The 64,823-nt window shown below is 37.6% G+C and overlaps 3 protein-coding genes across 5 annotated transcripts; 1 reads left to right on the top strand and 2 right to left on the bottom strand.

The window, feature by feature from the left end:
* Positions 1-1,590: 1,590 nt before the first annotated feature.
* LOC121865164 (endoglucanase E-4-like) lies at positions 1,591-9,769 on the bottom strand. The gene is made up of 15 exons (XM_042364470.1): positions 9,665-9,769; positions 9,299-9,441; positions 8,185-8,350; positions 7,885-7,961; positions 7,399-7,540; positions 7,179-7,274; positions 6,742-6,830; positions 6,304-6,397; positions 6,003-6,061; positions 5,258-5,376; positions 4,128-4,296; positions 3,679-3,843; positions 3,267-3,415; positions 2,269-2,368; positions 1,591-1,854 (listed from the first exon to the last, which is right to left on the bottom strand). The coding sequence occupies exons 1-15, from the start codon at positions 9,726-9,728 to the stop codon at positions 1,747-1,749; spliced, it is 1,740 nt and encodes a 579-aa protein (XP_042220404.1). The 5' UTR covers positions 9,729-9,769; the 3' UTR covers positions 1,591-1,746.
* Positions 9,770-24,474: 14,705 nt separating this feature from the next.
* Positions 24,475-44,636, bottom strand: LOC121865162 (DNA-directed RNA polymerase III subunit RPC3-like). 2 transcript variants are annotated; one of them, XM_042364467.1, is made up of 10 exons: positions 44,252-44,636; positions 41,229-41,350; positions 40,729-40,865; positions 38,509-38,668; positions 35,354-35,497; positions 31,896-32,086; positions 31,038-31,191; positions 29,077-29,269; positions 28,424-28,591; positions 24,475-25,820 (listed from the first exon to the last, which is right to left on the bottom strand). In XM_042364467.1, exons 1-10 carry the CDS (start codon positions 44,396-44,398, stop codon positions 25,674-25,676), a joined length of 1,563 nt encoding a protein of 520 aa, XP_042220401.1. In that variant the 5' UTR covers positions 44,399-44,636; the 3' UTR covers positions 24,475-25,673. The 2 variants fall into 2 exon arrangements, with proteins under 2 accessions (XP_042220401.1, XP_042220402.1); XM_042364468.1 differs by having other exon boundaries at positions 44,443-44,632.
* A 6,505-nt stretch (positions 44,637-51,141) lies between these two features.
* Positions 51,142-62,011, top strand: LOC121865160. Of its 2 annotated transcripts, none has more exons than XM_042364465.1 (8): positions 51,142-51,233; positions 51,743-51,976; positions 56,269-56,356; positions 57,844-57,998; positions 58,856-59,047; positions 59,549-59,911; positions 60,178-60,262; positions 60,735-62,011. In XM_042364465.1, exons 2-8 carry the CDS (start codon positions 51,809-51,811, stop codon positions 60,854-60,856), a joined length of 1,173 nt encoding a protein of 390 aa, XP_042220399.1. In that variant the 5' UTR covers positions 51,142-51,233; positions 51,743-51,808; the 3' UTR covers positions 60,857-62,011. The 2 variants fall into 2 exon arrangements, with proteins under 2 accessions (XP_042220399.1, XP_042220400.1); XM_042364466.1 differs by lacking the exon at positions 51,142-51,233 and adding an exon at positions 51,236-51,309.
* Positions 62,012-64,823: the final 2,812 nt, after the last annotated feature.

Here is a 64,823-nt window from a genome sequence, read left to right as displayed (position 1 = left end):
TCCAAAAGTCAGTGAGGCAAAGCTGAATGCAGGAATTTTTGATGGCCCTCAGATCAGAGAGCTTTTCAAAGATCCCAAGTTTGATTGCAGCATGGATGTAAATGAGAAGAAAGCCTGGCATGCCTTTAAGTCTATTGTCTCCAATTTTCTTGGCAACTACAGAAGTCCAGAGTATGAACGAGTTGTTGAGGACCTACTTCTGAGCTACAAAGTTCTTGGTGCACGCATGTCCATCAAGATGCACTTCCTCAGCTCCCACTTGGACTACTTTCCAGAGAACTGTGGTGATGTGAGTGAGGAACAAGGAGAACGCTTCCATCAAGATATCCGTGTAATGGAGGAGCGGTACCAGGGTCGCTGGGATATCAACATGCTCGCCGACTACTGTTGGTGTCTGAAACGGGACGCCCCAGACACCAACCACCAAAGAAATTCTCTGCGACAGCCATTTATGCATGTCTAACTGTAAAGGCATCTATGTAGTTGACATATTTTGGTCCTATGTGTTGTGGTTACATTTCTTATGATATATTTTGCATAAAAGTTTTGACATCATATTTAAGAATTTCGATTTTTTCCTAATTCCCATAGCATAAAAATCTGACCTGATTGGGCAAAATGAATGGCATTTTTGGAATTAGCACGCAAAATACATAAAGAATCAGCTAAGAAATCCCGCACCTCATGAATTTTTTTTTTCAAATGCAGCCCAGTGTAATGGCAGCCATACAGATGACCTGAGGAGGCTAGGATGACCAGGTATTAGTCCGCAGTTATCTTTGTTAGGAATATTTGGTTTTTGAGGGGAGGTAGAGTGAGGAATGTGTCACAGGCTAGGTAGAGTGAGGAATGTGTCACATCGAGGTAGAGTGAGGGGCACCTACTACAAAGTTGCTAAGCTTGTTCCACTCGTCCACCACCCTATTTGTGAACCAGTTCCTTCCTATCTCCCTCCTAAACCTAAACTTATCCAACTTAAATCCGTTGCTCCGAGTCCTATCCTGCTCGGATATTATAAGAACTTTATCTATGTCACCTTTATTGATTCCTTTCACCCACTTAAATACTTCTATCGTATCTCCCCGCACTGTTCGTCTGTCTAGGGACTGCAAGTCTAGAAAGGTGTTAACGATCCTGGTGTGAATCTCAAAACGAAATGAAAGACTGGAGAGAAATATGATGATGATGATGATGATGATGATGATGATGATAAGGAAGAGGGGGAGGAGGAGAAGGAGGAGGAGGAGGAACTAATGGTTGAAAACTAAAGAAGCAATGATTAACACCGCAATGACATATGACACTCTGGCACGGGGAGATAGATTAAGAGAGAATTGTAGTCAGTGGCTGAGTGATGGTGGGTGATGCTTTTCATATAACTGTAGTGTGGGTGTGTCTCACGGGTACAGCTACTGAAGTACTATATATCGAGTTGAAGTTCCTTGTCGTAACACCCACTTATAACAGTACATTTAAATAGCATACGAAAATATATTAGCGTTGTGTGTGTGTGTGGGTGTGTGTGTGTGTGGTGTTGAATGTAGAACAAATTTGCTAGTGGGGGAGCAAGGCTGAGAAAATCAAATCGAATTATATTTCTGCTGCATTTATTAACTCTTCATCATTTACATAGGCAGGTTAATACTGATAGAGACTGCGAGAAGAAATACAGATGGAAGTGATAAGCAAAGAAGATACAGAGTCGCTGAATTAATTCCTAGGAAGGTGTACATCAGGTTAATAAATCTAACTAATCTCGACGAGGGCGGCCAGAGCTCCGGTGAAGGCAGCGTTGTAGTCGCAGGCCACCTCGTTGTGCTGGTAGTCCTCGCGGTTGTCCTCGTACGCTCCGCTCTAGAGTAAGATAAAATACGGACAATTTTACGTATACGCTAGAAACACAGTAGAACAGTATTTAAAAAGAAGCAAAAAGTCGTGCCCTCGAGCACGGTGGATTGAATGGCCTCGCTTGGAGCTGAAGAGGGTCACAAATAAAACCAAAATAGTTAACCAACTGAAAGACTCGTTCACGAATGAAGAGGAGGATTAAAACAATTAGGCCAGATATTGTTATTTAACTTTGTGGAGATAATAAGTTATATTAATTGAAATAACACTGAGAAATGCTGAGAAAACTCGGAGGTTCATGAAACAGGATGAAAAGTCTCCCAGTACGGCGTACAGCTATCTGGGAAAATCCTGTACTGTACATATCTGCCAAACTCTTAAATCTTGTTTGATTTAACACAGTAAGTTACTGGTACTAACCTGGGCTGGTCCTCCGACGAGGGCACCGTAGAGGACGTGGGGGTTAGGACCGGGGTTGCCGAGGGCACCAGAGCAGTCTGCTGGAGGGTTCGGGCAGGAGCTGACGAATAGACGAATAGAAATTATACGTAAGCTTCTTACGTGTTTCTCGTGACTCATGTGATATAAATATTTAATGACTGTCAATATGAGAATAATTATTGTGTTATTAGTTTCTTAATTAACATTGCAAAAAATATTAAATTAAAAAAAATCCTGTTTTCTGTTTTAAGGAAGAAAGGCTTCTTTGAGTTCTTTGAAAAAATATGAAATCGAATGTTGAATACTTATTGTTAAAGGAAGATTACTCAATTAAAAGGCAGTTTTTAGCTATAATGTTAATTGCCATATGATTAACAACGTAGTTATTTAGTTTGCATTATATGATATTGTAATTTTTTTTAAACTGAGTCAGCGCACCTTGGAGTGATACCAACTCTCACACCGTTGGCACCTGAGAATAAAATTCCTCTTTGAATATACATAAGGGGACGCAAAAAATATTAATTAATTACAATAATGTCGAAGCTCCGAAGCAGATTAGTATATATAATATTAAACATAACAAAAAACAGATGTAGTACAATATTTTCTTAATATAAAAATGGATTATCACCAATTTTGCTCGATATTCTAGAGGAACAATTTAATGCCCAACAACAAACAACACTGTTTATCAAAGAACACCGCCACTTATACTGATTATCACTGACGTGAAAATTCTTTGAGTTGATAACTCTCCCTTTAGAATTACTTGAAATTGAAAATACCTTAAAATGTATACAATTCATTAACAGTTCTGCATGTGTCAACATTCACTAAATACAGAGATAGAAAAGTGGGATCAAAAAATGTTAATCTAAAGAGACCGCATGTTGAATATAGGCGAAAATGCTGGCGGTTTTTATTTAATTTACTTTTTTTATTTACTTATTTTTTTGTATTTTTTTTTTTTTTACCTGGAGCGGTGGTGGGGCCTCTCAGGGGGGTCCTCGCCGAAGCCCACCACGAACGACCTGTGGTAACGGGAGTTGGCGCCCAGCAGTTGACCAATCTGTTCCCTCGCCCACTTCTGGTTGGCTTCTGTGTCCATGCCGTTCTTGGCGGCCTGAAAGAGTCAAAATAAAATACTAAATTCAGTGACAATATATTTTTCTTACGTTACGTAGAGGACTGTATCGTCATGGAAAATTGTCATTCGTTTACTCACACGCTAGTTGAGGAGACAAAAAGTCAAAAGACCGATTGAGTGACTCGCATTTCCTACCACTTAAACCCTCATAAGAGATGATTCAATCATGAACTACAAATGAAAGATTACAGTAGATTGCTTGATGAGTAATTCAATGTCTCTAAGGTATTTTAACTCACATATAGAGAGATGAAAGCAACGTTAGCAGCATGACGGTTGGAGCCCCAGTCATCAAGGTAGACCAGACCCTCTGGAGTGTACAGAGCACCGTTCTTCAGCCAATCCAGATAGGTCTTCAGGGGGTCAGAATAGTCACTGGAGCCGTCCAGCGTCCAGAAGAGTGACTGTGGTGGTGAACGACTCATGATAGTAGATAAGAAGTTGAGTGTGGCCCGACAAGAACAATTACCTTACAAACCTCCACCTCACTCTATACCCAAGAAATAGTTTCAAATAACGCTACGTTTTCACAGATATTATTACTGTATTCATTTATATCACATAATCATTTTTCAATTACAAATTCTAAAATGACTGGGAGCACATACATGAATATATTTGCTAAGAAAAATGTCATGTATGAGTTAACTTCATATTATTCTCACTAAACCATTTAGAATTAACTTACAAAGACTCCAGGCCTCTTGTCGTCCCAAGAGAACTGTTTAACTTCTCCTGACCCAAGATCGAACTCGTCCCAGTGGCCACGGGCGCGGGTGAGGTATTCGTCGTCGCCTGTTGCTCGTGCCAGCCACAGAGCCGCCCAGCAAAGTTCGTCACCGTATCCACTCCACGAGCTGAGAGGAAATTTTACAGTCACTCAGGTGCTGAGATTAAGTGACGATAATGGCTACTGATACTCGTGATCCAGAGGGTGATACTGGCAATTCTTTCATTCTGCTAATAATTAATTTTGTTACCAAGCTGCTGGTGTTGTTAGGTCTCCATAGAGTAACAGAGATAACATACTGCCTTAAATTGATACCTGAGCTTTCCCTTTTGTTGTGGAGGATAAGCCAAATGACAGAAAAGCACTTGAAGGTATCCATATACCTCGCTTTTGAAAACCCATAAAGGAAGAGAATATGTCTCTGCAATGACATTCTGCTGTGTATGTTATTCAGATAGTGTATAAATAGCAAAGTGACAAACAAGGAAACAGCGGAATATTTTTAGTTCAGATATATTTGGACTAATGGAATGTGATGATGATTATTGAGTAAGTTAAGAGAGAATGTGGAAAGTCGTGTAATGGAGGGGGGGGGGGACTATGAGGGGTGAGTTTTTCGGAAGGTGCAAAACTGAGAAGTGAGTTTTTCGAGGACAGCGACGTATCTCTAGTTTTTATTCCAATAATTTATTCCGTCTGTGAAGGCTTAGTAACTGGAGGGAATACGAGGACGAGTAAACAAATAATAAAAGAAGGAATCTTTTCCGGGAATTTAAAGAATCTTGGAAGTTTAATCTTTTACATAATTATACTGTACGTGTACGAGATTTTAGTGTAAGATGAATAATTCACGCCAAGAAATACTAAAGTCGAAGGGTGACGCCCAAACGTTGACATGTGTTCACCATAGTACACGATCTATCACTAATGTTCATAACACGTAACACATGTTTACCACAGTACACATACTCGCCACAGTACACATGTTTACTACAGTGTATATATTTTTCAGAGTTGACGCATTCCCCACAGTACACATATTTACCAAAGTCTACACATTCACCAGAGTACACAAGGTCAACACGTACTGGTAGTAGCTGGTGGCGTCGGTGATGGATTTGTCGTAGGTGAGACGGAATTTGTCGCCGAAGTCGTAGAGTTCCTTGGCCACGTCTAACATCTCCGAAGAGTAGGTTGGGTTATCTTCCTGAGGAGGTGAGTAACGAAGGTAATGTAACTATCATATATATATATATATATATATACACTAGTGGTGTGTGTGTGTGTGTATGTTATTTTAATCCTCTTAAATGATGATTTTATTTATTATTATTATCATTATTATTATTATTATTATTATTATTATTATTATTATTATTATTATTATAGTTGTAGTAGTAGTAAGTGTAAAGCTGAATATTAAAGAAAACAGACACTTTCCATCAACTACAGTAAGAGAGAGGGTAGTGCCAAGCTATGGTGAGAATATCTGCGGTACAACGCTGAAGAGGAAAGGAAAGTAAACGATGAGAAAAGGAAACAGTAGGTACTGTACGTAAGTAGGTAGGGAAGTGGCTCGCAGGTCGTGAAAAGAGGTGACTCGTGTCATAAGACAATGGTAGTTCGCTGTGATGTGAAGGCAGGAGTGTTTCATTACACCTGGTGAGTAGGGGTAATAACAAGAACAGGAAACTATACAACGTGAACATGAGACACAACACATGACAACAGGAACATAAAAAACTACAGGTGGGTCTGCCAGAGCGTCAGGCACAGGCCTCATATGCAGTAGATGGAACAGAAAACTGGGACACTAGAAGCATCATTCTTTACCGAGAAAACCATGGATGCAGCGGCGAGGGCAGCTGCTGTCTCAGCAGCTAACTCAGTTCCTGCAGGGAGACACAAACTCCTCAGTTATGTTCATCATCTTAATACCAGACACACTTTTGACACTCTTGCCACTATGTTCATTATCACTTTCAGATGACATGTTATATTTTAAAGGTATAAAAGTGAAACTCGCAGGTCCCATAAAAGACCTTTTGGAGGCAGTCAATATCAAGACTATCTACAGTGTAGATAGCAATTGTAGATTCTCCACCAATACCCATCAGCGCCTCGACTTACTAACCTGGGTGAGCGTCATCAATCTTATAGGAAGGTCGCTTCATGGTCATGTCCTCAGGTCGTCCCCAGTAAGCGTGGTCTATTCCGCCATTACCCACCTGAAATAATCCATTAGTTTTTATTGTCCAGTTAAATGGATCGTGTTACATTTCGTCTATACTGTATTCTCTTAGGTTAAAAATTTACGACTACTTACATACTAACTTTTCCTTTTTCAAATATTTCGGAGTCTCACCAATTAGTTGTTTCGCAAGATTCGTACAAGATCTATCACAACCTCAGCTTACATTTATTTACTTGGCTTTCTGATTGACATATTATAAGTGTTCAAATGAGCGCTATATACCTCCAGTCTTTACCAACTCTCTCATCCCTTCCCATTTATTTCCATATATAGCGATTGCAAAGTGCCATCTTTCACTGAATATACAAAACAACTGACCTGGCCGTAGAATTCGTCTTTGGCAGTGTGAGCCTTGAGGAAGTAGTCGGTGGCCCACTTGAGCGCTGCCTTACCGTACTCCATCTGACCTGTGGAAGACACGCCAGGGTCAGCAGTCTCTCACAACACTATCCCTGGAGCACACTAGGCTGTCATTCTGCCATTGTTTTTAATATTCTTCCTCTCTACTAACTCGTTACAAAAGAAACTCAACATATTTATTAATTTTAAGTCTTGATTTGGAAAAAAACAAAAATATTCCATTGTCCATTTAATTGTTATTTTATATATGTTTTTTATTTCCTCGAGATAATACGTACACAGTTCGCCTTCGCTACTAACTACACTTTAATCATAGTATGGTAGGTCGGTCCTCACTACTACAAAGATTATTAGGATAAACATTTTGCTACTGGTAAAGGCACAATAAGACTCACCGGCAGTTTCGTGTCCGTCGGCGAAATCTATGAGGCCCCAAGCCAAGACGGTAGCGGTGTAGGCCATGGGAAATCCGAACTTGACGTGGTCACCAGCTGTACCAGGAGAAAAGCCAATTATAAGAAACTATTTAACTATTTATAGGACATGCTCCAGAATATTTCAATTTTAATCTCTCTCTCTCTCTCTCTCTCTCTCTCTCTCTCTCTCTCTCCTTACCGTCGTAGTAGCCGCCAGTAAGGTCTTCGCCATTGTCGGAGCCGTCGTCCAGAGCAGAGTCGCCTCGCCAAGTGACGCGCTGATCTACAGGCAGAGGACCTGACCGCTGGGCCTCGTAGAACACGTACGACATACACAGTACCTGAGGGTGAAAGTTGAGAGACTTGGGGTGAGAAGGAAAGAGGGAGAGTTAAGGGAGTTGGCGTGAGAAAAAAGGGGCGAGAAATGAGGCGAAAAGTGAAGTAAAAGTGACAGGAATAAGTAAAGGGGCAAGAAGAGGAACACAAAGAGTAAAGAACGAGGAAAAGTAAATAAACGGTGCTGTAAGATAAAAATAATTCTGGATTCTTTCCAAATAAATGTAGAGAACGTTCTCGAAATTCAAAAGCAAAAAACAACTGCCATACGAGATCTGTTTATCACCATGAGATTTTGTTATCACAGTTTTCTTTTGTTTGTAAAATTATGAGATGGTGGGACACTGACCTGGCTGTAGTCAAAGGGCTTCATACCCGTTTCATCACAAGGGTTCCCCATGGGTGCGGGTGTTGTGAAAGACGCATCTGTGGGTAACAGGGAAGAGGCGGGTATTATTACGTCAATTTTCCCGTCCATAATCACTCGTGCATTATAGAACTGTTTTTTATTTAGTCTTTTTATTCTACATCTTACCGTACATACCCATGATGTTAGCAGGTTTTTCCTTCTATGAGAGCTAGTTACTACACTTTCCCCTGGGCTGTGTAAACACGTGTAGGAGGACAGTGCACATGAGGCAATACTTACCGCATATCTCCATACCGTTCAGCACTTCATTGATGACGAGAGGCATCACACCGGAGTAGTGCACCTGGATGGTTAATTTGATCTCGTCTCCTGCTTTCACATTGACGTTGTTGCCGTTGAGCGTGAAGTGCTCGTCGTCTTCCTTGGTCACCTGCCCCTCGTAGTACTGTCGACAACAAACATCACGCCATAATTATTGTGTGACATTAAATCATGGCAGCAATATTTTTCAAGTGGACCGGTTGTTTTACACTCTAAATAATTTGTGCCATCTATCACATAAAGAAAAATTATACAAATATGACGACTACTTAAATTTAAACAGCTGTACTTGGTGTCGTCTACAGAAGGCCCTGACCAAACCCCAGAGCCCCCCTCCCCACCCCCCTCCTCTATACATACCTACAAATCTAGAGAAATAATTCAACAAAGTCTTGGTGTGTAAACGATACATTTGGTTATTTAAAAAAGGTATACAGTAGCCGTATAACAGAAACACATTAACGGTGAACGAATAGTGAAGCTAGAATACAAAACTTGTGTATTTCTTGGTAATTTTTTTTAATTACAATGTTAAAATCATCTTCCATAATAATAGTAACAGAATTCATTTTAGAATTAAGAGTAAGAACGACTGATGGAACGAGAATTTGGTAATATAAAACTCAAGAATTCATAAAGTAAAAAATAAAGCTACTAAAGATTCATTGAGTATGTAATAATATCCTCACACTTACAAGAGCTGATTTACTTAGAACAGAGGGTAAACACTGCACTAATTAGCAATTTTGATGCGTTATAAACTAAAAATACGTTTATATAACCTTTTCTCACAAGACGTTTTCACTAATCTTCCAACACACACACACACACACACACATGGTAGAGTTCGTTTATCCCGGTCGCTCTAACATGCGTTGCACTCCATGTTTGAATTTAAGCAATGTGTTAGATTTACCAAGTCATTGCTTGAAGAAACATACATTAAATCCATCTACTAAGGTTAGTCACACACAGACTGTTTTAGATGTTCTCAGATAATCACACAGCAACACACGCAGACTGAGAGTAATTAACGTGTATATCAGTAACAACCTAAGACATGATGACTTACATCGACTAGATCCACAGGAGTGCTGAAGGTCAGCTTCAGAGTGAGACCGTTAATGTCTACGGGAGCCTTGGCAGTAAACTCGGCCTGGTAGTTGCCCTGCCACTTGTTGACCACCACCATGTTCTCACACTGCGCCTCCGCCCCTGCATCACCAAGGTACATACACCTTAGATCAGACGTACTCATACCGCATTAATCAGGCAAAAGGACAATAGTTTGTCATAAGTCTTTATTTGTAAACCATAAGAATTGATAATCAATTTCAAATTATTGCTTTCGTTTTGGAGTACTGTTTTTTGCATTGTTTTATCCATTTCTTAAGCGTGTATAAGTAGTTTGTTTTGAGTTGCTTGTACATGTAAATACCTGACTGGAGGAGGGTGAGGGCTAGAGCCCCCAGCAGGCAAGTCTTCACCAGGACGCCAGTCATGTCTGCAGCAGAAGAGACTGTGGTGTGGGAGGAAGGTGCCCGCCCTATTATATACACACACACACCTGGTGGTTACGTGACCTCTCTTATCTAACGTCACACCTGATTCACTCTTCTTTTTCCCAAGTAAATTACGTGCGTCATATAAAGTATATATATATTTTCTATGACGCACGTAACCTACAGGCAACCTGTACAATACCTATGGAAATTTTCCGTTTCACGTTATGTATGGGTTAGGTTATTCAGTTAATACATGTGAAAATTTATTAAACTTCCACTGAACCTAACATCACCTCACCTAAACTATGAACAACATACACAACACGAAAGAATAATACAAGGAGACTTCAATTAGGGTTTCCTGTTTTAGGGGTTTCTTAGCATCCAGGGATCCTGGGACAAACCAGGATATTTCCCTGGATCCCGGGATTTCCCGCATCAGGTGATATTTGTACTAACTAATACTATATGCTAACCCTATACTTCATTAGTGTAGTATCTGTAGATTATTTGATAGGCAATTGATTTGATAAATCATATTACACTGAAGCAAAGTTCTCTTTATTAACTTGCATATTGGTGTAAAAATAGGTACATAATATGATTAAACAAGCAAAATTTTAATTAATATCATTCCGTTAGCCATAAAAGAAACTCACAGACATTTGGAATGGCATTCAAAGTTAGCTATTATAAAAAATAAGAATTCTATATTTAATGCCATTTGGAAGCCACATTCTACAAAAACCTAAAGTGAACACTTGAATGACCTGTGAAAAAAATAATACTGTAGCATAAAATCATTTGTGCACACGAGCCACACAGTCACGCACACATCAAAAGTTGTTCATGAAATAACTCTTCAAGAAGCGCAAACAGTCAATCTTATTCTGTTAGCAGCAAAAGAAACTCAGTGATATTTGGAATGACATTCAAAGTTAGCCATTATAAAATAAAAAATATTCTATGCCATTTGGAAGCCCTATTCTACAAAAAAAATTAAAGAGAACACTTGAATGACCCGCGAAAAAAAAGGAATAGAATCATTTACACACACATAGCCATGCACAAACTAATAGTTGTTCATGAAATAACTCCTCAAGAAGCACAAACAGTCAATACTGCGGTCAGTGAGCCTTGTTCTTAGTTTTGTAATAAATAGGCCAGCAGCTGAAAATGCCCTTTCGGTTTCAACTGAAGTTGGTGGTACTGAGATGAGGGCCTGGAATAGTTTCTCTAAATTATGTGTTCTCTCTCCTGTTGCCTCAAACACATCGAACTCTTTCCTAATATGTTTGCATTCATACACCTTTCTACTTTTACTCTGAACCTGTTCTATTGCTGCCTTGAGTTTAACTGTGAGTGTCATTTGTTCTTCTACACACATTTCTTTATTATCCTTAGCTGGTGGCTGCCAATGCGTTTTTGTATTTTACATGGTGCAAATCAGAGATAAGGAGTAACAATAAGAATCCCGGGATTTGAACCAAATTCCAAGGAAAAAAAAACATAACCACTTACACCCGGGATCCCGAGATCCCGGGAAGGAAACCCTAACTTCAATAGTCTGTACAAAAAATATAAGCAAATCTTAAATACATGTACAGTAATTAGTAATAACCGAGTCAATATCTATCAGGCAGGAGTCACTCTTATTGGCTTTAGTGACGACTTCATCACCTACTGCAGCAGAAAAAAATGTCAGGTTAAAGATAGGACAACATAAGGTAATCCAAATACTGTTATTGAGGAATTAATAAATTAATACAGAATAACTTCAAAATATTGATCGGTTTATCATTCTTATTGTATCAAAAGTTCTGGGGTGTGAGAGAGAGCAGTGGATGTTCAGGTGGAAGGAGATCCTCGTGTTTATAATATGCTGTAGTTACCAGTCAGATTTTAGGGACTCCCACTCAACTGATACGAACTTGTTACTGTATCTTTATCCCCTCAGTACACTATGATTCAATTTATCACCCATCGTAACAGACACTGGCTCATCCACTACAAAATTCACTTTCTCTCCTCTCTGTCTCCATTAAGTCTAGCATTTATTTTTGCATATCTTCCTTCTCTACTTAGTTTCATCCTTTTATTTACATTAATGTTTATTAACTTATTATTAACACCGTCCCAACTTTGTTTTAATAAAATTTACTATTCTTTTTAATCTAGGTCGCTGTTTACACTTAATACCTATTTCTCAGTTTTACATATATTCAGTACCTACATAAGACTCTCCTTACCTCCCTTGGATTTTATACATTCCCTTCATGTGAACACAGGAGTCTCCTATCATGGAGTGACAGGATCAGCAGGTGATAGTGTGACGTAAGGGATATGATGCCAGGGATTGACATTGTGGCTTTGGAGAAAAACTTACATATGCGGCAAAAAACAGCATCAGCAGTATCGGCTCTTCTTAGACACCCTACAGTACATCCACACGCACGCTCATAGCATAGGACCCCAACCACTAAGGAGGCCCCTAGTCCCGACCGTTATAATAATAATAATAATAATAATGATAAACGGTTTATTAATAGAGTTGCAGCCGGTGGCTGAAAATATACAGACTTACATTTGATTTAGACATAATGATATAATATGCATTGAATACATTTACAGGGCTGTACAGTACATAAATCAGGAGTTGTTTATTATTTTAACAATAGATGGGATGGTGCTGTTCTTATATCTATCGGTGCGGGCTCTTATGGGCTGAATTTTGTTGTAGTGGCGGACTGCGCGAGTTGGTTGGGGGGCTGCAGGTGGCAGGAGGTGGCGATGACGAGGGTGGTGCAGTAGTCCACTGCCAAACCTTTCCAGTGCTTGGTGGTGGAGGTCACTGAGGGATGGCATTTCCAGGGTGGAGAGAGCGTTGGTGTAGTCGGAGTATTCTGCGCCGAGCATGATTCTGCAGGCCCTTTTCTGTTCCTTCTCTAGCTGACGCAGCAGCGCCTCAGGATATTCTGTACGTTGTAATGTTTGGCCACTCTCCCGGGCCGCGTTCATTTTAATAAAATGGCGTTTAATAACCAGAGAAATTAATTAATAATAATTCACGATAATTTGGGTGAAAAAAGCGATTATTTTATTTTCAGAAAGGTCCCCAAATTTTATTACAGCGCCACCTGTAACTGATTGAGTGTACTACTCAGAAAGAACGTATAATAGAACGTATTGGGTAAACTAAAAAAATATATATAAGGGTTGATGACCTGCGGTGGTAAGGAAACACAGAATGCAGCAGGAGTTTCTCTTACGTTTCTGCGTTGTGCCTTTCTCTGAGAGAATAATACAAAACAACTAATTATATAACTGAAAGGCAAGTGACAAAGGTGAAGGAGGTTCAGTGGAAGGGTAAAGAGTGGATGGAAGGGAGTTGTAGCACTTCAGGTAAGTTAGCGGTAGAGATGTTTAAAGAAGGGTGAAGGTCCAAAGATTAGAACGGCTGCAACTGCCTAGCTTATACTATAGAAGGACAACAAGGGGTGATTTAATTGAAGTTTATAAACATCTCAGAAGGCACTCCTCAGTTGAGTGTCCATACCTGGAGCTGGTGCACGCCCGCCCCACAAGGGATCACAGCTCAAGGCTGATGAAGCCAATAGGCCAGAAATTTGAGGGCAAACTTTTTCGGAGTGAGAATTGAATATTCTTGGAACAATCTGCCGGACAGTGTTGTAACGGCAAGAGCTTGAGCTCTTTCAAGACCTTACTGGACTATCACTGACGCAGGCACAGATACATTCAGGAGCCAGTACATGCCCAGTACTTGCCAACAGTGGGTAACAGAGACGTGACCAACCGCCCAAGCGGCTAACGAGCCGATCAGTGTCGAAGAGGATAAAAGTAAAATGTAAAATCTAAAGTCTTTGAGGCGACGCCACCCTCTTCCCTGCGCTGACCATCAGTGACCCGGCGAGTTTGGCACAGCGCCTACAATTTTAAATTACTGTGTAGCGTTGTTCTTCTTTGCAGACAGCAATTATGCATTCTATTGTCGCTGCTGTCGCGGTCAGAAACATACAAAGTAAACAGTGCTGACGACATACCTACGTCACAATGGCGACAGTGTCGCCATCCCATTTTGAGGAAACCAACTATAATAAATACCAAATGTCGCCAACTGCGCCGCGCCAAACGCTTCGAGTATTAGATATTTTTTCTTCGCACCGGTGTTGCCAAACCCGCGGTTTACCCGCCCAATTGGGCTAATTTTAAACTGCTTGCAGCGGACGATAAAATTGTGCCGCTACTTGCCTACCTTTGAAAACGGAAACACCGGCACCACTAATTTCCCAGCAGTATTTATGAATGAATATTGATTTTTTTCTGGATTGGTAGTAAAGGAAAGCACATGACTTTGCTATTTTTTCCTCTTCATTTATCGGCTCACAATCATCGGATAATTTTAAATTTTAAATGAAATAAGATCTATAGCAGCTGGTCAGACAGACAGGCACCAGGCAGGGCGCGGAAGTTGACGGATGGTCAATCTGTCGGCTTCCTGTTTGATTAAAAGGGGATATGTTTCCATTCCATTTTTTTTTATTTAGTGACTATTTAGTGCATAAGTGCCTGAAAAAGAAAAAAAATATATTTACTATTTTCAAGAAACAAACTGGTAAAAATGAGGCTCTGATTTATTTTATGCGGTGTTTTTATCCGGCAATCTGGTAAAAAAGGCAATTTCATTTCCTTCAGTAATTTTATAAGAAAAATAGTGTTACTTTATCATATGGAAAGATAAGTCAGCGTTCATTCTCTGTATTGCGTTTTTTCTCTTACTAAACCCTGTTACTAGTCCACAGAATTAAATTTAAATTCCCTACAATGACGATAATATTTTGTATTAACTGAAATAGGAGCGTGAAGCGGCAGGCTATAAAAGTCATAATTTTGGGGCTATATTGTTTAAGGTCTTTGCCGCACCTTTTGAGTGCTATCCACCGCGGTTTGGTAACACAATGTTTTGGTACCCCTGCAAAACTGCCCTCAAAGCCTCAGGCTCAGTGAGTCAGTGCGAAGTTGACAAGTAGACAGAGTGGTCGTCTGCTTTGAGTGAAAAAAACTGTGTCAGAAAAAGAACGCTAGAACAAAGTTCCTGCTCAGAGTAAAAGTAAGTATTTTTTTAATCTACTTACGTTTTACAATATAACTGTCTACAGAATACAGGAAATGCTGTCCCAGACACTCAAATTTAATTTTTCCGGCGGCATACCCCCGGGTCGCCCAAGAGCTTGCAATTTAGGGGAGAGTTTGAAGGGTGGAGGGGCCCCAAAAGAGTGTCGGCTTAGGGACCCCAAAAGGCTAGGGCCAGCCCTGACCATCAGTCACTTACCTTGTAGTCGCCGCTGCAATACTTTATTTTACACATTTTCTTCATAATAATTTTCAAAGCTGCTGCAATATTCTTGACACAACATCGACAACTAATTATTGTTACCGTTATCCTCTTCGCCACTGATTGGCTCGTTAGCCGCTTGGGCGGTCGGTTACGTCTCGTACTGCTGGTAGTACTGGGAATGTAGTGGCTCTAGGTCCAAGAGCCAACACTGGCAGATACATCCTAGAGTCTAGGATGTATCTGCCAGTGTTGGTCAAGCCTGGATTTGAAACACTTTACGCTCGATGCCGTCACAACACTACAGTATCTGGGAGATTATTCCAAGAGTTTACAATTCTCCCTATAAAAAAAAATGACCCCACAATTTTCTGGACGTGTGGCTTCTTTTACCTTGGTATCGATGAGAAATGGGGAATTTAGGTCCGATTTGGGGAATTTTCACTGCGAACCAAATTTTTCTTTATTACATAAATTTCCTTACACTGAGTGAAAATGTTCTGTACAAAGATCCCACACTCTTCCCCTTAATGAGATTTACTTGAGCTAAAGTTATTGCAGTTATTGCACATAACCCTCATGGTTTGCAAAGTAAGGTCTTGAAGCTTTTCAGTAGCGTTGTTGGAACTTTTTGATTGAGTGTGAATCAAATTTGTGACCTATTTCCCTTTAAAAATACATTGTTTAAACACTCGAGTCATTAATGCCATAACGATGATGAAAAGTGAGGCTTTTATTGCACCATTAGTTCACTTCCTGGAATCATAGAAGCTAAAAAAATTAAATAGATATGGAATGGAGACTACTTAGAAGTTAGGAACACTGAGCTCGATATAGATAAGAATATTGACACAGATTTTGGTAAACAATTAAGGAAATTAAAAAAAAGTGATCGAACACATGTTTCCTCTGTTGTCATGTTTCATATAATGTATATTTTTCCTTCCACATTAAAGTGCTGCTGCTGAAAGAATGTTTTAACAGTAAACATGAGAACAAAACAATTTCATTGTCAACAAAAACATTAGTTGGATTACTCTATTTTCAGCGCTACTTAAAAATACGACTTTTCTTTCAAATTCCCAATTGACAAAACCTTTATTAGGCGTATGAGATCAGATATGTATGATGATACACAGTGATTCAGATTGAAATGTTTACGTAAAGAAAGTATCGACTGTATACCGGTATGTTATAGTAAAATATAATTAAATACTGAATGATGGTGTGTACTTAGGTGTAAGCAGCATATCCTTCACTTATAAATTTAATATACCTGTATATACATTTGTTATAGCAAAATGGTAAAAATAATACAATGAAAAGCTTTTTTTTTTGTCAGCAGCGTTGTGCTACGATTTGGGTGACCAAAACGTATTTTTTAAAGCATGAAGTCCATATAATAAATTAAAGGGAAACCACCTCGTGATGTTTTAGTGCTCCATGTTCCAGTCCCCATTATCCCTCCCCGGTAGAGGTTTACGAAGGCGCTAACACCAGATGGAAATGTGCGATTTGGTTTAAATTTTTGGTACACAGTATTAGCATGATATTAAACACAAAAATGGAAACGACAATGTATAGAACCTGACCTAACATACCCATAGGCTGTGTATATTAGGTCAGGTCATAGTGCAAGCACTAATCGGGTGGCCCTCTTTTGGACATTTTCAATTGACGGACTCTAGCTTATCACGGGGTCGGGAACCAGACGGGGTGATTACTCCAAACGGGGGAGCACCCTCACTCTTGAACGACCTTGTCATAAGACGTACTAGCTTCGTTGCTTGATGCACCTTCATCTGACAATGGCTCAGTTCATTGTTATCAGGGATGGCCCGATTAGGGGGGGGGGTGTTTCACCCCCAATGATTGGTCTCGAGTTGGTCAAGTTACCAGAAGCTGGTCACAATGATCTCAAAAATTCAGGGAGATGATGGTTATGTTGATGCCAGACGTAAGCTCGCTTGATAGGACTAGAAGAAATAGGTAAATTGAAGAAGAGAAAATCCTTCAGAAGCAGCGTAAAGTAATTGTGATGTTAGACATAGCCCACACACTAGCTAGACAAGGTTTATCATATTGAATGAAAATGAAGTTGACTCTAATTTTGAACAGATTGTTTAATTTCTTGGTTGGCATGATACTACAATGAAAGCGTGGCTTACTGAGAGAGATGCCAGAGCTTATCACACTACTTCTATGAGCAGGAATTGTCAAGAAGAAAATGTATCATTGCTCGGTGAAAGTGTTCAGGACAAAATTGCTGAAGAGGTAAATGATGCTGGGATGATTGTAATAATAGCAGATACAGCCCCAGATATTACGCATCTGGATCAGCTAACTGTAGGATGTTGGCAAGTACTGGGCATGCACTGGCTCCTGAATGTGTCTGAACCTTCTCCAGTTTTAGTCAAGTCTGGTCTTGAAAGAGCCTACACTTGGTGCCTTTACAACACACTGGCAGGTTGTTCCAAGAGTTCACAACTCTCATTCTGAAAAAAGTTTACCTTCACATTTTTCTGGACTTATGGCTCCTTCAACCTTGAGCTGTGGCCCCTTGTGGGGCGGGGGTCTGCCAGCTGCAGATATGGATAATCGACCGAGTAGCGTCCTTTGAGATATTTATACACCTTAATTACGTCACCCCTGGCCCGTCTGTAGTATAAGCTAAGGAGTTGCAGGCGCTCTAATCTCTCTGGATAACTGAGGTGCAGGCACCCAATCTGGTGGTCCTCCTTTTGGAACAGACGGGGTGACAGTACTCCAAGCGGGGAAACACCTCACTCTTGAATAGCGTTACAAGGGACAGACTGTCTAGCTATCTGAATGACCTTCGTATAAGACCATTCAGTTTAGTTGCTTGATTCACCTTCTCACAATGGCCTGAGAACATCAGTTCATTGCCAACATACGCACCCAGGTACTTTTCGCGTTCGGTTTCTATTACAGTAATGCAGTTTCTTCATCCCGTTGGGACATATACGCCTCCTTACCGTTGGTACGTCGCAGGTGCAACCTCAGTTACCTCATACACTTCGTGACATTGAATCTTAGCAGCCATTTCTTCGACAACCCTTGAAGTTCACAGATATCTTTCTGCAGCTCTTCACAGTCTGTTTAGTTCTTCATTTTCCTGAATAACTTGGCATCGTCCACAAATATATATATATATGGAGGAGTGTATTACTTCCAGCATGTCATTTATGAAACAAACAAGCAAACAACAACGACTAGTCACAGGTACACATGACGATTTCGTATCGTGAATCACCACACACTGCTTGCGATCATGCATTAAGTCGTCATGCTTCCAGTTTAATTCTCAGCCTTTCATAGGATATGCTGTTGAAAGCCTTGGCAAAATCTTGGTATATATTATCGTTATTGCCACCCTGTTCCAGAATTTGGGTCCAAACATCCAGTACCTTGTTTCGTAGTAGATGTTCCATCATGGCATCTCTTATAATGCTCTCAAGTACTTTGCATATTATGCTGGTCAGGCTATCTGATCTATAATTATTTGTGGAGTGACGATCACCCTTCTTGATTATAGGAGTCGCATAAGCCATTTTTCAATCACTGGGGACCTTTTGCTCATCCAGGCATTTACAGAACAGGATTTACAGGGGCTTAGCAAGCTCATTGCACAACTCTCTTAGCACTGGGATGCACCATGTCAGGGCCGGGACTCTTATGAACCCTTAGCTTTGACAGTTTATTTCTTATACCCTCTTCTGATAACACTATGTGGGTCAGCACTGTGTCAAACTGTCTGTCTTCAAACACAGGAAGATTGTTCGCATCCTCTTGTGAAAACCGATGAAAAAAAATTTGTTCAATGCCTCCGCCTTATCCTGGTCAGAATCTGCATAACTACCCTCTTCAAGCCTCAGGTCCGATATGCCTAGTTGCGTTTTTAATTTCGACTTTGCATCGCGATAAAAAGCCTTTGGGTTTGGCTTGACCTCGCTAGCAATTTGCCTCTGGAACTCTTTTTCAGCCATTCTACACTCTGACTTTGCTTGGTTCCTGGATCTAGCATACATTCTCCTGTCTTGCTCATCATTTGTCCTAACCCACGTATCTAAATCCTGAGTTTTCTCAACTTTGCCAACCGCCGCATGGTTCATGTGTAGTGGTCGCCTTTGCATTCCTGGAGGCACTGGGTTTGGTCTTAGGTATATTTGTCAATCGAATGGTTTATTTAACTGGCTATGATATTCAGCATAGCATCTGCGTTCTTATTCCTTAGTAATTCAGGCTAGTTTATACTCCTCTCCTCCCTCATCCCATCGTAATTTCCTAAGTAATATTTGAACCTGGACCTGGTTTTGTCATGAACCAAGTAACAGTTAAATCTGAAGGACAACGTTATGTGGTGACGTGCCAACTGAGGCTGGGTGTTCCAGATTTTTTTTTATGGGATTAGCTCACCGGGGCACACAGATCAGTGACCCGCATCAGGGTCTGGGGACGAAAATATAATAATAATAATAAAGGACCATAATTAAATAAAAAAAAAGAAATCAATACCTGTAGTGAGAAACTATATATATGTATGTTGTGTTGTCAAAGTAAGAGAAACAATTGAGACCCTGCAATTGTGTGTAAATGAGGCATTAAGTCAGATCAGCATTCTGGGACTTGGTCACAATTTTCGTGATGTCATATGGCAGCAGGGTCTACCATTAGACAACATATTATGCTTCCAATATATTCCCAGGCTGCCTACTCCCCTCCTCGTTACTTATGATGAGGTCCAGTGGTTTGGGTGTTTGTTCCCCTCTGTAGTGAGTCGGATCTTTAACCTGTTGGAAAAGAAAATTGTCTCAAGAGTTTCTACGAAATGAGAGGCTGGATTATTTAGGTAATTTGGCGTGGATTCATTTCTCCCTTCTATTTTTTTTATTCTTTTGGTGCAATAGGTTATGAAACTTATTCTATGTATAAATGATGAAAATCATAGTTAGAATCAAATCACGTATGGGTTTTGATCCATTTCCAATTTCTTTCAAGTAGCATTGGTTAATAAGTAGACTATGTTCTTCCGTGCTGTCTGGATGAATACGAAGATCTCCAACTTCCTCCTCCGTGTCAGCCCTATAGCACACATTTACTGTCAGATATGTGAGTAATAAGAGTCGAGTGTAAATAGGGCTGCTTCAATTTCCTTCATTCTTATGTTCTTACGTAATGTCGGCTGCAATGCCGTACTTACAGTAATAGTGATTCGGTTTTATTGAGGATACAAATCTGCATCTCAAAGGAGTCACATTCCTTATCAACACAAATTGTGACTTAATTAATTTTGTACTATAGGTCTATGGTTGGAGCTACTCACATGACGTTAGGTCACTGTCAAATTTACTTAATCTCTTCGCCACTGATTGGCTTGCTAGCCGCTTGGGCAGTCAGTCACATTGCTGACAAGTAATGACTCCGTGAAAGTTTGCCCTGAGTTTTCTGAACTTCGGGCTTCTTCAACCTTAAGCTGCGACTCCTAGTGGGGTGGGCATCTGCCTGCTCCAGGTATGAAAACTCAACCAATTAGTGCTTTCTGAAATGTTTACAAACTTCAATTAAGTCACCCCTTGCCTGCCTATAGTATAAGCCAGGCAAGTGCAGGTGTTCTAATCTCTCTGGGTACCTGAGGTGCCGTAGTGCAGGCACCAGTCTGGTGCCCCTCCTTTTAACATTTTCAATCGACTGACAGTCCCTAGCATATTTTGGGAGCAAACAAAATGACGGTATACTCCAAACAGGGAAGCACGTCACTTTTGTAGTGTTACGAGGGACCGACTGTTAAGCATCTGATCGCCCTTCTTATAAAAACTACTTGTATTGTTGTTTGATTCACCTTCTTTTCACAATGGTCCCAGAACTTCAGTCCCAAACCTTCAGGAGAACTGTAGTAAAGAAATTTACCTGGAGAGACAAATGCATAAGGTGCAGAAGATATTTGATTAGAAGCAAGAGGTTAAGAAATTATGAAATGTAGAGATTGTTAAGGAGTGAGTACAAAAATGAATTATTTCTTGACTGTACACTATACGTACAAGTTTAAATGAAAGGTAGGAGGATTTAAAAGGTTACCCATCAGTAAAGTAAAGATGAGTTATGCAGCGAGTAGATTATATATTCAGAAAAGAGGATCGTATTTTGAACAGGCTAGAAAAGTGAGCAAGTACCTGACAGAGATTTAAGGCAGCTTATACATACTGACCTATATGTAAGATGGGGCAAGGTTTTTCACACGCTGGTCAAAAGATACGCGAGTGAATACAGTGTAATATAGTATATGGACATTACTGTAAAGAAAAACCTACAAATATCTGGTCATTACAAAGAAATAAATTTTTTAGGCAGCAATTAGAGAAAAATCAACTCGGAATGAGAGCTGTGATTTTACAGTGACCTGCCGTTTGTGGCTCATTGCTTCAGGCATTTTGAGGAGACCTTTTAAGTGAAACTTAGCATGACTGAGAGGGGTGCCAGTATAGAGAATCCTGCAGTGGGGAAGGATAGGGCAGGAGACTGCATGGGTCCTGTAGGCATATGTGCTGTACACTTGCACACATTGTTTTGCCTCTACTGTATTAATACTTTTGCTTCTTCTTTCCTCAGCCCTCCGTGTACTCACTTCACTATGGATATGGTTGATTATTCTTTACAAGTTAGTTTTTTTTATCAGATGTAAGAGGTTGTGTGGCTGTGTCCTCAGGACCCACACCTGCTAATTCCCAGTGACCAGATGCATCAATCACACAATCTCTTATCAGGTGCAACTTGTGCATACCGAGTACTAAATACCATAGTATCATTTGTTTTAGGGTTATTTATAGCCTTCAATAATATATACAAGTTTTCAGTGGCATACTGAACTATACATAAAAGTTAATGTTCTTCCATTCATAAATATTAAATGTTGAAATTAGGTAAACAAAATTAATTTCTGGTAAAAGATCAAGTTCATAGATTTAATATATGTACCTACAATACTGTGTATTACAAGAAATATTATTTAGATAGGAAATGCAAGGAGATTAAAGATGATGACTGAAGGCATAATTATAGGGATATGTACAGAAGGACTAAACAAATGAACCAAGAAAAAGGAAATATGTAAATGGGGTGGGACTATTTGGGCAAGGGGGGACCTAATTGAGGTGTATATTTTGTATAAACATCTCAAAGGGCACTACTCGGTCGAATGTCCATACCTCGAGCTGGCGGGTGCTCGTCCCACAAGGGGTCACAGCTCAAGGTTAAAGAAATCGCAAGTCCAGAAAACTGTGAGGGCACACTTTTTCGGAGTGAGAATTGTGAACTCTTGGAACAACCTGCCAAAGAGTGTTGTGATGGCACCGAGTATGAGCTCTTTAAAGACCAAACTTGACCAACACTGGAGCAGGTTCAGATACATTCAGGAGCCAGTGCATGCCCAGTACTTTCCAACAGTGAATAAGAGACGTGACCGATCGCCCAAGCGGCTAACGAGCCGATCAGTGGTGAAGAGGATATATGTAAACAAAAAAAAAGGAAAAGTAAAAGCAGACAATAAGATCCTATTTGAAGCAGAAGTAGTAAAATAGACAGGAGCAGAGTATGACACAGAAGTTGAAGCAACTGTGAGCAAAATGGAAAATGATAAATCTTCTGGGTTTGTCAGCTTCCAGCAGAATTTATAACACAATTGGGCAAGAATGGGATAAAATGTTTGACTAAAATATGTAATTCTATATTCCTGTACTGTAGTGCACTTAAAAGGAGACCTTCCCAGTGATAAAATAAAATCAATATTTGCATTATTACCTATAAAGCCGGGAGCCTTACAGTCTACCCTGTTTAGAACAATGAGCTTTATAAGTCATGCCTGCAAAGTTTTATGATACATAATTTTAATTAAAATAAAGCTTAGAATATTAAGTGAATTATCTGAAGAGCAAAATGAGTTTAGAAAGGAAAAAGGATTTGGCAGGCAGGCAGGCAGAGAGGGAGGTGGTGTAAGGAAAAACAAATGAAGTATACTAAGGTTAGCAAAAACTTCAAGAGAAATATTTGAAATGTACAGAAAAAGAAAAAAGATACTTTGGTCATATAATTAGGGATGAGGGGATAATAACAGAAATATTAGTGGGCAAAGTTGAGGGTAGGAGGGCCAGAATGAAATTAAAACCTGGGTACCCAGAGAAACAAAACCTTAGGCAGAGAGATTTGGTAAAAACAGCCCAAACACATTTAGAGTGGAGGTCTGTGGTCGCCAACCCTCAGCTATGAACACAGTACAGGGGTACTCTGATTGATTGAAGGTGGCTTAAAAATAAAGACCAGTACTAATCTTCAAAATAGCCCTTGACAAAATTATCAAGAACAATGGAGGGATCCTACACAGGACACTGTTCTCCTTTCCTCAGCATGGCCACCTCTAGTGGGCATCCATTAGGTAAATAGGTAAGATAGTGCCATTATCAGAGCAATTTCAACCTCCAGCTTTTCCTACCATCATAGAGATTAAAGGGAGGTATCAGATATGTCCTTCTGATGTGATACTTCAGTGTAAGAGGATGTACCACTTAAGTCCCTCTGACTCAAGGAGTTAATTATTGACAGGATGGAGATGTTCAGTAACTAAAATGCTTGTGCATGATCTATATACTCCAGTCAGCTCCAAATGTCCAAGATAGCCACGATGATGGAATAATCAAAATGAAAACAAAATACGTTTAGTCAATCTTGATTTGCAAAAAGTACTGCAATAAACTTTTTTATACTCAATGAAATAATGATATATCCTTTGTAAAAACAGTACAGTAATTGCAAAAATTACAAGAAAAACACATTGCTTAACATACAGTCTCTCCTCGACTTACGACGGGGATCCGTCCCGACGACCAGGTTTTAAGTCGAAAAGGCGAAAATAATACATAGAAATTCTAAAATGGGTGTCTTTTTCTTCTCGGCACCATGGGAACTCTCACTTTTATGCTTGCCAGCCATTTTAAGGGGAATTACAAATGAAAATTTTGTCAGTACACAGCATGATCACTAACATCGGGCTCGAAAATACGTAATGTGAAAAATATTTTATACAACCATGGCCGTCGTATGTCCGGGTTGTTGTAAGTCGAATATGTCGTAAGTGGTTGAGACTGTATATCTAAATTTAGAGATTAAAACATAGTACAGTAATCATACTTCATGAACACACACTAACAAATTTAGAGACCCCCAGATTCACCTCAAGATATAAAACAATTGCTTGTACAGAATATAACTGGTGTATTGTCTCGTGTCAAAAAATAAAATAAAAAGTTTAGGAATATTAGAAAAATAAACAAATTCACTCACTACAAATGGTCATAGAAGAGAAGTACAGAAAGTCAGCAATTTATTTCAGTTTTATTTCATTTGTTTTAATAATGCATCATTAAAAATTTGGGGAACAATATTCAGCACAAGTTGTATCTATCTGATGTACTCTGTACTGTAATATAATTTTTGCCATGACAAGTGCTAAATTAATTCACTGCACATCAAAAACAGCATTGTGTGGCAACATTGCCACCAGTTGAACAATCCATGTACTGTATCTGTAGTATCACTTCCCACAGCTGCTGAATTTGTTTCACTTGCATGTGTCTGGCCAGTCTAGAAGTACAGTAAAACCTCGATAAATCAGACTTCGATATACCGGAATTTGCTTTTTTCCACTCGCCATGGGTGAGTATGATGGGGCAGCCCTGGTTGGTGACACATTCCTAACCAGTACACATGAAGAAGCACTTCAACTATTTATATTATTGGTAAACACTTTACAGTATGAAACAGTCATATCGGTGAAAACAGTTAACAACCAGACTCGTGTCTGATTTTCCAGAAGCAGTCCAGATAAGCAGGGTTATGTCCAGACCCCCATAGAATGTCCTTTTTTGGACTCCTGCATTTTCCAGACTGGGGTCTACTCCAATTAGTCTGGTTTATTAAGGTTTTACTGTATCTCTCAAAAGTCCTTAAACCATGAGTGGAAAACATCTGGCAAATACACCCATCAAGAAGGTGTATCCTTGAACTTGTGTTCTTTTAATTGTCTATTTATGCACATAATTTGAGTTTTGTATTGATTTGTTTAATAATGTCCATAATATTTAGTTAAGTTTGGTTAGTAAGGTGTCCTTGGGAATGCAACTCCTAATTACAGTACAGTATTACGTTGTGCCTATGGGAAAAATTACTTATTTACATTACGGTAGTCCTATTTATGTTACATTTTCTAAGAACACCTTCCAGTGTAAACCAATGACTTACTGTGATATAATCATGGAAAATATCTACATACTGTAATTATTATACTTCGCGGATTCACAAATTTTTCATAAACGTATTATACAGTACAGTGTCTGCATCCCGCCTTTCCTAAATATTTTCAGGTTTTTTTGTGTACTTCACCACCAATAACTTGTTTTGCCATCTAAAAAGTAAGAATTATACGCACTTGACATTCTCTACTGTATTGTATGTTTCTTATAATACATAAATCAATATGAAATAATCAATACTGTAATTAAAAAAAAAAAAAAATACACCATTTATGTTTTTTGAACTTGGTAGTAAAGGTACATTTGGAGGATGAATATTGTTTCATCAAGGCCTGTTTCAGAATCGAACAGTTTGTCCTGAGTTGAGAGCACTTGCTCCACAAGAGCACGTTCACTGGGAGTCATCATCTCTTCAACCTGAAAATGATCCATAAAACTTGTGAACACGTACATGAACACGTTCAAATGTGTAAAAAGAAAATTGTCATACACATTATAGTAAAAAAATTTAAGATTCAATTGAACACACAACTTGTGGGATGATTCTACACTATATAATATGACCCTTAACGGTTATTCAAAGCATGATGACCAACATAAAATAATCCCCATGTACCTTTTTTATTCATAAATATAAGTGATGAAGCATAACACTGCTTATGTATACACACTTAAGACTTCTGTATATTGATATGGTCACAACATCAAAATCAATATTTGGGGAATACTGTACTAGAAAGATACGAAATAAGGATATTTTTTTCATGCACTACACCAGTGCTACTCAAAGTGTGGTCCGGGACACTGCCGGGACATCTGACTCGGTCTTTTTTTTTTTTTTTACATTTTCATTGTAGTTTTTATATTTATTATGGCTATATTTTTCATTTACTCACTCATGTTAAAAGCCATTGCTATGCAACTAACGAATGTGATATAATGAACAACAAAACAGCGAACTGAAATACGTATAACAACACCTTCATGATGATGTGGCGTTTGACTCTGTGGGAACCACACCTGGGGATATCAATAGGGCGCATCACCTTGTGTTGCCAGAATTGCCACGTTTCTCGGCCACCAGTTACGCCATATCCACCCAAAACATAAATCTTTTTATTTTAAGTATGGTAGTTATTTAATTTCGGATAAAATAAATGTATGCATCCCATTAAAAGAAATGGCCGATTTTTTACTATGCGTGCCAGCCGTGAAGGGTGTCACACAGCTGGCAACCCTGCTATTCCACACGTGTGGATCAGCAGTCTGTGATGTCAGGTCACAGGTCAGTGGTTAGTTACCATCAAGAAGTGGAACAGAGAGCATCATACGGGTATCTGAGTGTTTGTCATTTGGGACCCCATCCCAACCCACTGATCTGAAAATGTAAGTACTAATAATCTTAAAGGCCGGTTCACACTATTCCTGTGTAAATTGAAAAAAAAAAAATTATTGTGGACCGGCCTTAACATTCCAATTTTTATCCTGTTTGTAATATAATTTTATATGTTATAATAACCTCCTTATCCTAACATTAGTTACTCTATTAATGTTATTACTAAGAACATTTTAATACTGCTCCTATTGCATGCCGATGTACGTTGGTTATCGAGGGGAAAAGTTCTGTCAAGAGTGTTTGAGCTACGAAACGAACTTGCCGAGTTTCTTCAGGACAAAAAACCAAATTGGTCACAATTGTTCCGAGAAGTGGATTGGCTAGCCAAGCTGGCTTATTTGGCTGATATCTTTGCCATCTTTAATGATCTCAACACCTCCATGCAGGGAAGGATGGCATCGTGTTTTACAATGGCAGACAAGTTCGACGGGCAAAAACGGAAGCTAGAAGCATGGAAGAGTCGAGTGTCAAGAGATTGTTATGACATGTTTCACCAATTGGCAACAGTCATAGTTGAAGCAGGCGAAGACCTTAATGTTGTGTCTCTGCAAAATGTCATCAAAGAACACTTGAATAATTTGGCAGATCGTTTTAAGCATTACTTTCCAGCAGAAGAAGATCCACGGAAAGGGACTGGATGGATCCGAAATCCGTTTATGCCACTGAGAGATGACTTTTTCTTAAGTGTCACTATGGAGGATAAATTGTTGGAGCTGGCTGCTGACGAAGGATTGAAGATAAGTTTCGAAACTTCAACATCACTTGCATCTTTTTGGATAAAAGAGAAAGCAGAATATCCTGAGCTTAGTGAAATTGCTCTGAAAACTCTTCTCCCCTTTCCTTCAACCTAACTCTGCGAGACTGGCTTCTCAACAATGAGTGTCATTAAGACAAAATACAGGAATTGTATGGATGTTCATTCTCCATTGCGCGTGGCACTGTCCTCAATTGAACCACGATTGGATAAGCTGACAAAGAAGAAGCAGGCTCACTTTTCACATTAGTAAAGGTTAAGGTTTTGACATGAATATTATTGTTATTGTGTTAATTGTTATTACTGTGTTAAGTTGTTTACAAAATCAATATAAAATAAAAAATGTCAACTTTTATATTCATTATATTTTTCCTGTATAAAATAATATTACTACGAATGTTCAAATAATATTTTCTCTGATCGTAAACAATTAATTGTATGGCACAAATATGGTACTGGTTCCTGGCACACTGGGAAGACTTGTTACGTCAATGATGATTGGCCTTAGAATGAATAAGACATCATGTCTTCATGTTTAGTACAGATAGTCTCAAAATGCCCCTGAAATAGGACATATCTCAAAAGATTTTCCTGGGGGGGGGGGGCCTATAGGCCCCGGGATTGGCTCGCTTCGCTCGCCGGTCCGTGGCACATTGAAAAAAAACCATGCCGGTCCGCCACATCAGATAGTTTGAGAAGCGCTGCACTACACTGTATAATCCTATTTGTAGGCACTTAAAGAATAGCCAGAAGCCAAGAATTTTAAAATACATTTTATCTACTATAATTATCATAATATATCTAGAATGAATCATAGCCCTTAATAGTAATTGTAGTTACCTACAACAGCCTACATTAAAAATTGCTCACCTCCTGAATTTGTTCCTCAGTACCTCCTGACTGCTTCAGGTTTTCCACAATAGAGTCCACCCTGGTCCGTTTCTCTAACAAGCGGCGGTTGTCGGTACCCCTTGTTTCTCTCTGCACTATCAGGTTATACATACTTTTATAACACCACTCGAGTACCATACGTACAACCTAAAAGAAGAATTAACGGTACTATTATCTGAAGTTCATGGTGTAATGTACAAAGTCAATATGTTGGATAATATTGGTTGGACACAAAACCAGTTCACAGTAAATATCATGTTACTCATCCACTCATATCTATCAAAATAGAGGTACACTGCTTTTCCTACAATCCAGCCAATTTTAGTCACCATCCTACCTACATCCCTATCAATACATATCTACATTTCCCCTTTATTTGCAATTATTTCCTTCAACATAATTTTATCCATCCTCACACCCTCTAATGAAAGCATGAACAATGATTCAGATAATACAGTACAGTACCAACAAGTTTTACTTATGAATCCACTCATCATGAAGGATAACAATAAATCACTTGATGTTAAAACTGTGCTTTTAGTTGTTAAGTTAAGTTATGTAAAAAAGATACTGAAGAGTCAATACTTTGCCTGGTTAAAAAAAAAAAAATCTAATATATCCCATTTACTTACTGAATTTATATCAACATGAAAGAGATAAATGATTTTGTTTGCAGGTGATGGAGTCAGTGTTTTACGGAGCTCGTGTATGCGTAGGAAGTTATCATGGAGTAGGCGATATGAGAGCAGGTTTGCTTCCTTTTTACCAATCATGCTAACTTCTCCAATCATATCCTGCTCCATCATTTGCTTTTTATGAATTAATCTGCAAAGGTGAACATAATTAATAATACTTTAACCTAAACTAATGAATACATGCAGCTGTGATTAACTTAATATTCAAAATAAATGACGGTTCTCTTTCCACTAAACTTTTTCTGAAAGCTGTCTCTCGCTAACAGTAAGTTACTATTAAAGTGACCTAAGTAATTCTGCTTTAATTGATTTAAACAAGTGAATACCATTAATTTAAACATGTAAATCAAGTACAGAGCCTAAATGATCAATAACTATTTAAATATGTGAACCCTAGAAATTTAACACTGAGCATTAAGGAGTTTTCACTTGGATTTTTTAGCTTTAACTGTAGAGCATTTGTATTACTAGTTTTTATCTTATTTACCTCCATTCATAAATACAGTACAGGTATTGTATTAAGCAAAAAATGCAGAACTAAATATTTGTTACACATAATCTTTTTCAAACAGGCAACCCTCACATTTTACATGTTTTCCTATGGGACTATTTATTTCACTTTACAAGTTTTACTTTTTAGCACAATACTTTTTACGAACATACACAAAATTTATTGTGTTACTGGGTGGTGTCTGTCATGCGGGAGAGCGCGAGTTGGGCCCACTCCAGACATTGATAGAAGTTGAACGCCACATTTATTATACCCTTTCCACACTAACCTGGCCCATAAGCCAAACCCCTCGTCTATAGCTACAAATTGCTGATTGGTTCCCCTGAGCATTTTACCTCCCCCCCCCAGTCGTATTTCTGTCGACCTTTTATGATAAATATTTAAAATTTTCTAACAACCTCTCTGAAGTGCTAATGCCTTGAAATCATTTGCATTTTGATAGTTCTGATATTTAACATTATATTAGGTAATACTTACAGGTCTGCTTACCAATTGTGAACAGATTTAGTTTGAATTTTCTATGAACCAATCAGCTACAGTATTAGTATAGAAAAGGGGTGTGGCATATGGGCCAGGTTAGCTTGGAAATACTATAGTACAGTACAGTATTGATAATTCATTCAATTGCAGTCAAACAGGGTGTTCAGAGGATGAATAGTACAGTACATTGAAAAAGACCAAGATGGATTTTCCAAAACGGGGGAACAGGATTAGGAGAAATTATGAAGACCAAGAGTAATATAAAAGTCTAAAAGATGCTATAATAAGGAAAAGGATAATGTGTTTAGCTTACAAAGGGAACAAAGAAAAACAGTAAACTATAGTGGATACAAGACAACAAGAAAGCAGGTCATACGGAGTAGTAGAGTATGAGTCTCGTCCATCATAGGAAGCACTATCATGAAGGACAAAAGGAAGTCATCTTTTCTCTTTCCAACTATCATTTAATCTTATGAGCGTTTTGTTGAAAAATTACCCCCCCCCCCTCTTTTCTATTCATTATTCAGAGTAACTCTGCATACCTATTAAAAAGTGCTAAATATAACAATACAAATCTTCTGTTTGGTTTTCACAAATTAAACTCTAAATGTGTATGGTACCATGTATTATATTGTACAGTAGCTAAACAAAATATTGACAGAGTGAGTCCAATGACTTCCAAAATTATATCTACAACTGGGGGCATGCATGTCTTCACCCACTGCCATTTAGTATCCAACACAGAGCGGGTTGCCATATAGGAATAAAATAAACAGTTAGGGGGAACACTATCACATAGTATAATGAGACAACACACAATCCCAATACCTATTGTCCGTGGTCTCATAGTATTTTCACACAGAATATGCAGGTACTTCTTTTTATCTACTGTACATGTAAAACTAACCTAAAAATACGAGCTGCTTTGGAGCCAAATCTTTCTTGCACTATATTGTAGATGAGAGTGTGTGTAAGGGACTGGAATGCATTAGCCATATTGAGCCTGTACTGACCACCACCGGCGTCACCAACCCGCTGCACACATTCTCCACTCTGTTCCTCTGGAAAACATAAAATATGCCGAGTTCGTATTTACTCCTCTATCCACTTATTTACCTCTATGCCACCAAGCATTACCTCTCGTCAAACAATATACAATACAGTACACTTTATCCATTCCCTATCTGTCCCCTTTCCACTGCTTAGTTTGTCATATCAATTATCCCACTAAATATTTTAGAAGCACACCAGAATCCTTTTCACATTTTCATGCCCTCTCATCAAAATACCATATTCTAGTAGTTTATCGTTCCTTCTCTCCCAATGCACTATCTAAGCTCATTGTGTATGAACCAACTGTTTTGTACAATCTTTTATCCTTTGTCCTTCTCATTGGTAGAATTTTGTCATTTTCTATTTGCTAAACACATTTACTGCACATCACAGAATAAGTAATGTACAAGAAACGATGGGCTTAATTGTGCCATACACAATATATAAGAAATAAACAAAACATGTGGCAAAACACTAACAATATTACTTATTATATACAGTACAGTATATAATTTTTGAAGATGTAATGCAAAACTGTTACTGGTATGTTTGTTCAGCCATTGGTAACTGACAGAAGAAATAACAATAAAAGTTTAATTAACATGTGTTATTAATGCTGTATCAGTGATTTAAGCTAGATTCAATGCTAAAGAAAACTTTAAATATTTTTAAAGTAATTACTCTCACTAAGAATAATCCAAATATAACTTACCTAATATTTTGAAATACTGATCAAGGTACTTTAGATCTTTGAGCTGATCCCTGATGTCTGCTGCAGTAACAACATTCATGATGGCAGCCCAAGGATCTGACACCTTGTATGACAATTTCAACATAGCACCAAGACACTCTCCTGCTAAGGGGTCTACTCGTCTCACAATGCTGTTGCGAATTTCACTGTCCCTGCAATTTCCCAAACTTAGTAAAGAACCATTCTTATCTACTGTAAAAGAAATGTCTATTATAATTCCAATAATTCAAATTTCTATGCTTTGGAATAGCATTTGTTCATAAATTGATTCCAATGGACTGGCAAATGACACTGCTTTCAAATAAAATTGAAAAAAGGGCACAGAGTAATAAATGAAATAAAATATTTATTATTATTATTTTCTTTCTTTCTTTACGGGGAATAGCCCACCCGGGCACAGGTCAACTCACAATGGGGCCTAATGGGAGTAAAAATAAGAGAAAAAGAGATTAAAAATAGAAAAGAAAGATTTTATTAATCTACACCACGAAGATGCTGGAAAACCAACTTTTTGAAGCGAGACAGATTGTAGGAGTATGGAAACACAGAAGAAAGCAGAGCATTCTACAGTTGTTTGTGTGAGGAAAGAAGGAGGTACTATAACGGGTTATTCTAGTGTGACCGACATCCACAGAGAAATGGTGGGCACCATAGGCAAGATGAGTGTTACGAGCCCATGGCCTTGCCGGCAGTACACAGGATGCCAAATCCACCGAACATTGCCTGTTAAAGTACCCGTAAAAGAGACAGTGAAGCAACATTGCGGTGAATAGAAAAAGAAGAAAGATTATCAACAAAAGGAGGAGAGTTAATAAGACGAAATGCCTTTGATTCCACCCTATCTAACAGTTGGACAGAAGAAGAGCCACCCCACATATGAGAAAAGTACTCCAAGTTAGGACGAATGAATCCCTTATATACTTGAAGCAACTACTCAGGAGTGAAGCGGCTACGGCATCTGTACAGCATTCCCAGCTTTCGGGAGGCAGTTTTAGCAATGTTGTGGATGTGTGGCTTCCATAATATATTAGAAGAAATGGTGTGGCCTAGCATATCTAATTTAGATATGCAGAATGATTGCATCCTGAAATGTGATTGGTAGGAGATCATCTAATTTGGAAAGTGTAATTGGTAAATACTGTACTGAGTTTTATTATTATTGAATTTAACCAAGTTACTACCTCCCCATTCGGAGATGCTGCACAGATCCACACTGATAGATGTGATGATATCAGTTCTAGAAACAGATCTAGTTTGAGAATTAGGGGGAATGGGAAAATGTGAAAAAGAGTGAAGAGTAGAATCATCAGCTTAAGAATGGATAGGATTAGTTGTAGTATGAAGTCATTCATTGAAAAAAAGAAGGAAAAGAGTAGGTGAAAGAACAGAACCCTGTGGGACACCACTATTGGTAGAGAGAGTTAGAGATCGATTCCTCGACAATAACTGCCATGGATCGGTTCTCAAGGAAGCTAGAAATAAGAACAAAATGGGGGAGAGAAACCATAAGAGAGAAGTTTAGAAAGCAAAGACTTGTGCCATACCCTGTCAAATGCCTTGGAGATGTCGAAGGCCACGACGAAAGTTTCCCCATAATCCCTAACATTCATTAAAAAATATTGTTGATAAATAAGGAGTGGTCCAATGCCAATACAGGTAATGTCATATTTGTTAAGAATACTGTATATTTTCTGAGATAACAAAAATTGCTTTTACTGCTCCTAATACTAAATTTATTCCGATTAATCTCTAAAGTTTTTCGTGACTTCTCGTCTCCTTTGATAGCTAGTTTATTAATTTCACAACTGAACATAATAAATATACTTAACATCAATATAATTTTTAACCTACCTGGAAACCCCATAAAACTCAATAGCTGAATTTGACTAAAAGAAAAAAAAAAAAAATATGGAATATCGTTCTGATGAATGATATTTCTTACTTGAAAAATACTTTAATTATGCACAGAACTGACTCATTCTTGCACAAGTAACCCCAGGTTTACGATCTCCCTATCTACGATATTCCGCTTTAACGGTGGTGATGTATTAAAACCACCCCATTTACCATATAAACAATCTGCATTAACGGCGGTCATTGCTCGACCAATGCGGACGCATCTTTTGGTGCATTTGTTAAGTGCGGTCTATCCACACGTGGCCACTTGGTGCATTACAATACTGTGATTTGTTCCATGGTGGCCGCACATGGCATTGATCATGTAGATCAGAGATTATAAATTATTGGGGTTTTGTTTTTTGTTTTTTACCTTACAATAAAAGGACATCACTACTGTTCACATTGTAGTCTGTTTTGGTGTTTGTGAAGTGATTTTTGCTTTGATTTTTGTAACTGCAAGTGCTTTGCCTCTGTTGTGAACATGATATGAGCAGTGTTTTCACTCTGTTTTGTGACTGTGAAGTGAGCAGTGTAACTTTGAAAGTGTGGGAAGGCAGTCAGGGCACGAAGAAAAACCGTGTCTGGAGGTGAAGCTTGACGTGTAAAGCGGCAGGAGACTGCCTGGAGGTTGTGTGGGAGTCAGTGTTGTCTCCATTCCACCTTCAAGAGTCCCCTTAGCCTCAAAGGGGACATGTGATGATGACCAGGGTTGTTCTTAATGATGTGGTGAGTGTTGTTTAATTTTGTTGAAAGTGTACTAGTGAAGGAATTTATTTTAGTGATACAAGTAGGTGTTGGATTGGCTGGGAATGTATCTGATTGAACTCCATGTTATAATGATCCTAGTTTATGGTAATTAGACCAGCAATAGGTTTTCAGGAATGTAACCCCATTGTAAATAGGGGGATAAATGTACAATAAACCATACAGTATTGCTTTCACATTTGTTGAAGCTTTATCACCACACACTTCTGTCCCAGAGCCGACTCTTCTTAAAGTAATTCACCTTATTAATTATCCCTTTCATTTCTTATAGTTTCTGCTCCCATGAGTTGGCTGCATCTATCCCCCACCATCAAGTAAGCAACAAAAAAAACTCAATAAGACACTCTTAACACAACACTTGATATTGGGTGTCTATTAGCAATTCAAGGGTGGGTCATTGTAAAGCCTCTTCCTTTCCTTATGCAACTAAACAGTGGAAATATTTACCTCTTCTCACCTACAATCTGTCATTCTTGGAATAAAAATTTTCCAGCTTCTAAAAACTTTTATACTATTCTCTTATTTTTAATTTCTCTCTAAAAGGCCTGGACTCGATGTGAGGGCATCTGTTCATAACTGGCACTTTAATTGTAAAAATAAAACCATTAGCAGATGAAACTGTACTTCTTACAATCACCTAATAGCAAATTTTCTTTTTAAATAACCAGTCATTGCACTTTTGTAGTAGCAAACCTTAGAAAAAACTCCCAAGTGATATTTTTATATTTATAATTAAACACACACTGGTTACCAACCTAAATTCAATATGGAATCTATCATAGTTGAGTCTCCAAAATACATTAGTGTCAGGATGGGTGAATGTTGGTTTGGTAGTTTCTGTATGGCGATGTTGGATCTCCTGCTGAAGGGCCTTCAGATCAAGTAAATCTTGAGGTAGACTGAAAGACAAAAATCAATAATTGCAATACAGTACTATTGTTCAAACCTTAAAACAATGAAATGCAGTTCAGTCTGTATTTATAATGAAGTACAGTACATGAAATACTGTAAAGTAATATTCACAATGTGACTAACTCATTGGTAGAGAATAAGCCTCATAAGCAAATGGTCATAGGTTCATATCTCTGCCAAGATGGAGTATTGGTTTATATAACCTATTATGATAAATTACAATTTGCAGTACAGTATACAGGCAGTCCCTGGCGTATCACATGTCCCAGAGGATGAAGAAACTGCATTAATAGGCATGTTAACAATGAAATAAAGTTTTGGGGCCATTGTGAGAAGAAAGTGATTCAAGTAATTAAACCAGTTGGTCTTATAAGAAGGTCGTTCAGATATCGAGATGGTCCGTCCTTCATAATGATCTTCAAGAGTGCGGTGCTTCCCCGCCTGGAGTACTGTCAACCCGTCTGATCCCGAAGATATGCTAGAGATTCAGTTGATTGAAAATGTCCGAAGGAGGGCCACCAGACTGGTGCGTGCATTTTGGCACCTCAGTCATCTAGAGAGATTAGAGTGACTGCAACTGCCTAGCTTATACTACAGATGGGCAAGGGAGGACCTAATTGAGATGTACAAACTTCTCGGAGGGTACTTCTCAGTCCATACTTGGAGCTGGTCGATGCCCGTCCCACAAGGGGTCACAGCTCAAGGTTGAAAAAGCCTTAAGTCCAGAAAACTGTGAGGGCAAACTTTTTCGGTGTGAGAATTGTGAACTCTTGGAACTACCTGCCAGAGAGTGTGAGCTCTTTTAAGACCAGACTTGACAAACACTGGAGCAGGTTCAGATACATTCAGGAGGTAGTGCATACCCAGTACTTGCCAACAGTGTGTAACAGATGTGACCGACCGTCCAAGCGGCTAACGAGCCGATCAGTGGTGAGGATGACCAAAGTTAAAAGTAAGATTCCTGGGGACATTCTTAAGTCAAAAATGTATGCAAGTTGAAACGCATACCCTATGTGCACACCGTACTTATAGAACAATGTTTAAAATCCCACTATATCATAGCCTAAGTCCTTATATTGATTGTATACATGTAAAATAACTTAATTTAAGACAAAAGAAGAAATAGAATGACAAAATACAGTAAATGAAAGAATAAATAAGTCATCAGGAAAATAAAATACTGTAAATTTAAAGTTTAACTTTATGGGACCCCATTCATATCGGCAGACGTTCATAAGTAGGACGTACTTGACCCAGGGACCTCCTTTATGACAAACCCTATAGTCCATGATTATAGATATGACCAAATCTACATAATTTTGTGTAATGTTTACTGTACAGTACAGTCAATCCTCACATTACGCGGTCCCGCATTCCGCGTTTCACCGTTAACACGGTGCCTTGCCAGAACCTAACATGCTCACATTCCGCGGTCGTGAACCCCATTACGCGGAGAGCGGCTGGCAAGCCGCGCCATTTTTGGATCCAAACCTCCCGCCATCCGCCATGTTGTGTAAGAGGTGCGAAAATGGTGCGCACAAGGTCGCCCAGTCATCAAAGCATTACCGAGTTCTTTACCCGCCACCCACCACAACCGGCCCAAGTCAGTGATAGTGATAATTATAGTGAGGATATGGACTTATATGGACTTTGAGGGGTTTAACAAAGAGGCCCTGCAAGCCTCTGTGGTGGATAGTGATACAATTGATACCAGTGATACAGGTGAGGGCCAATAATCTGCCCTCTGCCTCGGAACCAACCCCCCATCCCCGTGTGCCCAGCCATCTTTTCTACTAATGTAAGTGTTAAAAAACCTAATATTATTGATATTTCTCTTAATTATTAATTGTGTGTGCATGCCATCATAAAGTTAAGATAATATTTTTACTACAACATAGTTGTGTGTCGTCAAAAAGCGGAGTTTGGGGATCGGCCTGGACTCCATTTCAATTAATCCCATATGTTATGTTGTTCACTTTACGCGTTCCTCACTTTCCGCGGTACCCTCCGGGTTACATTAACCGCGTAATGTGAGACCCAACTGTACTTGAAAATCAGGCATCAAGCTGGGTAAAAATCATAACCAGCAATCACATGGAATTATGAATCAATTGAAGTAAATGCACCAGTGCAATAACATCATAGATAGGATTTTTTAATAACCTTATTCAAACTTGTTGCTACAAGTTTTACACGCAATCCTTGATTTCATTATCCATTAAATGAAAAGGTTTCAAACCACTAAATATGAAAAACTGATATTTTCATATTCATTTACTAGTAGTTATTAACCGGAGTCTTTTTATGAAAAACAATATTTGAAAAAAAAAAAATTGTTTAAGGGTTTGCCATTGATTAAAACTACTTATCACCTTTTTGTTAGCTTCTTAAAATTAATGTAATTTGCCACTGCACTATTTAAGTGATATCCATTTTATTCTGTAATTTTATAATTTCTTTCAATTTTTGTATTTGGATTGCCTATAGATGAATACACTAAACAGTTTATTCATTCTTTCATTGGTTTGTTTTCCTTATAGCTACTGGTATATATGAAAGGACCTCCACTCTAGTTTAAACGTATTAAATATAGTACAGTATATAAAAACTGAGATGGTTTTAGAAAAAAATTGCAGGCAAAATTAGCATTAGCAACAGCAGTGCTAACTTTTGAAATATTTAGCATTAGTGGGACAGTGATAAATTTTATTATAATGCAGTTAACATTAGTAGTACAGTGATAAATTTTATTATAATGTAATTAGTATTAGTGATAAATTTTATTATGTAGTTAGTATTAGTAGTACAGTGATAAATTTTATTATAATGTAGTTAGCATTAGTGGGACAGTGATAAATTTCATTAGTAACGCTAACCTTATATGTTTGTGGGCACAGTGCTACAAGTAAATAAATTAGCCACCTAGCTGGCAAGACTGAAGTAAACTGAACATTGATACATTAATACAAAATGTACATTCAAAAGCTCACAACCTTACTTATAAAGATCTTCTTGCTTAATAGAGAGAATTGGTACTGGTTTACTAGGATCTTGTGGTGATGGACAACGCTGTATGAACTCATTTTCAATCAGTTTTAGGAGGTGATTTCTGATAGTAATATGCTGTTGCTCATAGTTGCACCCACCGCCACCATCATCTGAAACAACCACAGAAAATTGATAAATATGTACTGTACTGATAATAAAAAATTACAAAAATCTAAACTAAAAAATTACCGGTAATAAATTTACCAGGTTGGGATATCTACATCTGTAGTACTGAACACTATCAACAACTGAATTATATTTTGCTCCTGATTACCTTATTTTATTCTCCAGTTTGTTAGCTTATTTAAATATTATTCTTATGTAAGAGTATTTTGAATTTAGTATCTTTGTTATTCATAATTGCCAATGTTACTGAGCTTGATTTTTTGCAGTTAATTAGTTGTTTGATATAGAAAATATATTTAATATAAAGAACACAAATCTGTGAGGGATAATTCTGAAGAAAAGTCAAAATGCAACAGTTGCTGTAATAGTCCTTCAAGGATGATTACATCTTTGGAATAAACACAAGCAAATTTATGGCTTTCAAATATTAAGTTACAGTATCTTAAAAGTACCAAACAGATTACACGGACCTTAATACAGGGGGTCCTCATTATAAGTGATTAATAGGGACCAGAAAAAAGCCACTGATAATGAAACCACTTATAAAGGGGAATTAATTCTCATAAGAATTAAGAGGAATATGGTCTACTCACGATCATCACATTGTGACGCTCGTAAAGTTTAATTTAATATATATATATATATATATATATATATATATATATATATATATATATATATATATATATATATATATATATATATATATATATATATATATATATATATATATATATATATATATTGTACTTCAAAAACATTTGTTAAGCATTTCATTACACACTATTTTCTGATTTTTTTTAACTTTATAACTTATTTTAGGTATTTAAAGTCATTTGGGGTCGGTGTATTGATGCAGCGCAAGCTACCTAACCATGTACTCTCACCATTTCAATAAGTGTTTCATTGAGACGTGCTCACCACTTTTCTGACGACATAACTTCTAATTTCATGTCCATCCCATAGCTACTATGCTTCCTTTTAGCCACTACACCACCCTGCTTTGGTTTGGAACTGATGACTACAAAAATAATCTATCAATGTCTCCAAAGCCATAACAAAGTTGATAATTATAGCTCTAGGAGCACTTCAAAACAATGCCTGTGGATGCAGGGGACAGGTACTGAGCATGCATAGTGCGGGCGAGAAGGGTGAACTTAAGAGAATGATAGGCGGGCAGGAATAACAATTGCTCAAACGCTTGTGCTTCCAATGATTAACTGATTCCAGCCTTAGAATCCTCTTAACTTTGGGACTTTTTACATTTAGTTTCACATTTATTTGACCACTTAATTGTGAAACCACTTACAATGAAGACACTTTTAATGGGGATCCCCTGTACTACCAGAAATTATCTGCTACTATTGCTTGGAGTACATTAAAATAATTTTAACTTTTACAGTTTTTGAGAAACAAGATTCTGCAGTACAGTACTGTAAGGTATACCACTTGAAATAACTATAGATACTTTAAAACACAAGGCAGATATTTCATAAAATTCTTTTGGCCTTAACATATTCTGTTATTGTACAGTCAAAGACAAAAGTCGTGTCGCGGTTTTGCCCAAAGATTAAATATAACTCGTAATCATTATGAGAGCCCCCTACCACAAGGCGGAGCGTACCAAAAGTTTAGCCCTTCGGCATATGTTTTCACCAAATCTCACGAGACGACTTTTGTCTTTCATTGTACATTAAGGAAATTGTCACTGTCAAAAGGAGTGTTCTGTATCATAAACCCTAAAACCGGATCTTTATTGTCCAAACACACACTCATTGACATGCACTGACTTCCCTTCATATTTCAAATTATCATCCCTCTTTCCCACCAGGTTACATGTAACAGTTCAGAGAAGCCAAGTTTTAAACTCAAAAAGACAATTATGCAAAATAAAATTTTTGTGCCCCAATATTTATCACTGTGGAATACAATCAATAAATAAAATGTCAGTACTGTATAAAATCATTAACTTTACTGTGCTATAATTAAGAAACATGAATTTGAGGCATTGAACTCATCCATCACTTGACTGTATGGTATGTACCATTATCAGAAGCTTCCAGCAGCTTAACACATGATGTAACAATAATGTGAGAGGCAGTAGCTTGTCCTTCCTTTAACAGCACATCCACAACCATCTCCCCTTCCTCACCAAACTGCTCACGGACCAAATACACATATCTGAAATAATGTTACATTAGTTATAATGTATAAAAACAAAAGTATTTTATACTGTACATTTCTTCTCGGATAGATTTCATGTACTGTATACTGTAATTTCTCTCTTAAGTCTCCCTATCACAAAGTTTTGACAATTTAAGTCTGAAAATATTTACATCATACAGCTTACCATTCAAATTTTCATTTTTTATACTGTATTTTGATTCTATACCAATAAAATGGCACTGTATTAAACAGATTTCTTGTGGTGATTTAAAAGCTAAAATAATTATAGTAGGTTAGTATTGAAATCCTTTGTTGATGTCAAACCAGAACACATCATCATCTTTTATGAAAGTATTCTACAGTGAATAACTACACTACCTGGGAAACCGTAAGATGAGAAGAACTCGATCATGAAGCAGCGTATAACAGGGTATCCCTGGACGCCATTCCTCCCATGTCACAAGGTTGTGTTGTATTAAGACTGCTACTGCCTCGGATACCTTTCATTGAAAATAAATCAGTCACGCTGTCAATTTTTTGACTAGGACATTTCTAAATAATCCCCAACATAAGATTACAAACCTCTGGTATTTCCCCTTTTCTGATTTACAAGGCTGAACTCTTACCTCAACATATCACCATCTTTAAAATCTTATTTTAGCGAGAATGAACTTCTGAGTGATAGAAACATTTTTTACCTGCACTTATGGTTGATTCTTGTTAAAATCCTACTCAGTTCAGTAATCACTTTAATTAATCCACCAAAATGCCAAAGACACAGTCTACAGTACGTACTTTCAAGAATTAAGGAGTACAGTAGTATTAATATGGCTACAGTACAGGGGTCTCCATTATGTCGGGAATGTGTTCCTGTGAAACATTTTTGTAATTTTACATATTAGTTTGGCAATACACACAAATGCTGCAGTGCCATGACCTACCCAGCAGCATCCTTGTCCATTCCTAACACACAAAGTGCAAATATGGCGCAATCGGGTGCCACAGCGTCTTTATTTATAAGAAAAACTAGAAACAAAATAAGAAAGTTTAATTCCTCCACGTGATTTGGGTTATTCTTTAGGCAAGAAATACCGCAAGTTTTCTAATAGAGATTTTTCGATAAGTAGCTAGGGCTGCCCCAGTTGACTCCCGAGGGTGTGCAATTGAATTTTTGCCCGGACCCAAATTCGTATCGGAAGGGGAAGTTTCGTTTCTCGAAATAGTGGTGTCAATTTAGGAAATTCATATCACGAACGTTCATATCTTGAGGGATACCTGTACCTGTATATTCATCACAAAAATCTAACTAAAATCCCATTTTTTTATATTATAATACTTTATAGTATACTATATCTAACACCATTTTATTTACAGCATTTACTTAATTTTTTTGTTTGGGATATTATTGTTGTTTTGTATGAGCAGGGTCGTGATTTAACCTAACCTAACCTAAACTATGGAATTAACAATGTTCCAACTTACAAGCAACCTGTTTGTAACTCAGTGACTTACTGTAGTAACAACTCAAAAAAGTAAGACTTGCAATTCTTGTACTGTAATACTACTATGTATATATTAGTTTGGCGATACACAAAAACACTGCAGTGCCGTGAGCTTCCCAGCAGCAGTAGCGTACTTAACCATTCCAAACACACACAGTACAAATATGGCTCCGTCGGGTGGCACAGAGCATCTTTATTTATGGAAAAACTAGAAACAAAATAAGCGTTTAATTCTTCCACATGAATTGGGTTATTCTTGAGATAGGAAATAAGTTTTCTTCTATAGAGATTTTAGGTAAGTAACTGGTCAACCTGGACCCCTCTCCTAGATTATAGCTTGATAATGTTTTACAGCACTGACTCTTGAGAAGCAGCAACTTTTGAAACTTTTGTAAAGAAGAAAACTTCTCTTTTACCTGTAGAAAATAAAAATGTAGGTAGAAGATTTATAACTTCCTCCATTTGTTTTTCCAATGTTTTCATCCTGAACACAAATTAACTGGGATGATGCCATGACTTGTTTGCGAGTGCCAAGAGACAAACGTTTCAAACACATTAACGCTTCTTTTATAAAAAAAAATGGCAGCAATTTATATCCATATTATAACACTACAGTATTATTTTAAATTATAATATTAATACATTAACACATGTAGACACTTCTCCTGCAGTGACAGAAATGACATGTTGTAAATAAGAAAGTAAAATTAATTTAAAAATTTAGATAAAGAACAAGTTCAGTTAATTAGACAAAATCCATCTACAATATTCTAGGCTGGAAGAGCATTAGGTTAGGTACTGGTAGGATATTTCGGGTGTTGTGCAATCTTTACTTACTGTCAACAGGAGCCTGAAATTGGTGTCTGCATGTGCACGGACCATATATACTCGTAACAAAAACTAGGGAAACCTAAAAGTAAGGAAGCTACAATTCCGTCCCCAGAATATTTTTAAATTCAACGCAATGGATATTTTACCCTGATCGGCTAAGTTCCTACTAATGATATTTTACCGTGAGTGCACTCTTAATTGGCTAATCGTCCATTATCAGCGAACCGTGCTGTAGATTGAAAAATGACGATAGGTTAGGTTAGATTATGTCTTGTCTTCCACCTGGAAAAAAACCCTAGGGCAATCAACGGTTAATATATAGGACTAACCCACCGACGAGTTATTTTCATTACTGTTTATTTCCTTACATTATTATCATCAGTGAGTTGTTATTTGATAATCATTTGTAGTGCAAATTTTTCGTTTCATGGCAGTTTCATTTTCAGCATGACGTGAAGGTTGTCGCCGGTCTTATATGGACGTAATTTGCGAATTTAGGGATAAAGACGAGACCCTTAAGTTGTTCAAAGACCACGGCATCGTTCCTTTAAATAGAAAGTATTGTTCACAGCAATATTGTAAAATAGAACTGGCTTTGTGTGCTAAGTTAGTTTGTTTGGAAACAATCATCCATCACTTTACCGACGCTGTGGCTCGCATTTCCCACCATCTCGATAACAAATCACACCGATACATCTCACGTCCAGAAAATGCCTAAAATTTCAACATATCAAAATAAGTTCTGTTTTATATACCGGGGAGGGGGGGGGGTCCGGGAGGCGGTGAGAAGGTTAGGTTAGGTTAGGTTAGGTAAGGTAAGGTAAGGTAAGGTAAGGTTAGGTAGGTTTATTTGGTTAGGTCTGTTCTTCATAACCACAAATGTTAAGTAACGTTTATTTAAAAAAAAAATCCATTTTTTAACACATTTCCACAAACTAAAAGTGTCCACTATAAAATAATTGAAAATCTGGTGTTTTTATAATAGTGTTCAATCAATTTCGGCCACGAGTTACTCCTATATAATTACCAAATCTTGTTAATGATCTAAATAAATCTGATAAGACTCACTTTAACCAATGGAAGTTTAGTAGAAGCACATATAACCCTCAACGGATTGACCCCCTTCAAGAAGAGTGCTTCACCAACTTTGGCTACAATATCGCCAAAGTATTCATTAAGAATTTTATAGCATATTTTTTGTAGATAGTAAGACATTTCCCAGTGTTTAAGCTGTTGTAATAAGTTCTTTCAATATTCACAGTTAGTCTTGTTGATGCACTTGGTGTTTCCTTCCCAACTCAGTAGAGCCCGCGAATATATATGTAAAATAAATGTTTTTTAGATGGTATATACTCGTTATCTGGGAATTATATGACCACTAAATAGGAGTTTACTAGTCATTTGATTTATTTCACACCAATTAATTACTATATTTGTTAAGTGAGGATATTTTGAAAGGAAAAAGTCGTAAATAATTTGATCCTGCACTGCCTGTTTATTTACAGGGTGTTTACAGTCGAACATGCTTACTGTGTCCGAATCATCATATAAAAAAATAAGTTATTTTTGCCCCAAAATACATATTGCATGACTCACTCTATATATATATATATATATATATATATATATATATATATATATATATATATATATATATATATATATATATATATATATATATATTAAATAGTTTGTGTACCATTATAATATTACTGTACTTTCACATACTCAAATATAGTATGCTTTAAATACACCCCAAACATACTTAAACTTTATAAGTAACAGTTAAACAAAAAGCAAAAACGACATATAGGATAGGGAAAAAGTAAAAAAGTGTAAAAAAATTAGGACCATCTTTATTTCTGAAATGAAAACTACAACTTTCTACAAAGTAACTTTTCTTGTTTTTTTGTTGGCAAATTCTTCAATGACATTGTCAAAAACTATTTCATCTGTCAATTGTCGCTCTATAGACAGTATGGCAAGATTTCTCAACCGCAAGGTGCTCATAGTAGATCTTAAGTAATTCTTGATCAGTTTTAGTTTCGAAAAACTCCTCTCACAGGTAGCAACACTAACAGCAATTGTGAGGAAAATCCTCAGCATTATTACTATATTTGGAACCGAGTTCCCAAGGTTATACTTTTGAATAAACTGCAAAAGTTCAAGGGGGCCTTCTTTCCACGTCTGTATTCTGTCTTTAATAGTTATAGCAGCAACAGCAACAAAATGCTGAAATCTTTTTCTCTCAACGAGGAACTCCTCTTTATCAATGTCGCAGCAAAAGTCACATCAATATTTTTTAACCAATACTTTAATATTTCTTACCTTATAGTATTATGTCTTCCAACGAAGTAAATAACCGGATCGAAAACACAAGAGAACTTAAAAGTCGTCTAGCCTCCCCTCGTCTTGTCACGATGGAGACTTGTGCAGAACTGAAGTGAATTGCTTGTAACTGGTGGATTGGTCGGCTGTACATGAACTGATATGACCCGAGACTGCATGGTTTTGCAGCTACTGGAGACGTTAATTCATCCCTTTGTATCGGCGGCAAGTTAATCCTCGTCGTGTCTGACCTAACACCTGACCCACACCACATGAGCTCACTGGCGTACTTGTTTGAAGTTGTTTCCTTAATCCTCAACAGGTTACAGGTTGTGTGTGGGGCGGGGGGGCGCATAGCAAGGGGGTAGCTCATGACGTGGCCGTGATGATGTGGGTCAGGTGTTAGGTCAGACACGACAAGGATTAACTTGCCGCCGATACAAAGGGATGGATTAACGTCTCCAGTAGCTGCAGATATGGGTGATGAGCAGACCCAAAAGTGCCGCCCGGGGCGGACCCCCCGCCCCTCCTCCCGCCCCCCTAGCTACGCTAGTGACTGTATCCATTTCCAAACCCTATATCACAAGCGAAATTAAGGTAATGATAAAAGAAAAACACACTCCAAAGGAAATTTGCAAAAAGACCCATAACTTTCGGTGATGCTTACTGAAGTATCAGAAATAGAGTAACTTAAGCAGTTATAAATGCCAGATGTAACTACAGTACAGTATTATACAAATAAGCTCCAGTCAGCATCAAGCGACAGTAAGAAAACCTGGATTGTCATAAATTCTATTCAGAACAGGAGCACACAGCCTTCGGCCCCCCACTCAGCTTTTATGATAAATGATTCAGTTGTAACGGAACCCTCCCCCATTGCCAACCACTTCAATGAATATTTTATTAATGTTGGCAAAAATCTTGCAGAGAGCATCCCAGATCACCATGAGGAATTTAGAGCCTACCTGCAAAATGAGCTGTTCTTATTCCCTGTCACAGCAGATGAATTACTGACCACCATAAAAATGTCCAAAGATGCAGCAGCAGGCGAAGATAATATACCAATGGGCATTATCAAGAAAGTAGCCCACTTATTACTACCTGTTCTACACATTTGTAACTCCTCCTTCAATAGTGGTGTCTTTCCTGATAAACTGAAAATTGCTTAAGTTCACCCAGCATATAAATAATCTGGGGACAAAGGACTCTTCAAGAATTACCGCCCCATATCAGTCCTCCCAGCCTTGAGTAAGATACTGGAAAAGCTAGCATGTAATAGACTAAATTCCTTCTGCAATGCCAATAACGTCTTTACAGACTCCCAGTTTGGATTTAGAGCTAGAAGGTCGACTGAGAGTGCTCGGCTATCCAGTATATTCTTGGACCTCTCTAAAGCCTTCGATACTGTCGACCATACCATCCTCCTTTCAAAGCTTGAACATTATGGAGTTAGGGGCCTGTCCCACAATTGGTTTACCTCATATCTGTCTAACAGGATGCAGTATGTCTGCTATAATAATCACCAATCTGACTCCTCGCCAATCTTGTATGGAGTCCCCCAAGGTTCCATTCTCGGTCCAGTACTGTTTTTCTTGTACATAAACGACATAGTCCACGCCAGCTCACTCATAAAATACAACTTATTTGCAGACGATAGTAATCTCTATGCCAGCAGCTCAGACCTCCATTCCTTGATGAGAACTATGAATACTGAATTAACTAAAGTCAGGACCTGGGTAATACGTAATAAACTGACCTTAAACCTTGAGAAAACCCTCTACACGATCTTTCACAGAAGGAAAGACTTACCTGCAGACTTGGACCCCCTGTATCTTGGTAATACAGTCCTCAAACACGAACAAAATACTAAATTCCTCGGAGTTATTGTTGATGAGAAACTTAACTGGAGAAACCACATACAAGCCATTCACAGTAAAGTCAATAAACCGTGCAGTATCATGTATCACACTCGACAGTCACTCACTCACTCTCACAGCAATGAAAGAAATCTATCATGATCTTGTTTACGAACTGTTACACACTATGGGGGTCCTCTGGCCCTTCAAAAACACAATCTCTGGTTACTGCACAAAGAAGAGTTGTACGGACAATGACCTACTTGAAAAAAAAACAGATCACACAAACGAAAAATTTGCTATATTGAAAATTTTAAAATTCGAAGATATTAACACCTACTGCTGTGCCCTCTCAGTCCCAGACCTCCATAAAATATCACGGTGTGAAGGTGTATATTAAATCTGGATTGAGAGTAAAAAAAATATTTTCTATAACCTTGAAATTTCTAGTCAGAAATATCTGGCCCAGGTGACGGGACTGGAGGCTTTTCATGGTTAGCTATAATTGCTGACACAATACTCAGGAGACCTGACCACCGCTCTCACAGAAGGAGCTTCAATGTAGTCCCATCATAATATGATGAGACTATTATATTCTGTCCAACTTTGGACGTTTTTGGAATATAAAGACTATTTTTTAAACCACGACCCACAAAAAGCAACTATTGACTTGAGGTCCATTGTGAAATAGGGAACAATATCCCCCCCCCCCTTTCCCCTTTCCTACGAGAGGCACCTTTGGGGCGCTTATATACGTCTATCAAAGCACCGCTCATCTTTTTACAGTATAAAATATGAAATCGAAGACGTTCTAATCTTCTTTGGTATGCGAGGTGTCTGAATGCCAGCACCAGATTGGCGACCTTCCTTTGGACGTTCTCAATCAATGGGTGTATCCTGGGCTGAACGAAGTGAACGATATTCCGCAGACTAAGAATAGATTCTTTAGAGCATTCAGTTACGGAAGATTTTCTTTTTTTTCGGTTTTCTTCGACATAATCGAAGAAATGAGGTGAACACTGAGCTTGAGTGACCCATGATCCACGTTACCAGAGGAACTTAACGTGTCTACTATATCGTCTCCGACTGGCGCTTCTAGTAAGTTTCTGCGGTAGACAGAGCACCCTCATCTCAGATTATCCTTACTATAATCCGCAAGTTGGCTGTGATGCACAGTGATGGTTGTCCTTGTGACATCATCGAGCGTTCACCCACACACACCAGTTGTGGAATTCGAACTAATTATTTTGATTTTGAAGCTTCGACCCTTCAGGCAGGCTCGTCACAGCTATTTGATCTCGTGTAGAAGTTACTAATCGTTACTTCAATACTTGAAAACTGACTTACTAGAAAAAGTCAATTGTAGTGACATTAACGTCTAGCTGGCGTGTTCTGTCAATAGAGTCGTAATAAAGAGCAGATTAGTTTTATTTTATTACAATATCTGGTTTCAGAGACAACTTTCAATAACCTTAATAAAGATTAACTTTCCCGGAAATTGTTTTAGATTGTAAATTTCGGATGTGAACCTTTCACCCATCGCATGACAAATATTCACTTAATAAATTTGTACTTAACCATAGTTTAAAAAAGAAATGATAGTGATCAAAGTGTATGCAATGTTTCCGTGACCGATATACTGTATGCAGTATTCTGTATAACGTTACGTATTGTCACACTGTACGTGCTCCTTGCCTTTGCACTTTTGCTCTCATTCATAAATCTTTTTCTTGCATATCCTTTCACTAAGGATTTGTTTTTGTGTTTTAGAAAATGCGATTATAACATTGCACAAGTATAAACAAATTTAAAAAAAAATGCATAAAATATTTTAAAAAATTAAAAAATTCTTCCGTTTAAATTATTATTTGACCGACAATAATTTTAAACCCAAACAAGGATAATTCCTATTTATATATACTGTAAATCTAAGCATCTGAAAAAATAATGTCTGAAGCATATTAATTGACCGAGGGAAAAAAATATAATTCCGAGAATATATTTAGTCGGCGGGTTTGATTTTTGAGTCGAGAACCTCCGATCGTCACGATGGCCACATTTAATACGGAGACTTGAATCAGCAACAGCCCTTCTTATACGTGCCACCTTTGCCCTCGCAGGAATGAGAAGACACTTAGCTCCGTGCCATCAAATTAGGATAACCCCTTATGCGTCGTGTTCATTGAGATATTATATTTAACCCAATTAAGGAAACACCGTGAATCATGGTGTCCTCAATACACTTGCCCACTCGTACCCCTTTCTTGGTAAGAGGGCCAATCACGGCGTGCTTATAGCGACCAATCACAGTAGGCTCTTGAAATATATATCTGTAATTAAATTATGATGATATAAGAATCCAACCAAACGTAATTTTTTCTAGATCTATGAATGTCTTAAATAATCATTCTTCTCAACCTTTACAAACTCCTCATTCATGTTCTTTTACTCAAGTACTTGATATAGGATGGTATAAATTATCTTCCTTTCCTCGACTCTTGTTTTCACTGCATTTTTCTCACTAATAATCCATATACACTTTCTCTGGTACGCTCAACAGATTTATGCTTTTGTAATCTTTACGTTACCTCTTATTTCCACTGCACATTAGAACTTTTTACCCTGTTATATTTCACACAAAGCCTGTTCGTCGAGCTGATGGCGCCGTGAACCTCATTGGGAAACTGCCCGTGCCTCTTATGTGGTGTCAGTAGCATTTTACCGAATCCAGCTGGTATGAAACGCGAGGTACATATATATACTTCATTTTTAGTCCATATAACACGCGGACTTTGAACATATAATCAACGACCTCGTTGATTATATGTTCAAAGTCCGCGTGTTATATGGACTAAAAATGAAATATATATATATATATATATATATATATATATATATATATATATATATATATATATATATATATATATATATATATATTGCTAAAATCACACGGGGAAAAGGGAAACAACGGAGCACCTTAGCTTCCGTCTTTATTCAAGAAATCTTCAGAGGCAACTGGATTACATGAACAGAGATAGGCTTAAATATACAGGGTGACATTATTAAGCTTGAGTTCAAGTCATAATGATGTCATCCACTAATCCCCACACCAACACCAACACACACGTAGAGGAAGCAAAAGAGAAAAAGGGCCACGTTACTAGTCAGGTCAAAATACCGGCCGTCTAGTTTGACGTCAGTAGTGGGGAAATTTCTTGAATCAATTATAGCAGATAGCATGCGATCGCATTTAGAGAAAAGCAAATTAATCTACGACTCTCAACATGGGTTTACAAAGGGAAAATCTTGTCTAACAAATCTGCTGACATTTTTTTAGGAAAGTCTTCGAGGTAGTAGATAATGACGAAAATTACGATGTTATTTACTTAGACTTTAGCAACGCATTTGACAGAGTACCGCATCAGAGGCTTCTGAGAAACGTTAAGGCTCATGGTATCGAGGGGAAAGTTTTAAATTGAATAAAATCATGGCTCACCGATAGAACGCAGAGGGTCAGCGTAGGTGGTGTTAAATCTGAGTGGGGCCGTGTAACCAGTGGGGTTCCTCAGGGGTCAGTACTAGGCCCACTCTAATTCATAATCTACATAAACGATCTAGATACTGGGATCAGCAGTGACCAGAGGGCAATTGCTCGGGATGAGTCTTAAGTTCCAATGCTGAAAGATGAAGATGCAGGAATGACGTTCACGATGACGAGCGATTATGCTCCACACTAAGTAGACGACATCTTCATAACTCTCGTCACTCTGCTGCTTCCTCTCGCAGTATGCTCGTCGCCTCTCTGCGTTAACTGTAGTGGTCGGATATCGAAATTGGTGTACCCTTGACTCGTTTCCCAACCAGTAATTATACTCATTTTCTTATGGTCTCGGTGTACAATATGGCGAGGGACATAAAGTGTTGCATTTGTTCGTCCTTGTGAGTTGTTTCTATTAATAACTTCAGATTTCGCTCTTTATAGTTAATGCACTTTTTTTTTACCGGGGATCAGCCCACCCGGGCACAGGTCAAACGACCCACAACGGTGCCCAGGGGCGAAAAAATAAGAATAGAATGAAATTAAAAGAAATGATGTCAGGGATATTTGGGTGGAATCCAATAATAATTAGCATTTTCCTTCGTCTTGCAGCCGAGTTATTGTTATTTTCAAACATTTTCTGTGACTGCTAAATGATTATCAGTCCTGTCAGCTTCAATAGTCTTGTTAAGAATTTATTTATCTAAGTCATCATCGAAAATTTTCAACGTACTACATCAAACATACCAGAATTATGGAGATTTAATTAAGATGTGCTAACCTGCAGATCATAGCCTGACGAGTAAATTCTCTAATTTTACATTTCGAAAACAGACAGCCACGACGAAGCTCCCGACACCAACTAACACTTGACCATCATTGGCGCTTCCTTGAAACGCCATGCTGTCTCTTCCTGTGAGTCACGAGTCCAAGAGGATCCTACAGCTGCTCCTGCTATTAACTGGATCCTTGGTCCATTCCGTAGAAGGACTCTTTGGCCTCCCTGATTTCCTACAGTATGGTGCATGTGCACAGGTCACCCTCGTGGAGAACTTTGATCCTGTCAAGGTAAGATGATGAATATACTCAAGCATTTCAATTAAAACGCTTTGAAGTAGAGGACCTATGGTAGAAAGTAGCTAATGACTGCTCCCAACAGGTGATCAGTATTCGTGTGGGGGCCGCCCACATGACGTGGCAGGTTACCGGGAGTAGGAGGAATTGTGACTACGCTAGAAACAAAAGCGAGTTCATTTCATATGGTGAAACGTGGGTATATTATCTACCTAATTTTCGTTTTAGAAAATTGCAACTTTAAGAGTGTATAGCCAATATGTAGAGGTGCTTGCTTGAGCAGTAGGTATCCCTTTGTAAAATGTGTCATAACTGCAATAGGTCATGATTATCTCTTAACTAGGGTACTGCAGCAATGATGATAGGCTTAATTGAGCATTAATTTAAAAATAGATTTTTAATTAGCTAGATACTGAAAGGTGAGGTTCAATTGAGTAATCTTTACGACAGCTGAATGTATTTAACCATATACCGGTAACGCTTCCAATCGTATGAACCTGACAAACTTTAACACCATTTTATTCTTTCCGCTTTGTATAAGCGGTCAGTAAGTATAATTATACAAAAAGTTTCCTAGTGTATATTGTGGTTTGTAAGATAATTGATTACATTTGAGGGGATGCCCTTGATGTGTAGTGATTAACACGGGTCCTCCTGTTGGCGGCGGAAATCGGGAAACTTGCTAAGATAATATTCAGTCCATGAAAACAAGGTTCAGAGTTTGTAACTGTGATGGCTTGCCTAATACAAATAGATGACAACGATGAAAAATCATTAATAATTGTGGAACAAGAGGTAAATATATGCCTTACATTTAAAGAGTTGGGAACTGTGCGCGAGACGGCACATAACAAGTGATACCAAATCTTGTTATCTGTTGCCAAGGTTACGTAGTGCACTTGTGTTTGTTTTGATTTTATTTGCGTGTAATTTTTTGCCTGCTCTGTGTTTGTATTTGTTTAATTTGGGTATGAAAAATATCAACACATTAGGAGTTTAAGAGTTAATTTGATGAAGCAAGTTTTCAATTTACTTGGAAAAAGAAATTCAGACTGTTATCCAAATAGAAACACTTAACCAGTCTCTATACGGGAATATCCTAAAGAATGTTCATGACTGCTTCTTTTTAGTCCGTAATAGTTGATTATATTGATGTAAATCCATAGTTTACGGCAGCCCATTCATCAGCAGTATTAGTCAACCATTCATCATCAGCAGTATTAGTCAACCATTCATCATCAGCAGTATTATTCAACCATTCATAATCAGCAGTATTATTCAACCATTCATAATCAGCAGTATTATTCAACCATTCATCATCAGTATTATTCAACCATTCATCATCAGCAGTATTATTCAACCATTCATCATCAGCAGTATTATTCAACCATTCATCATCAGCAGTATTATTGAACCATTCATCAGCAGTATTATTCAACCATTCATCATCAGCAGTATTATTCAACCATTCATCATCAGCAGTATTAGTCAACCATTCATCATCAGCAGTATTAGTCAACCATTCATCATCAGCAGTATTATTCAACCATTCATCATCAGTATTATTCAACCATTCATCATCAGCAGTATTATTCAACCATTCATCATCAGCAGTATTATTCAACCATTCATCATAGTTATTCAACCATTCATCATCAGCAGTATTATTCAACCATTCATCATCAGCAGTATTATCAACCATTCATCATCAGTATTATTCAACCATTCATCATCAGTATTATTCAACCATTCATCATCAGTATTATTCAACCATTCATCATCATCAGTATTATTCAACCATTCATCATCATCAGTATTATTCAACCATTCATCATCAGTATTATTCAACCATTCATCAGCAGTATTATTCAACCATTCATCAGCAGTATTATTCAACCATTCATCATCAGTATTATTCAACCATTCATCATCATCATCATCATTCAGCCATTCATCAGCATTCATCATCAGCAGTATTATCAACCATTCATCATCAGTATTATTCAACCATTCATCAGTATTATTCAACCATTCATCAGCAGTATTATTCAACCATTCATCAGCAGTATTATTCAACCATTCATCATCATCAGTATTATCCAACCATTCATCATCAGCAGTATTATTCAACCATTCATCAGCAGTATTATTCAACCATTCATCATCATCAGTATTATCCAACCATTCATCATCAGCAGTATTATTCAACCATTCATCAGCAGTATTATTCAACCATTCATCAGCAGTATTATTCAACCATTCATCATCAGCAGTATTATCCAACCATTCATCAACAGTATTATTCAACCATTCATCAGCAGTATTATTCAACCATTCATCAGCAGTATTATTCAACCATTCATCATCATCAGTATTATCCAACCATTCATCATCAGCAGTATTATTCAACCATTCATCAGCAGTATTATTCAACCATTCATCAGCAGTATTGTCCAACCATTCATCATCATCAGTATTATTCAACCATTCATCATCATCAGTATTATTCAACCATTCATCATCAGTATTATTCAACCATTCATCATCAGTATTATTATTCATCCATTCATCATCAGCAGTATTATTCATCCATTCATCATCAGCAGTATTATTCATCCATTCATCATCAGCAGTATTATTCATCCATTCATCATCAGCAGTATTATTAAACCATTCAGCAGTATTATTCATCCATTCATCATCAGCAGTATTATTCATCCATTCATCATCAGCAGTATTATTCATCCATTCATCATCAGCAGTATTATTCATCCATTCATCATCAGCAGTATTATTCATCATCATCAGCAGTATTATTCATCCATTCATCATCAGCAGTATTATTCATCCATTCATCATCAGCAGTATTATTCATCCATTCATCATCAGCAGTATTATTCATCCATTCATCATCAGCAGTATTATTCATCCATTCATCATCAGCAGTATTATTCATCCATTCATCATCATCAGTATTATCCAACCATTCATCATCATCAGTATTATTCAACCATTCATCAGCAGTATTATTCAACCATTCATCATCATCAGTATTATCCAACCATTCATCATCAGCAGTATTATTCAACCATTCATCATCAGTATTATCCAACCATTCATCAGCAGTATTGTCCAACCATTCATCATCATCAGTATTATTCAACCATTCATCAACAGTATTATCCAACCATTCATCATCATCAGTATTATCCAACCATTCATCATCAGTATTATCCAACCATTCATCATCAGTATTATTCAACCATTCATCAGCAGTATTATTCAACCATTCATCATCAGTATTATTCAACCATTCATCATCATCAGTATTATTCAACCATTCATCATCAGTATTATTCAACCATTCATCAGCAGTATTATTCAACCATTCATCATCATCAGTATTATTCAACCATTCATCAGCAGTATTATTCAACCATTCATCATCAGTATTATTCAACCATTCATCAGCAGTATTATTCAACCATTCATCAGCAGTATTATTCAACCATTCATCATCATCAGTATTATTCAACCATTCATCATCATCAGTATTATCCAACCATTCATCAGCAGTATTATTCAACCATTCATCATCATCAGTATTATTCAACCAATCATCATCAGCAGTAATATCCAACCATTCATCAGCAGTATTATTCAACCATTCATCATCATCAGTATTATCCAACCATTCATCATCAGCAGTATTATTCAACCATTCATCAGCAGTATTATTCAACCATTCATCATCAGCAGTATTATTCAACCAATCATCATCAGCAGTAATATCCAACCATTCATCATCAACAGTATTATCCAACCATTCATCAGCAGTATTATTCAACCAATCATCATCAGCAGTAATATCCAACCATTCATCATCAGCAGTATTATTCAACCATTCATCATCAGCAGTAATATCCAACCATTCATCAACAGTATTATTATCCAAACATTCATCTATTCCTTTTCTGTTTATTTCATGTACAATGTTTTAGCAGTAAACATTGTCTTTTTTCAGTATATATTAAGTCAGTTATATATATAATAACGATCCATCAATTTTTTATTTCCTTTCACCGGACTATTAATCTCGGCGTGTGACTGACATCTTTTCAAGCAACTTTATTCTATCATTTTTTTCTCTCGTTTTAGTACAAATAATATATTCTTCTCATTACATTTCAACCAGGAATTTCTTAATTTATTTAGCAGTATCAATATAATTAGGAGCAACACTTTACGTTCGAATCTCTCAATCGAGTGGGTCCCTGTGTTTACAGTATGGGGGTCTCTGGTTCGACATATCGCATGTCCCCAACAACTACCAGCAGACTAAGGCATGCATCACGCAGAACTACACCTGGATGGGTAAGTTTCCAAGCAATATTCTAGATGTGCCTCCAGACCCACACTGATCTACTGTTGGATAAGTAAGTCTTCAAGTTCACACACTATAGATGTGAAACTTTATTTATGGTTCCTTATGTAGATTCAACTTTCTTCTTGCACTGTTAATTATTATTATTATTATTATTATTATTATTATTATTATTATTCAAGCCCGACCTGCGATCATTAGTAAAAGTCACAAATTTGTGTCCTAGATATTAATCCACTATTGATGACAAGGAAACTTATTTGCTAACATCCGATGATACTATATGATCGTCGAAAAGAAGTTTGAGGAATGTTAAATATAAAATCTGATTGTCTAGTGTAGATATTAACATGCGAGTCCTTCTGGTTTCGGATTCAAATGCCGATCAGAGTTTATAACCAACGTCAATTAAGTGTTAGTTTACATTAGTAATCTCAAGCAATCAAAGTTAAGAAACAGTGTATCAAGTATAACCTGCTCTATAGGAATCGCCCAAACCTTAGAGAATTCGTTCATTTTTGTAAACATAGTGAGTCGGAATTTACATTATCTATTGGCCACCAGCTCTAGGGCGTTTTAAAAAGAATTTTGCGAAAGTGCATAGCAGGTTTAGTGACAGCTAAAGATAAATGTTGTTCAAGTATTGTGGAATTGTTGTGAGCGATATAAAGTGAAAAGACTAAGGAATTGTACACTGGCAGTGTGCTGACTGTATATAATCGAAGTGAGAAGTCTAGTTGTGAGGACTACTCTGTGAAAGAGTTTGTTGTGAAGATTTAGCGATTATTAAAGAAGACCACAGTGCACAGGTGTGTTTCTGTGACCTGGCTGAAATGTACCTGTCTGTTGTTTTGCCTGTACACTGATACCGTTCGTCGGGAAATTAACGGAAACTGGCGGGACAGCTAGTGGTAATTCGACGACACTTGGTGATAATTATATCAACTGCTTCTGTATATACGACCTGGCCTTTGGTAACCAGCGGTGGAAGCTGATAAGCGGTGAAAGGGGTACGTAACACTATGTAACACTGCGTCTACTTGCACATTTCATGTCGAAAGAAAACTCGTTATCTGCACCGAAGATAAAAGTCAAAAACATTTACTATGAAGGCTTTTGACATTATCTCTAGTCTTGTCACAAAGTTGAGAGTAATTATAATATAAAAGTCATATCTTCGACTGCTACATATGGACGTGCAACTTGGCTTGGTCCTCAGCATGAGGTCATTCTCTACTTCACAAAACCTAGATACAGCATAATGTAGTGTTTAATTTTACTTGCATTAAATCTCACAAACACTTTGTACGTCCTGTCATCAGCAGATTATTGAATACTAACAATCATGAAATGTAATGACTCAACATAACCATACGCTGTGGTACGTTCGTTCAGATACCCTTGAAGATAACAAGGTTATAAAGCAAGAAAAGTATTGACTAAAAATTTTCAGAACTTATTTACCTATCCGACACAGGAAATTACCTGAAAGTGCAGACGGGGGGATTGACGGACGAGGGAAGGGAGGTGAAGCAGGATATGATGTTACTGCCGGCGGACGAGCTCCCGAGTGCCCCCAACCTAGCCCACATGAGGGTCATCGTCGACGGCATGCCCGAGTCTCCCTACCAGGTAGTCTTCCCCAGAAAGTAGTCTCCTTTACTGGCACGTTTCTCTTAAGAGGTACTCTCCTTTACTACCCCTTACCAAGTTATTTCCGTCACCAAATTCTCTTCCTTACTACGTAGTGTCATTTACAAGATCTATCCATTAATGTTTTTTAAATTTCAATCCCCCCCGTCACCTTGTTATTTTAACTATGTCTCCCTCTATGTCGATTCGTTTTCTTTTTCTAGGCACTGTCCGTTGCCTAGGAATTTCGTTGACTAATTCTCTCCTTTTCTAAGTTCCCTTCCCTGCTAGGAATTATATTTCATGAAAACTTAAGTCTCTCGCCATGTATTTTTCCTGAGCGCGAAGTGTACGAGTATTTTATAAGGTTTTGTGTCACTCGTCAGGTTCTTTCTCTTACCTAGAAGTGTATTGATTAGATCCGATTCTTTTCCCAGTTTTTCCTAAACTAAAAAGTACAGTAGTAAATTCCATCCTTTTGCAGATATTCTCTCCTGTCAGGAAGTATATTTTTTTAGATAACGTTCTTTTCCACATACCTCCGTTTGTCAAGTATTGTTTCATGACCCTAATTAACTAATTCTTGTGAAATATCATTCTCAGCTGCTGTGCAACACTTCGCACTTTTACCAAGAATTGAAAATAATTTCTAGAGAGGGACCAGACTGCGATTAGAGCAACAAACTAATGCGTTTCCTCTGTGATAATAATTCTGTAATCAATTGCGACTTTTTAAAGCATATATGAAATATGTCGTCAGTGATATAATGAACGTGGGATAGAATACCTGTATGTTCAGATGAGATACAACACACTGATAGTTTTCTTTCATGTTGCCTTTCATTCGTCTCTTCTAGGTTGTCACTACAGACTACATCAACTATTCCTGCGTGTACTCTTGCCTGGAGTACTTTGGATTTCGAGCTGAATTCATGTGGTTGTTAGGTCGGAAGCCGAGTTTGTCGGCGAATGACGGAATGAAGTGTTACGATTACTTCACCTCCATTGGCGTCGACCACACCAAGATGAAACAGACCACACAGGAGCAGGTGAGCAGTCCTCTACACAACCTGAGACGCAATTTTTCTCAGTTTGTCGTGACCTCACATCATCATGACCCTTCTCAGTGTGTCGTGATCTCATACCATCTTGACCTTTCTCAGTGTGTCGTGACCACACATCATGACCATTCTCAGTTTGTCGTGACCTCACATCATCATGACCCTTCTCAGTGTGTCGTAATCTCATACCATCTTGACCTTTCTCAGTGTGTCGTGACCACACATCATGGCCATTCTCAGTGTGTCGTAATCTCATACCATCTTGACCTTTCTCAGTGTGTCGTGACCTCACAGTATCATAAATTTTTTATTGTATTTAGTTTTGTTTGACATTACTTAAGAATAGATAAGGGGATCTAAGACAATGGCACATTTATAAGCATTGAATCTATATGGCAGAGAAAGTCATTTGTTTAATATTCTCAGCTGTCACCTCATTCTTTCCAAGACTTATAGAAATTATCAATAAAATAAGACATTCCCTGTCAGAATTGTCCCTACATGGAGAAGCTCGACCAGATGTTGGAGTCTAATAGGTTCCTGATGGCGAGGAACATGGGCTCTGAATTACCAAGAGAGGCCAAAGTTCTCTCAACCACCCAACAACCTACAACCACCCTAGCAACCACTCCAGTAACCACCCCAGTCACCACCCAATCACCCCGCAGCACCCCAGCAACCACTCAGCCGGCTACCAATATCATTCAAACAGCCAGTACACCCATTGCCATCTCAACATCATCTCGGCCACCTACTACCACTCTAGTGACGGAAAACCAGCATAATTTTGCCGTTTCGACACCAGCGCCTTCAGGGAGCTCCCATGATATACCGTTGAAGACGAGGAAGGGGGTGAGAGACTGCTAAATAATAATAATAATAATAATAATAATAATAATAATAATAATAATATATAATGATGATGATGATAAAAAAATATTTGGAACCATTCCCTGTGTCTTGTATCTTTCTCTTATCATTTCCTGACAGCGTTTCCACTCACTCTTGAAGCTCTTGACTTTATTCAGCTTGTTTATGACTCGTTTCACCTTCTCACTTGTTACTGTTTCCTCTATCTCTTTAACGTTTTTAGTAACAATAACACCATTCCTCGACAGATTCCAGAAGACATGAACGATCAGTCCCCACAGACCGAGCTAGAGGCGTTTGACAGCCTTCATATAGTCCCCAGTAGCGACAAAGGTACAGTGCTGAGGCTGCAGCTGTTAGGATGAAACTGCTTGAGATTTAGGCACTGTTTTTGCTCTCAGAGGTTTTAGTCTGTTTGTCTACCGTCCAAGAAATGTAGAAGGAGAGTTTTCTGCATTGAATATTTCTGGATATGCATTGTTAACGGACCAGAGTAAACACCATGCCATTGTTCTCAAACTGTAGATAAATGTTTCTGGTGACTTTTACCAAATGTGAGTATAATTGTTCTACTGATATGATGACCTGCCAATAATAAACATAATTTTTTTTTAGAGAATGCAGTAGATAATAAGTCGAAACTGATTTTGACGTTCTTATGTTTCCATGATATATAACGTACATTTGAAAGGCAAATAACGTAGTATGTTGTTGCAGATGTCGAAGTTCGTTCTGTAGTTTTATAATATTTTACACAGTATAAATAGTTTATTTTACTCCATGTTAATTACTTTCTAATTTGTAGAGGCGATGGGACGTGAGAAGAAGCGAAGGTTGGGGAAAGACTCCGTCCAGAACAACTCCGTCACCACCACAGTCACCACCTCCCTCCTGCTGGCTACACTTACCCTACTGCTACTACACTAACCTACTACCTCCCACTATAACTTATCATATGTTCGTGTTTTAACGTTACATAAACTGATCTTCATCCATAGGTTTTGTTTCCAATTATTACAAGTTGTATATAGATTATTTCTGTACCAGTGTAAGTCTTTATCTTTATTTCCTGCTGAATTTAACACTCACAGCATCTGTCCACCAGATCATTGTCATCGCTAAGTATGTCTTTATTCCCATATTTGTGAATGTAACGAGAAAGAAAATGGAAAAGAAATCATCTTTTTCCCAACATCGCAGATCATTTAATAACAGTTTATCATAATTGCGATACCCTGAATTGTTTGTTATGATGCTAAAGACTCTCTACATGTAATTATTTAACTTGGGTTAAAGATAAAATTTCAACGCCTACTAATGCTGGGACTGTGAAGTGCAGTTTTTTAATTTGACTCTCAACCATACAGTAAGTTTAACAGTAACAAACGATGGCACTTAAGATGAAAGTTGGGCCTTATTACCGGTTATATAAGGTCCAATTTTTCAAAAGTGCATACGATGTACACAGTATTCATCTTTTACCCGTAACAAGATGTAAGAATGCAACTAATCGTAGGGTCAGTTAGAGCACAATAGTAACGTGAAAATATTTTTGTAAAAAATTATATATGCTAATTTTGTCTTTTTAGTGAGTTAAGATACAGGCTCAGTGTAAGTTTTTTACATTAATTTTGTGCGTCAACCAGTTACTGTAAGTATATTCTTACATCTTCATTTAGAATCCTAAGTGTCTTTAGAGAAAATCTGAAACCGATGAGTAGCCTCGTGGGGAACTTTCTTGGTCACAGATTTAAAGTGTAAGAAAGAGGAAAAGAAATAAAAAAATATTGTTTTATGTTTGTGTTACTAATGCATGCATGTGGATTTATTCTCATATGGTGCAGCAGTTCGAAACTTATTGTTGGTTCCAAACAACTGTGTGCTGCTGTATGATGCTATGCTCTACAGTAGTTACACAGTACAGTACGTTACATAGCTGATCAAAGTTTATATTTTTGTCTGCTTCACTAAGAGGTGAATTAAAACATTCGCCTTTTATTATATACTGTATTGGAAAGTTCTGTACCTGTAATTTCTAATTAAACCTGTATTTATATACATGAATAAATGTATTTGAATCAACAGCTAATGACTTAATGCGCTTAGTAATTGTGATACCTCCTTGTGCAGTAATTGTATTGAATCTTTAAGTCATTAATTTCTACGGTGTTGAGTGATGCAAGAAACCGTATTTAAAAGCACTACGGAGATGAGAAACTGAGAGGACTGTCGTCAGCACACTATCAATGTACGTACAATTCCTTAGTCTTTTCACTTTATATTGATCCCAACAATTCCACAATACTTGAACAACAATTTTGAGTTGTCCTACGAGGCTGGTACCTTACACTCTGAAGTCTGGTAGAAATGGTCGACTTGACTGAAAGCCGCTCACTGCCACTTAAATATGTCTCGTCATACGCCTAGAGCAATGAGCATTCTAACGACGTCCAGACACTGGAGGTCGGCGCGAGGAACGCCTGGAGAATTCTAGAATGATTTAGGCTTACAATAAGTAAATCATAAAAAAAATGATACCATACATTCTAGAATATTCTTGCATGAGTAATACATCAATATAAACAAGAAAATCTAACTAAGGTTGCCAAAACAACTGTTGTTTGGGGCAGAAAGTAATCAAAACACACTAAGACAACTATACCTCGGCATAATAATAATATCACCGCTCGAGGTTACATCTGAAACTGAACATTAATTTTCTGTTTTAGGACCTTTTTCATTGTTGCATTTCGTTCACTTCTTTCATGAAAATAAAAGTCGTAATCCTTTAATATTTAATTTTTATAATTGTCTGTTTTAATAATAATAAAAAATCTTGACATAATTTGCCGAAGTACCAAGCTCTTGCGTTGCACTTTTAAGTTCGCCGAGTCATGGTTGCTTTATAATTGAATTAAAATATTTTTTTTTAGGACCAACACTTGCTAACTTCCTCATTCACAGTGTTAATGACACATTAGAAGAGTTTGAAAGACACCAGGAGACTGTTTTGGTTAGCCGGTGACCCATTGAAAGATTTACAGTAAAGAGGAGTGTTACATATGTCTATGTACTTAAATATTATCAAGATGTGTGCTGTATATTCATTTAGTATCAAGACTCCTTTGCAAGGGAAGAGAGATGAAAGGTGAATGTACTTTGTAATAATTAGTTTATTTTTTTGCATTGGATGTTAATTATATTGGTTCTATGTATTTCTCATATTTTGTAATCATATAATATTATGTACTTTGACTGTATAAAGAAGTTTTGAGTTAATATTTTAATTGTAAAAGATGTATCGGTTGTTTGTGATCTGGAGACAGGACCCATACAGTATTATTGTCTGTACTCTTGTTAGCTGTAAATGCAGTAAGTATTAGTTGTTATAAGCTGGTGTTACTTTGATCCCTAATTACACGATTTCAACTTTCCTTGGATGCATTCTTAGTGTAATTATATTAAATGTCATCTTCATCTGTCAGCTGGAAGTAGCAAAGGATTGTTGGTATTTTCATCATTTAGGTCATCCAGCGATTTAAAGGATTTTAGGTTTTGGAATAAGTAGTTTAGACAACTGTAAGACTTTTTTTCTATAGAATTTTTTCCGCTCACGATGACTTTCAGCGTTAGAAATGAAGGTCAAATTCGTTCATAACACATCAAAAACCGTCGGAAGAACATAATTTTAATTTCTAACTACTTAGAAAAATACAAAGATTTTCCAATTTGTTTTTGCGATTTTCTCAGAGTAATCTTGAGCGGAAGAAATGCCATAGAAGTGTCTTAGAATTGTCTAAGCTACCGATTCCAAAACTTAAAATCCGAAAAATCGCTGGATGACCGAAACGAAAATTTTGCATTATTATTATTATATTATTATTATATTATTATTATTATTATTATATTATTATTATTATTATTATATTATTATTATTATTATTTTATTATATTATTTTTATATTATTATTATTATATTATTATTATATTATTATTATTATATTATTATTATTATTATTATTATTATTATTATTATCACGGTGTGACAACACACACCAGAGTGAGTTAATTATATACTAAGGTTTGCCAGATATCCATATCGTTTTCTTTGAATCTTTTAGTGGCACATCATCATGGGTAACACTTGTAGTATCAAGAAAGGGTGTGCGTTCTTTCCAAGCTTATAGAGTATTTACCCTATTTACCTAATGAACACCCACTAGAGGTGGCCATGCCGAGGGAAGGAGGCCAGTGTCCTGTGTAGGATCCCTCCGTTGTTCTTGATAGAGATGTTGAAGGCTATTTTGAGTCCCAGTACTGTTTGTGATTCCACATGTTAGGCTGGTAGACGTTCCATAAATCTGCCACCCTCTGTATGAAGAAGTATTCCCTTATGTTTGTTCAGCAAGATAATTTGGCGAGCTAGTGTCATGGTCACGTTGACTGCTGATCTATTAACTAATGATTCTTATTAAACTCCACGACCGCGACTCTTTGTTGCCTGTTACGTATGTTTTCGTTATTGTAATATCTTATTTTGGCCTGTAATTGTTTTTTCAAGAATGTACATACAACATAAAATAATTCCAAACAATTATTTAAGAGATGAAAAGTTATGGACTAACATCACGAGATGATAACTTCAAGCTCGCCAAGGTGTCATGCACATTTGATTTTCCTCTCAAATATGTTGTTCTTTGTTTTCTTGTACTTCTATTTCATTGCGTTCTTCGTCCTCTTGTTTCTTCTTTTCTTCGTTTATTTCTTCGTCCTCTTGTTTCTTCTTTTCTTCGTTTATTTCTTTGTTCTCTTGATTCTTCTTTTCTTTGTTCTTTTCTTGTTGGTTATTGCATCAACAGTGTTTAGTTACAGAAACAATAGATAAATAAGTAGA

The sequence above is a fragment of the Homarus americanus genome, unplaced genomic scaffold (assembly GCF_018991925.1).
Source record: "Homarus americanus isolate GMGI-L3 unplaced genomic scaffold, GMGI_Hamer_2.0 scaffold37678, whole genome shotgun sequence".
NCBI classification, from domain to species: Eukaryota; Metazoa; Arthropoda; class Malacostraca; order Decapoda; family Nephropidae; genus Homarus; species Homarus americanus.
The sequence above is the reverse complement of the archived record's forward strand: the minus strand, read 5'-3'. Positions and strand labels throughout refer to the sequence as shown.

Bases quoted from the DNA above. Each gene is read 5' to 3' on its own strand.
- LOC121865164 (XM_042364470.1), bottom strand. From the start codon at position 9,728: ATGACTGGCGTCCTGGTGAAGACTTGCCTGCTGGGGGCTCTAGCCCTC. The intron at 9,442-9,664 runs GTATTTACATGT...TTGGTGATGCAG, and splicing joins CCTCACCCTCCTCCAGTCAG to GGGCGGAGGCGCAGTGTGAG. The intron at 7,962-8,184 runs GTAAGTATTGCC...TGTTACCCACAG, and splicing joins GAACGGTATGGAGATATGCG to ATGCGTCTTTCACAACACCC.
- LOC121865162 (XM_042364467.1), bottom strand. From the start codon at position 44,398: ATGTCTTACTATCTACAAAAAATATGCTATAAAATTCTTAATGAATAC. The intron at 31,192-31,895 runs GTAAGTTATATT...TATGTTTTCCAG, and splicing joins TCAGTATTTCAAAATATTAG to AGGAACAGAGTGGAGAATGT. The intron at 28,592-29,076 runs GTAAGTAAATGG...TTCTTCTTTTAG, and splicing joins TTCATGTTGATATAAATTCA to GTTGTACGTATGGTACTCGA.
- LOC121865160 (XM_042364465.1), top strand. From the start codon at position 51,809: ATGCTGTCTCTTCCTGTGAGTCACGAGTCCAAGAGGATCCTACAGCTG. The intron at 57,999-58,855 runs GTAGTCTTCCCC...CGTCTCTTCTAG, and splicing joins TGCCCGAGTCTCCCTACCAG to GTTGTCACTACAGACTACAT. The intron at 59,048-59,548 runs GTGAGCAGTCCT...ATTCCCTGTCAG, and splicing joins AACAGACCACACAGGAGCAG to AATTGTCCCTACATGGAGAA.